This window comes from Bidens hawaiensis, unplaced genomic scaffold (assembly GCF_021521415.1).
Source record: "Bidens hawaiensis isolate Kalapana, Puna unplaced genomic scaffold, B.hawaiensis_p1.1 tig00029381_1, whole genome shotgun sequence".
NCBI classification, from domain to species: Eukaryota; Viridiplantae; Streptophyta; class Magnoliopsida; order Asterales; family Asteraceae; genus Bidens; species Bidens hawaiensis.
This window is the reverse complement of record NW_027494871.1, coordinates 149,624-221,712: the sequence shown is the minus strand read 5'-3', so window position 1 is coordinate 221,712 and position 72,089 is coordinate 149,624. Positions and strand designations below refer to the sequence as shown.

Genomic DNA, 72,089 nt, shown 5'->3' with positions numbered 1-72,089 from the left:
TTGATGCTAAACCATTCGATGGCGGATTCGAGTCTTTCATAAGTGACATGGGAGGACAAACTTCAAAGAAGGGAAGCCTTGTTTAAATGGTTCAACAACAAATTTTCGAGCGTTTCTCAAACTAACCTCGTCCAACTACTTCTCTCAAGTGATGGATCCTGCATCAGCTGTTGGGTCTCGGTTTGAATCTCTTCAACTTTGTCATACAATGTGATAATGCTTGCTTAAGATAGTCCATCTGACAACAACTTTGCTGACCTTTTCACTAAAGCCATCGATCATACCCGATTTGAATTTCTGGTCGAATCGTTCGGCATGATCAATTTTGATTAAAACAACCTATCTATCTTTTTGTATATAAAATTGTAAATATTTTTCAAATATATCACAATTTTAGAGGGAGAAAATTGAGTTAAGTTTAACTCACCAAAAAGATTTTCAGTTTGCTTTCAAGAAAAACTAAAACGAGTCATTTGACTTAACAAAAAATATTTACTCCTACTAAAGAAAAATTTCAAAAATTCAAACAGTATTATCCCGCTTAGAGGGAGCTCCTTCGTAGAGGGAGTCGGATATTTAAAATTTTCAATTAAGAATTGATCCGACCATGTGAAAAATGATACTACATTGGTATGCAATGATCTTAGCGCATGAAAAGAGTAGATCAAAAGTCCACAAAATCATTCACAGATGTGTAGGTAGGCTTGACAAACAAGTAAGTGTCGGGTGATATAAACCTAAATTCCTGCCGGTACTAGTGGATATACGATTATGAAGCGGTTGCATGATTCCGTGAAGTCATATTCATAAAGCAAAAAATGTAATTATACATGTCATACTCAAGCCTCTCTTTACCTGATCACAGTCGTCTTATGAAATATTTGTCAATTTTTAATTTTCTTATTGAGTCAAGAAAAGCCTCATAGAAAGGCAAGAAAAAGAAAAACAAAAGAGTCAAGAAAAGAAAAAGAAAAACAGAAAAACAAAAGAAGAATCAAGAAAAAGAGTAAAAAAAAAGAGAGTCTATCTTAGGATTTTAACTTCTGCTTTATTTTGATTCAAGCCTTGGACTTTCTCTGTTTGTAGTCATACAAGACCTGATTGTTAAGGCCCTGAATCTTCTGCTTTCTTTTAATCTTTCTAGATTGGAGTCAAGTGTGCAAAAATAAAGCATAAAGTGTCAAGTATGTTAATAAGAGTACTGTGATCAAATAAGAAATGTTTAAGTCAAATTGAGGTGATATGTTAACACAAAGTAAGCCTGAGATATGATGGAATCAGTAACATGTTTGATTAAATGGGGACCACATAAGCACCGTGCCTAATTGTACATTAAACGTATCACTTTGGCATCAAAACACTTGTCAGGTTAAACAAATGGACGATATCTACAGTCGGTGATGAAATTGTGACATAATAATATCAAAATGGAAAACGCGATCTAGGGCTTTGCAAATCAATATGATTCCATGTTGTGATCTTTCTCACAAAAATATTAAAATCGTTAGAAAATTCTGTACATAATATTGATATATAATATTAATTTCATCTTTACTCCTATCTTATATTGTTTATTTTGATTTTTGTTTTATTTATGTTTCAACTTCAAAACATTATGTATATATTTTCACTATTTTAAAATATATGAAAATGCCAAAAAGATTTTAAGTTTTTATTAAACCTTGTTTTATTCAAAATAATGTGTTTTGTTGTTAAGATCGTCCATGCAATGTTTGTTGGAAACCTAGGACTTAAACAAATCACTTACAAGTTGAGGGGCTGAAATTGGGAGAGCCTGTGAACAAATTCTTCTTTGACCCTCAAGAGGGTCTGTGAACGAATCTTATTCGTTCTAAGTTTTGTGCAGGTGTACACGGACAGGTAGATCAAGATCAAGTCTGCTTGGAGTTGCAGATGCTGAAGCGCTTAAAAGAAAAGGAGAACGTGAAAGTTGGTGGTTGAAGCTAAAAAATGAACTGATTGCATTCGAAGACAAGGAAAGAAACCAGTCGGCTCAAGAAAGACAACAAAAGAAAATTAGATGTCGAGCCTCCCGCATCTGATGTTTCTAAAATTTGCTGTTGCTGATCCTTCCCAGAAATAAGATGGAAATTCAAGTCTACAAGACTAGAAAATAAAGAATTGTTCAAGATCCAATCTGGTTCAAGATCTTGGATCAAGACAAGTACTAAGTTTCAATAAATAAAGACGAAGCAAATAACTTGACGAATGTTCCTCGACATACTCAATCCTAAAGGGAGATTGTAGGGCCAATATTATATTGCTCTCGACAACTTTTCAAAGAGGCAGTTTGTAAGCTCGGATAGCCACGACTAGAGTTTCGGCTTTCTTTGATGGTTACAGCTAGCGAACGAGTTTCATTGTCATTGATTCCGCTTTTCAAAAAGGCGATTTGTAAGCTAGGATAAGCATGCCTAGTTATATTTTTAATTATTAAGTGTACAAATATGACATAAACTTAACAAAAGATTTAACGTCCGTTAGTGTTAACAAAAGATTTAACATCCATTAGTGTTAAAGAAAAAAAAGAAACACATATTATGGCCTACTGAACTATTAGAACCATGCTCATAGTTACTAAAATTTTAAAACGAAAGGTGCATTTTGAGAACTAATCCCACTACATTTATTTTGGGACTTATCACATCATGCTTATATTATATTAAAGGGAACTATGTTTGAAGAGGTATGTACCCGCCTCAACCTCCAGCGGGGCGGGTCAACCCACAAGATAAACACAAGAGTGGAATCAACATATTATGAAGGCAGAGCCAAAACCTATGCGCATGGCGCATAGCACACATGCTCACGCATCACGTATGCTCACGCATCACATATGCTCACGCATCACGTATGCTCACGCATCGCGTGACGCATCCGCGCGTGGCGCATATTACATGCTCGTGCATATCATATCGGATGCTCACGCATCACATATGCTCCCGCATCACATATGCTCCCGCATCACAAATGCTCACGCATCACGTATGCTCACGCATCACGTATGCTCACATCACATATGCCCACGCATCGCGCGACGCATCCGCGCGTGGCGCATATTACATGCTCGTGCATATCATATCGGCGCATGAAATATCTGCGCGTGAGAATAAAGAGAAGACTTTACGCGCCCTCAAGGCAAGCGCATGCAATCAACCTTGTTCTTATCCAAATCAGGATTTAGGGCAACCTTGATTGTACACGTAGGACAACTTTCCAGAAGATATCCTTTTAAGGAACAAGAATATGCTGATGTTGACAGCTACCAATGAAAGGTGGACAAATCAGCATAACTTATGTGCTACCACGCAGTTATAGCCAATGAGAAAGCACCAGGTGTCCAAAAAGGACACGTGGCGCAGATCAATTGGAGAAGGCCAACAAGGCTGAGCTCAATCAGTGGAAACCCTAGCACTATAAATACTCTACTGCCTCCATTGTCAGAGGGCAGAACATATCATCAGATAACAGTTACAACACACACAAAGTAACCTACACAATCATTCACAGAGTATTCAGCTATTAAGCAATACTCTCTTGATTCACTTACTCTCACATTATTATCTTCTCCTACAGAATACTTATTCTCACGCCGGAGGGTTACCCCAAAGAGGACCCCTCTGTCCCTTTCTGAGGGGTAAGTAACGGCGTTGTTCATTTTGTAGGTGGAAGAACACAGATTCAGGAGGAACCATCGGTGAAATAGTATAACCACACCCGAGGAAAGTAGATCTGCTACCAGGGAGTAGATCCACGTTTCTTCATTGGCGCCATCCACTGTTACCAACGGCAATCAGATCTCATCAGATCTCATCAGATCTGTATAAAATTTTTCTTTCACCATGGTTTCCGGCGTTCGTAACGTTGATCAAGCTCTGGAGGATATTGAACGTGAGGGCGTTGGTGAGGGATCACAATTTCTGAGAGTGCCGCGTGATTATACGCGCACCACCAGTAACCGTCCCTTCGTCACAACCCCTCACGGCCAGACTGAAACTCCAGACGATCTCACGTTACAAAATCTGGCCGGCGCGAAACAGAAAGGACCAATGGGTCCAGAGGACGAAACAAACGATCCGAATGAATGGCTCATCAATGAGCAGCGGCGTCTCATGGAACAGTACAATGAAAGGGTCAAACAGAAAAAGCTAGCCGACCAAACACAAAGGCAAGCGTTTGATAAGCAGACTGTTCATGGAACAAAAAAGCCGCGCGCGCCGGAAGAGGGACATTCTGTTCACACTGCACACACTGAGTTCAGTGACGAAGAAGTGCATAGCATGAGGAAGTCGAAAGATGCTCATGCAGGTGGCTCACAACTCCATGCGCCTGTGAACATGGCGCCTGGAGCCAGAGCCAATCTGGATCTACATATGCCGTACAGCCCGCCAGTGAGGGGGCAAGTGGACGTAACCACGCCGTACAGGCCGTCCATCTTAGTGAAGCACTCAAAATTTACTGAGCGCATCGCTAAGGCCCCCATCCAGCACAAAACCAAGATGCCAAGTGGTCTGGGCAAATATGATGGCACAACAGATCCAGATGACTTCTTGCAGGGTTTCTACAACACAGGAAACCTAGAGAGCTGGACGATGCCAACGTGGTGTCACATGTTTGCGCGCTGCCTTACGGGCGCAGCGCGCGTATGGTTCGAGAGCTTGCCGACTAGGCAAATCGATGGGTTCGAGGAACTATTGGAAAAGTTCCAAGCCCACTTCGTACAACAGCGCAGACACACGCGCGATCCTGATGACATCATGCACTGCGTGCGCAGGAATGAGGAAACGATTGAGGACTACATCACTCGTTTCAATCAGGAATCTCTGGCGATCGGGGGTATCACGGAGCAACTCCTGCGCGTCGCCTTTATACAAGGCGTGCGCAGTGATCAACTCCGCCGAGCTCTCGTAAGCAGAGATGGCATGCCCACCACGTGGGCCAAGTTAATGGAAGCATCGCGAGTTTTCGCGAGAAATGAGAAACAAATTGCCCAAGATAGGGCAAGAGAAAGAGCGCATCAAGCTGAGTCACCGCGCGCTAAAGAGAAGAGGGCCAAACAGACCTCCGTATGGTCCAGGTTGCAACCAACCAGCTTTTCTCCCGCAGAAAAGCAGGCGCAACCAAGCTCACCCCAGCCCCAAAAAGATGTCCGTAATCGCGGGGGAGGGTGACAAGAGGAGGGCGGCAGAGATCCCAGCAGACCTCTGCCAAGAATATGGACTCCCCTCACAAAAACACCTTCACAGGTGTTAAGTACTGAGAATGTCCAATTCAAGAGCCCCAAGCAACTACACTACAAAGGGCCACAAAACAGTGGCAAATATTGTGAATTTCACAGGTTCCCGGGCCACAACACCGACGCATGCCATCACTTAAAGGATGCGATCGAGAAGGATGTGAAAGCAGGCAAGCTGGCTCACTTGGTGAAACACCAAAGAATAGAAAATGAGCAACCCGTCGGTGCAAGTGCAGTCTGTCCTGGTAATTCATACAACCCCTTCCTCATGGATAACTCCAATAATGGAATTCCTGAAGGAGGGAAAAATTACCAGACGACCGCGCACAGGCGAGGAAGATAAGACATAAAGCGCAGAACTATGAATTACTTGATGGTACCTTATATCGGCGCTCTTATCTTGGACCACTCATGAAATGCCTAGATGCTGAAGAAGCAAGCTATGTGATTAGAGAAATACATGAAGGAATTTGTGGGATACACGCTGGCCCGCGCATGGTGGTTGCCAAGGCAATGAGCGCAGGCTACTATTGGCCAGGCATGTACTTGGACGCGCTAAACGAAATCCAAAAATGCAAGGCATGTCAGAGCTACGCGCCAAACACCATGCGGCCAAAGAACAATTTGATTCCAGTGACTTCCGCATGGCCTTTCCATAAATGGGCAATTGATATTGTGGGTCCCCTTCCGCAAGCACCGGGGCGGATAAAATTTTTGGTTGTGGCAGTAGACTATTTCACAAAATGGGTCGAAGCAAAGCCACTAGCAAAAATAACCGCCGAGGCGATGAAGCAATTCATTTGGAGCCACATCATATGCCGTTTTGGCTTGCCCATGGAAATTGTGAGCGACAATGGAAAACAATTCACTGACAAGAAGATGTCCAGCTGGCTCAAGGAATTGCGCATCAACCAGATCTTCACTTCAGTATACCACCCTCAGGGGAATGGCCAAATGGAGCGCGCGAATCAAAGTTTGTTAAATGGGCTGAAGAAAAGGTTGGAGGGAGAATCCCATTCTTGGGTCGAAGAGTTACCTAATGTCCTGTGGGCGCACAGGACACTAAGCAAAACTAGCAATGGTGAATCCCCGTTCAGCCTAACCTATGGGACGGAGGCTATGATCTCAGCAGAAATTGGATGCCCATCCCATAGGGTGCTCATGATAAGCAAGACTGATAACGAGCGCGAAAGAAGGTTGGATCTCAACTTGCTTGAAGGGCGCCGAGAAGAGGCTATCATCAATGAAGCCAAATACAAGAAAAGGCTGGAAAAATATTACAACCAGCGAGTTAAAGAATGCCACTTCAAGAAAAATAATTTTGTCCTTTGAAACAATGAAGCTAGCCGCGCGATACCCCCAGGCAAAATGTCTCCTAATTGGGAGGGACCTTATCAAATATCAGAAGACTTGGGGAAGGGCGCGTATGCTTTAAAAGATTTGAATGGAAAAAAGATACCGCGCGCATGGAATGCGGCACAGCTTCGAAAATGCTTCATGTAAAAATTCAAATTTGTAATCAAGGCTTTTTAGCCATTATAAATGATGATTCGCGCTATCTTCCAAAATCTCTCCTATTACATTTTGCATACATGTTTCACACTTCCTTTATTAATCTTGAGCAATATGACAATACAATATTGACTTCAAAACAAAAATAAAGAGAAGTAAAACATACATGCGCGTGACTTAACTCAAACGCGTTAAAGAGTCTTAACTCTAAAACGTCCGGGCCTTAGCCCAAACCTACGAGCCTTAGCTCAAACACGTTAACGAGTCTTAACTCTAAAACGTAAAGGCCTTAGCCCTAAACTACGAGCCTTAGCTCAAAACACTCACAAACATCCATCTTACATCCCGCGCAGCCCGACCATAAAAAATCCCTAAACAACTAAGTAAAGTACTTGCTAAATCATAGTTGTCAAGGTCTCAGGTCGAGGTCGCGCGCAGAATCATAAGTGGATATCTGAGTAACACATGCTGACATGTAATGGTTAAAGCTCATAGTTTCATATACAAAAAGCGCGTTAGCTTCGCGCAAAAATGGAATTATAAAAAACCAACGCACCTGTCAGCATAATCAAGATATTGCAAAAGCACTTACAATATGACAAGGGTTAAGAAAAATAATGTCCTTACAACCTTGTTCTTATTTAAACGTGCAAGCATATCTTATAGTCTACAAGAAAAAATGCGATATAACGAGTTGAATTGGGAATGCGCAAGATGCGAATAAGGGAAAAACAAAATTTCATTATATTGAAATTTACAAGTTTACAAAAGTGATGAGATACAAGTAAAAATAAAACAAAGGGCTTCTCAAGTCTCCACGTTGACCTCAGCCTCTTCATCGCCCTCATCATGGCCGCCCTCAGCATCTGGCGCAACCCGCTCCTCAACATCTCCAAACTGACCATAGTCAAGTTCTTCATCTTGATCGGAGTCTTCTTCAATGACAATAGTGTCAGGAGCGGATCCTTTGGCCGCGCCAGCGCTGCTAGCAGGGGCAACATCCCCCGCGCATCCATCATCGCCACCAGCCCCCTCGCATTCATCGAGCAAGTTCTTAACCGCACCGAGGTCGGGCTGGTCAGCAAGCGCAGATATCTGCAAAAACCATAAGGAAAGTATTGAGTACAAAGACACTTGGAAAATAACTCAAGAAAATTATTAAGGACAAAGTACCTGCTCAAGGATAGGGATGGGAGTATTCATATACTTCTCCCCCACCGCGGCCATGTCCGCGCAGGCCGCGTCGCTCTGATAGGGGTACTCGGATGGGTTCTTCTTCAGCATACCATAGTCATAGCCATCCGTGAACCCTTCAGCTCGACCCACCAAGCGCGCGGCAGCGTTGCAGTCCATCACCAGGGCTTGAAACTCGTCGGAGTATTTCATCGCGTAAGCGCAACGAGTCATGCCCTGTGACACTAGCCAGTAGCGATCCTGCGCCAGGCTAGCAACAGACGTCTCGAGGGCAGGAACCAGGGAGTTTAATAACTCCACAGTTTCCTTAGTCTTTTGCAGCTCCTCTTTGTCGGACGCTGCTGCCGCCACAATTTCTTCGTTCTCCGCCCGCGCAGCATCAAGTGCTTCCTGGCTAGACGCTGCCGTCGCCAGGGCTTCATCCTTCTCGGCCTGCACGGCCGCCAGCTCCTCCTTGAGGCGCGCAACTTCGCTTTCCAAGCTAGATTTGTCGCTGATAGCTCGGACAATAGCTTGGTCACGCGCCTCCGCCTCCTGCTACAAGACACGGACGCGCCGAGCGTACTTGGCCACGTCCGCCTCAGCAGCCTGCTGCCTCTCCCGCGCAGCTTGGAGCTCATGCCCGCGCTTGACAAAGGCGCTGTTGGAACTCGCTCGGTTTTCACTAAGCTCGGCTTGGAGTTTCTCAACTCGAGCGCGAGCATCGGAAAGGTTCCAAGCAGCCACCTTACCCTCTTGCTGGGACGCCGCGAGAGCATCACGTACCTTTATGTAATCATAGTGAAGCTCTCGGGAGACGGCAAAGAAAGCCGACCCAGCGAAGAAGTGATCATTGAGCACGTCCGTGCGCGTGCGCTCCTCCTGAAACCTCCTTTCAGTTGGAGGCACGGCATGAGCCCAGAACTCCTCACACACACCCAGGTTTTGGAAGGAGCTATCTCCATCAATGTTCCACCTTGGGCGGTAAGTGTGATCGGATTCCTGCAAAACAAAAGAAAACTTCTAAGTCAAACACTTATATGGAAGTTCGCGCAGAAGAGAAAAACAAACCTATACCTGCGGGGATGAAACAGAAAAGTCGGCGCCAGCCCCACGAGAAGACGGTGCTACAAAGTCTTGTGGCGCTGCAGGGCTGGCGCGGACTCCGACGGAGTCTTCAGCTTGCGCCTCCTCATCCTCCTCTTCTTCAACGGGCCTCTTCCCCGGTGACCTAGTTGAATCAAAATCGGTCTCGCGGGGAGGGCTGTGCGCAGGAGGAGGTGAGGGAGGTCGCGGCGCCGAAACCTCGGCGCGCAGAACGGCCTCCTGCTCCTTTGAGATCCCAATGAGGGGAGACTCACCGCCTGCGGAAGCAGGAATCGATCCAACGGCGCTGGCACCGGCGCCAGGAGTATCACCAGTAGCTGAAACGCCAGCTACAACTCCTATGAACAAATCAACAAGGAAAAACGTTAATGACTTGATCCAAATAAAAAAAAAATAATAAGTCAAAACTCAGAAGCACAACAATTACCTTGGCGCAATTCAGTTCGAGAGGCGAACAGCGCCATGAAGTCCATTCTACCCTTTTTCGAGGGTAGAATTTTGGACTTTGAGGCGACCTCAGGAGCAGCCTCGGCAACTTTATGCGCCGGAGGCGCAACAACGCTTATCTCTTCAGCCGCGCGAAGGGAGGAGGCGGAGCCACCTTGCCTTAGGTGAACAGGAGGTCTGCCCACTTTCACAGGCAAGGAAGATAGGGAAAACTTGGTGGTAAACTGTGGAGTTTTCCCAAATCCCTGCGCTTGAGCATGGGGATGAACAGCAGGGGCATCATCAATCTTCTGCTTCTTACTGGCCCCCGCGCCAGTCTTCCCCTTAGCTTTACGCTTCAATAGGGGCACCTCCTCTTCCTCCTCCTCCTCTGCGAGCTCCAGCTCAAAATTTTCAAGCGCATCTACATGCACGCGCGACAAATATGTTAATCAAATTTGGAATTCTAAGGAATAAACATAAGTACAAAGGCTTACCAGGCGCATCGCTGTCAAAATCAAATCCCAGATCGACAGGGATGAACATGTCATCGAAGCGATCTGGGAAACCCACCTCCCCAAAGCCGAGCGCAACGGAACCGCCATCAACCGCCTCATCGTAGGCGGCGTGGACATACTCCTTCGTCCCTACAACAAAAAAAAGACATGATATCATCAAACAAAATTGAATTTGCGCAGATAGAAGGCAATGTATTAACTTACATTCGTCGTCTACTTGAATAACAGGCGCGCTCGCACCATCGGCCCACCGACGGCTCATGCCGACCCCCACCAGCGCCTCCTCACAAATTTTCTTGGCGGGGGATGGTTGGGCGGTCAGTTTCTTTACCCAGGCGCCAACTGGGTTGTTGATAACATCCACATCCGCAGGCGCAGAATTAATCGGGCGCATTGCCATGCGGATGGGAATCACGCCAGCCCGGATGTAAAAGAACCTCTCAGACCAGTCATGAAGGCTTTTGAATGACACGGTGCTACACTTAGCCTTCTGACTGCGAGGAATAAAGGAGATCCAGGAATCCTGGACCTTGGGCTTGTAGAAATACTGGAAGCGCCGAGGAGTGGGCTCCTCGCGCTGCGATTTGCACATGAACTCAAAATGAGTCATGCGCACAAGTCCAAACGGATGGACTTGGGATATATGTACCCCAAAAAACTGAAGCACCGCGCCTACAAACCTTGTCATCGGGAGACGAAGGTTGCAGTGGGTGAAAAAATGGGAATACACAGTGATATACCCGGCAGGCGGGTTCGCCGCCGTTTGCCCGGCCAAAGGCAACATGCAGCCAAACGAGGAGGGAAAACCCAGAGAGGCGACGAGGGTGTCGAGATCGGCCTGCTTCAGTTTGCAGGGGATTTCATTCCACCTCTTCGGGGCCTTGGTCTTCCCCACCTCCTCCGATGTGGTATCAATAACCCTCTTCCCCTTACCGGTCTTCTTCAACGTCGACATCACCACAGATTTCACACGGCGTCTTCGAGAGGCAATAGAAGTGATCGACGGGTTACTGGAGTCTGAGCTATCAGACATACAAGTGCAGCAAGAACAATAGGCAATGCAGAGAATCGAAAAAACACAGAATATAAAGATAATCAACCAATGAAAGATGTAGTTGAAATTTTTCCTAAGGGTTCCCTTTTATAGGCCCAGGAAAGAAAAAGGGCCGGCATTGTTTGGACTCACGCGCCCACACTCGCAGGTATGAGCCAACACGGGCACGACACGTGTCCCTAACCCTGTTTGAGGGGACGTGGAACAGGCACGGAGCAGAGACGCGCCCCCACTCGCAGGTGTAAACCAATGCGAGCGCGACACGTGTCCTAGACAGCTGTGCGAGGGGACGTCAAGGACAACTGTAGCACCTCGAGCACACAAAACGCCTGACACGTTTACGGCGCACGTCTCCAACAACCAATCACGTCTTTGACGCTTCGTTTCAACAAAACAGATAGACCATCGCGCAACGACGAGAAACACATGGCAAAAAAGACAAAAAGCCTACACAGAGCAAAAATAATAAGTCTAAAATCTGTCTTCCCTCGCTCGCGCGAGACAAGACACACATTAGACTGGGGGGGCTTGAAGAGGTATGTACCCGCCTCAACCTCCAGCGGGGCGGGTCAACCCACAAGATAAACACAAGAGTGGAATCAACATATTATGAAGGCAGAGCCAAAACCTATGCGCATGGCGCATAGCACACATGCTCACGCATCACGTATGCTCACGCATCACATATGCTCACGCATCACGTATGCTCACGCATCGCGTGACGCATCCGCGCGTGGCGCATGTTACATGCTCGTGCATATCATATCGGATGCTCACGCATCACATATGCTCCCGCATCACGTATGCTCACGCATCACGTATGCTCACATCACATATGCCCACGCATCGCGCGACGCATCCGCGCGTGGCGCATATTACATGCTCGTGCATATCATATCGGCGCATGAAATATCTGCGCGTGAGAATAAAGAGAAGACTTTGCGCGCCCTCAAGGCAAGCGCATGCAATCAACCTTGTTCTTATCCAAATCAGGATTTAGGGCAACCTTGATTGTACACGTAGGACAACTTTCCAGAAGATATCCTTTTAAGGAACAAGAATATGCTGATGTTGACAGCTACCAATGAAAGGTGGACAACTCAGCATAACTTATGTGCTACCACGCAGTTATAGCCAATGAGAAAGCACCAGGTGTCCAAAAAGGACACGTGGCGCAGATCAATTGGAGAAGACCAACAAGGCTGAGCTCAATCAGTGGAAACCCTAGCACTATAAATACTCTACTGCCTCCATTGTCAGAGGGCAGAACATATCATCAGATAACAGTTACAACACACACAAAGTAACCTACACAATCATTCACAGAGTATTCAGCTATTAAGCAATACTCTCTTGATTCACTTACTCTCACATTATTATCTTCTCCTACAGAATACTTATTCTCACGCCGGAGGGTTACCCCAAAGAGGACCCCTCTGTCCCTTTCTGAGGGGTAAGTAACGGCGTTGTTCATTTAGTAGGTGGAAGAACACAGATTCAGGAGGAACCATCGGTGAAATAGTATAACCACACCCGAGGAAAGTAAATCTGCTACCAGGGAGTAGATCCACATTTCTTCAATGTTCAACATCATTTTTGTATTTTGATTATTAAAATTCATATTTTGATGCTTATCACACCATGCTTGCTATTAGCAACAATTATTTATATTATTTTAAAGGGCACTATCTTCAACAACATTTTTGTATTTTGATTATTAAAATTCATATATGTGATGTGCCACATCTAAATGGCGGTCAACTACCCGTTTCCTCCATCCGCGAACTTACTCTTTGAAGTATTTACAACTTCAACCCCTGATTTTAAAAGTATTAACATTTTAAACCTCTTAAATGAAAAGAGTTTTAACTTATTGTTGTCAATATAGTATTTTTAATACGATACGTCTAAAAGTTAAGATGTTATAATAATAATATATTTAAACGTTAAGTACTTGCTTTTGTTGAATAGTAATTTGGGATGTATTTAAGTTGTTTACTTGGTCATCAGAAACAATTACATTAACCAAAAAGATGTAGTCACCATATGTTATAACATACGCAGTTGAATCCTTGTCTAAGGCTATGTGTTATAGGAGACATGAAATGGCAAATAATGGCACGTAAGCGCCAAGGTGACAGCCAGCATGGGCTTTCACATTTCATACCAATTAGGTGGTTTATGTAGAGTGAAACATGAAATGTGATTGTGGGATAAGGTGGAGATAAGTAACCGGGTACGTTGATAATTAATTATTAATGATTAAAGAGAAACTAAAAACAACCGTGAAGGAGCCCTTCACAGCTTTTGGCACCCCCTATTATACGGTGTTTAGAGCCCAATCACGTTACGATGGACTACTTTGGCACGCGTTAATAACCCATAACACATATTCTAAGCACAGACGTCATAAAAATGCAGGACGTCACCGATGAATTACTTAATCGATGTGTCTCAGTGTTATTTTTAGTTGGGCATATCCTATACAATAGAGTTGTCAAATAGGTGGGTAAGATCATGTTATATATGTGGTTTCAATTTACAAAAGTGGGTGTGATAATAATAACTAAACCTTAAACCCTAAATTGTACTAGAGTGCTAACTGGTAAACTAGCAGGGGCAAATTTGACTTTCTAGTATACTATAGTTGTGGCGGTAGTCAAATAATTAGAAAAAGACAGTTTTACAAATTTCCAATTCTTTTACGTTGAAGAGCCTATAAAAGCAACCCTTCTATGAATCAGTCCACCACCACAGATATTGATATTCCGATGGCCGAACAAGTTATCGTTGTCGATCCACAACCAGCGAAAACCAATATTCTCACATTCTTCACCATAGCCTATTTGTTCCAATGCCTGTGCCACATCTATACTCTAGCAGCAATACCGGGTGGTCTAGTGGCCCCTCTCCGCCACCTATGGTCTTGCTATTACCCGCGAGTAGCATATGGAGAAGAAGGCCATGTCATTATGCCTCATTATGCACTTGGTTTTACCATCAATGCTCTCCTTGCTTTGGTAGAAATCAAGTCGCAGTGTCTACCTGGATTCCCTTTCAAAACTCACCCTCAGCTGATCATGTTCTCGGTTACTAGTCTTCTCATATACGGTTTGGCTTCCATAGCCGAACTTGTCATTTGTGGTGCAGGTGTTGATCGTTCTTCCGTTTATGCCATTATTGCTCACTTGGTAAAGATTGGCTCGTTGTGTGTTTTGGTGGCGTCTTTGGCTTCTTTGTTGTACGTTTGAATCTCTCTTATGATCGTTCAATTATGTTGTAGCTTGCCCTGCATGTTTTGTTTAAAATAACACATAATATATTAATAACCATGTAAAGTGATTGATATAAAAATGTAGAAGATATCAAACACCTTTGTATTCTTGTAAAAGTGTATTGATACTTTTTTACGGGTTTTAAGCCAGTAGAGTAGTAGTTATATATAATACACATACGTAAAATAAATAATAATAGCTGTAGCCATGTTTTTTTTTTTTCCGAATGACAACTTTTATAGGTACTACGTGTGGCCATGGCTTGTAAGTGTATATTGGGAGTTAGCAAGGTAGTGACAAACCTGGCCCAATAGTTTTAATTAGTGACTGTTAACAGGCTAAAAACAAATTAGTTTTAGGTTATATAACTTAAATAACAAAATGGGGGCCTAGTTTTGTGGACCCATAAAGCCCAAGCTTTACCTCACAAACTCACATTTATATTGGGCCGGCCCACTGTTCAAGCTTCTTTACTTAATAGTCTTGTACTGTCTATTTTGCTGTTGCAAATCACTGTTAAAACACTTAAAACCAAAATACACCTTTTTAGGAATTAATGCATGTGTACTCAACTAATTGTCGGCTATCCGCCGCATTTACTCTGAAATATTTACAACTTCAATCCTCAATTTAAAATTCTTAACATTTCAACCCTCAAAAGATGATGAGAATTGTTGATTTATTATTAAAGATAAAAAATTTTAATATGATACGTCTAACAATATGTTTTAACTTTGATTTATTGCCTTTGTTGAATACTGGTCTGGGATGTAATTAATTTGTTCACTTTATCTTCGGAAACAATTCCATTAACCAAAATGATATAGCCAGGGCCATATCCCGGATGCTCCCACACAAATACTAAAAAAGGTCCTAATATATAATACGAAAGCAAAGTTATTGATCAATTTATCAGAATTGATTCTTTATCATCGTCAAATTATCAAGTGTTTTAAGATTAAACCTATTGTGGACTACTGGACCTAAGAGTAAAGAGTTAAATCTACGAGGCTAGTTATTAATTGACTCACCGGGTTGTAAGCTAAGTAACTTTAGTAACTTTTAACTTCATCTCCTAACTATTAAACAGGTAATTAATTGTGGCCTTAAGTAACTTTGATAACTTCTAACTTCATGTCCTAACTATTAAGCAAGATTAAACCTATTCACGTACATATATAATATCAGGTCGTGATCGTGATCTACCTGTACTTTTTTTATTAATTATTTCATTTTTTAAATTCTGAGCCTCTCTTATAATTGGTCCTCAGGGATAGCTAAGGCCCGACCTACCTCTGGGATTACCTTGATATTGCCACGATAAAATATAACTATAGATATTTATTATAATTCAACTTCTTTATAGCTTTTAGCATACATATCTTTTGATTGTTGCTAAGAGATATGTATATCTCTTTATAGTTTATCGATCCATCATGTATTTAAACAAATTTCTTGTTTAATGAAAAGAAAGTATTTCTGATATCATAGTTTTTATGACATTAGAGCAGGCTATCCAACTTATGCTCTAAACAAACCCTACGATTGTCACCATGGCCAGTAGGCGGGTAACATCGTGTTATATGATAGTGTGCTTATATTTGGTTGTTCAAATGGCAATAGTAGGTGTGGTAACAACTTAAACTTAAATCCTAAAATGTACTAAAATTAAGGGCTAACTAGTAAACTAGCAGGGGCAAACTTGACTAACTAGTTAGTTTTAATAATGGTCTATGTGAAGGCAGTAAGACTAACTAGACAAAATAATCAGAAAAAGACAGTTTTGGAAATTTCCAATTCTTTTACGTTGAAGATCCTATAAAAGCAACCCTTTTTTATTTCAATCTCTTCATAGAAAAAAAATGAATCAGTCCACCACCACAGATATTGCTATTCCGATGGCCGAACAAGTTATCGTCATCGTTCCACAACCCGCAAAAACCAATTTCCTCACGTTATTTACTAGCTTGAGCCACGCATATACTCTAGCAGCAATACCGGGTGGTCTAGGGGCACCTTTCCGTCACCTATGGTCTTGCTATTACCCACGAGTAGCATATGGAGAAGAAGGTGTCGCTATGCCTCATTCTACACTTGGTTTTATCATCAATGCTCTCCTTGCTTTGGTAGAAATAAAGTCACAGTGTCTAACTGGATTCCCTTTCCAAACTCACCCTCAGTTGATCATGTTCTCGGTTACTAGTCTCCTCATGTATGGTCTGGCTTCTGTTGTCGAACTTGTCATTTGTGGAGCAGGTGTTGATCATTCTTCTGTTTATGCCATTATTGCTCACCTGGGAAAGATTAGTTCGTTGTGTGTTTTGGTGGCGTCTTTGGCTTCTTTGTTGTACTTTTGAATCTCTCTCATGAGTTGATTTATGTTGTAGCTTACCCTGCATGTTGTGTCTAAAATAACACATAATATATTAATAACCATGTGAAAGTGATTGATATAAAAACTATATAACGTCTACATATAGGTAATATAAAAATAATGGTAGAAGATATATTAATCATCATCATCGTACTCAGTATATCCCACCAATAGCAAAGCTATGGTAGGGTCTGAAGAGGGTAAGATGTAGACAGCCTTACCTCTACTCCATAGGAATAGAGAGGTTGTTTCCAGTGAGACCCTCGCCTCGATAGTGGTTTTGCATTAAGCCTTGGACATAAGATACATAACACTTAATCAGGACCCTAGACGATTGGTGCATGTACCCTTGTCTTTCGGCTACAACGCCACCACATGATGCCTGATTAACCTTCCGCCGCTTTTAACGCTATTTCCACGAAATTAGTAAAATAACGTCAAAATTAGTGCAATTTCACTTTTGCCCCACCCAAGGGCCCCCAAATATATACATTATATGCGCGCACCGCAAACAGTACGTAATAGAAGATATATTAAGCTCCTCTTAATTCTTGTAAAAGAAAGGTGTTCACTTGCAGTTTAGTGATTTTCTCATGGAAGTTGAGTATGCATTCCTGTATAACGGTTCAGACTTTGTTATTTTAATCCGTTAACAATACACACAGACACACACACTATATTATAATACATATGACGAAGACCAAAACTTGTTTTTAAATAATTTTAAGAATTTAAGTTATTGCAACTTCTTAAAACACGTAGTGTAATCTTTTAAAGCTAAATCTTCATAACACATGCAAGTTCCTCCATCTTTTTTAAACATGAATAATACATTTTTTAAAAGATACGTATACTATAAGAACAAATGTTTTCTTATCTTTAATATGCGTATGCTATTGTTGTATAATAATTTAAATATATTTATGTTCTAACTGGGTTTTCAATTAATCGGCTAGTGTTCCCCGCCACATCACAGTGAGACCCCTCCAGCGTGCGTGTGTATCTTGTTTTCGAATTATTTATGACGTAATTAGATTTTTATAAAAGGTACGACTCGTGGATCGGTAAGTCGTTCGATTGGATATAGTTCTGCTTACTAATACATTGATTTTGAGGACACCAAGATTTTTGACTTGTATGAGTGTATGACTAGCATCCCACCATGACCCACCATGAGTCACTCCTGAGTCCTGACCCATTTACCTTGGTTATACGGAAACATGGACGAATTCAAGAGTAAAGGAGCCCCTGGCAAAGCCCAAAACCTTCTATGATGGCCCAAGAACGTTGCAAGCCTTTTAAAATTTTATGTCCTTTATATAAATAAACTAGTGAATGTCCCTGTGCGTTGCGACGATATAATAATAAACAGAGAAAAAAAACAAATTTTGGGCTTCGAACCACTGAAAATTTAGCGTATTTGTATGTTTATACATAAAAAAAATCATCCAAGTGAACCTATGCGTAACAATGAGGACGCCATTGAATTTTTTCCCAAAAGAGTGTTGAGGGAAAAAAATATTTACTAATTTGGTGTTCTTTAAAAAATATTTACCAGAATAGTGTTTTTTTGACTTTTTTCTCAAGCTAGATTTTCTTACTTATATTTTTATTGAATAACCTATCTTTTTTAACAAAATATAATCTTGTTTTTATTCATTTCATGATCAGATGTTTACTCTTTTTTATACTTGTTCCCTCAAAATATACAAATAATATGCATCTGAAAAATTAAAAACCTTGTCCTCCAACAATTTAAACTTAGCAGGATAATAACATTTATGCAGTAATTTCCTGAGGAAAGAAACATGAAAAATGATTTTAAAAAATATACTATATTTTTAAAGAAAAATTATTGATTTTCTTTTTGGAATTTTCACGAATCATTAACCTATATATATAGATATATATTCCTTATATATACTGACGTACATAATACTTTTTTTTTAAAATTCCTTTTTAAATGCATTGTTATTTGGATCTATTTTGTTTGAGCAAATAGAAAAAAAAGAAAATATATGTGGGTTTGGAGTGGGAGAAACGGTGAAAGTTTAATTTCATTCATTTATCTTTTTAATTGGTTTGTAAAAGCATTTTAGCTTGGTGTAGGCTTCTTTTTCTTTGCTTGTACGTTCGAGCTTCTTGTTACTTGTGAGTTGTTCCTCTTTCTTATTTTATGAAATTGGCCCTTTCAAAATAATAATAAAAATAACAATAACAATAACAATAATAATAATAATAACAAGGAAAATTGGATTTTAATTATCCCAACATTCTGTTATTGGCCGATAATAATCTCACCATAGTTTATTCTCACAGGTGGTCCCAAATTTAAAAAAGTTGGCTAGCTCTCAATGGTCCCCCGTTAAAACAAACCTAACAGCGTTAAGTTTTTTCCGAATTTCAAACTGATTTTTTAGGGCTTTTGATCGAAAGGAGGATACGAGTCGATTAACATAAAACTTAGCTCGGAATGATGCTTCAAATGGCTTGATTAGTGTTTCAAATATGGTGTTTTAACTTCAAATTAACAAAAATTAAGTTGTTTGAAGTATCGTTTCGAGCTAAGTTTTATATCAATTGACTTGTATCATTTTTCCGATCAAAAACCTTAAAAAATTAGTTTTTTTTTCGGAAAAAACTTAACGCCGTTAGGTTTTTTTTAACGGGAGACCATTGAGAGCCAGTTTTTTTAAATTTGGGACTGCTGGTGGGAATAAACTAAGTTGAGATTATTATCGGCCAATAACTGAAAGTTGGGATTATTAAAATCCAATTTTCCTAATAATAATAATAATAATAATAATAATAAATATTATTATTATTATTATTATTATGTTCGTTGGCCAGTATATCAACTTTATTATTTTATCTATAATATTTATTCATGTTTTATCTATCTAATGTTTTAACTTATATATGTTTTTATGATATACACAACATACATAATAATAGTAACATTATAAGGAAACTGTTGTATAGAAAAACGTCTTAGCTGAAATTTTTAGAATATTACATGTAGGTTTTCTTAAAAATTGGTTCATTTAAATCTTGAACGTAATGCTTTATTACAACTTCTTAAAAGTAAAACAATAAGATATAACTAAAAAATATAAAAAATATTTTTCAAAATATTAAAACTTCACCTGTTGTTAATATTAGTGTGCATTTTCCCCCCAAAAATATGCATTATTTCAGTAATAATCAACCAATTAAATTAGGAGTGAGGAAAATACAATTTTTTAAAAACACTAGATTAGTAAATATTTTTGAATGAACACTAGATTGGTAAATATTTTTTCTCTTAACACTCTCTAGGGAAAAAACTCAATAATATTTGAAAAAAAAGTGTAAGAAGTCAAATCATTAATGCTAAAATGGAAAAAAGTATAAAAAAGATAAAATGTTTTAATATAGTTTAATAAGTTAATTAAAAAGGTAAAATTAGAAGGTAGATTTATAAAACGCTAACAATTGAGAATATATATACACTGGGATGATTTCATTTGAATGTGTGATTGGAAATGAGTTCTCAAAGTTCTTACAACTCAATGAGTTTTCAAATTATCCATCCCCCTATATATATATATATATATATATATATATATATATATATATATATATATATTAACCTAAACTTACCAAACAATAAATAGTATTATTTTCTAGATAAATTGGAAGAACTGATATAGTAGTAGTTTGTACTTCATGTTATTAAAATTGTAAAAAGTTTGAATAATATTTATGTGAGCACAAAAATTTTTACTATTAATATAGTGATTTGATAAATGCAAAGATTTTTTTTTTAAATGACGACTTTCTTTTATTTAGGCTACCAATTTCTTAAATTTATAGAACCCTGTTGTCCCACTCTGATCAAACTATGTTATCTTAATCGAGCCTACACTATCCAACACTGGTTTGTAAATGATGTAAATAAATTTATAAAAAAAGGTCGAAAATAAGACTTGTTACTATTCAATTAATATAGATAATTATGCGAATAAAACTAAAAAAAGAGAAAATAGATGAAAAGTCCAAGTGATACCACTGAAGCGCGTGAAGATTTTAGAGTAGAATATTTTTATATTTCTTTAATTAACGAGATATACACATTTTATTTTGGATTTAATAAACCCGTCAGGTCAACCGGGCCGACCAATCCGTGCCACCCGCAAAAACCCGGCTGGGTTTTTAGAAACGTCCCAAATACACTGAATCGGCCCGGTATAGGATACTGTCTATTCGAAAAGGATTAATTGGTACGTCACACAAGTACCTTTAGATGAAACAAATAACCAACGGCCTTCAGTTGACTTACACTTGTATATTTATATTTTCGAAAAGGATCGGTACGCCACATGAATGCCCTTAGATGAAACAAATGATCTAACGGTCTTCAGTTGGCTTACACTTGTATAAATTGCTTAGCAAACTGGCCAAACTCAAATCTTTCTTAACATAGTCCCATATACCTCTCCGGTGTCCACCAAATAAAAAAGATGAGTTCGTTATCTGTTGAGCAAGCCACGGAAGAAGCTATCGCCATCGACATCGACATCCATACAGAAGTAACAGAAACCGAGCATGCCACCTTTTTCACCACCAGGTATTTCTTCCAATGCCTCGAAAGCATATGTAATCTCGTAGTAATATGCGGTGGTGTAGTGACCGTACTTCGGGCCTGGGCCTGGCCCCGCAGCAGTTGGAGAAGAAGCTGTGCCCCATACCCGTTGCCCATTAGGTTTTACTGTCATTTGTTTAATTGCTTTTGTAGGAATCAAATCCCGCGGAGATACTAACTTTCCATTCCACACGCATCCTTGGACCAGCATGGTGTCTGTTTCCAGTCTTCTCTTGCATGGCTTATCGTCTAAAGCCGAACAATATCCGGGTATTGATCGCACTTCTTTTTATGCCGTTATTGCTCGAGCAGGAAGGATTACTTGTTTGTGCATTTTGTTGGCGTCTTTGGCATCTTTGTTCTATTTTTGATACTTGATGAGTTTAGGTTGTTGTAATATAGCCAGTAAAAAGCGTGGGTGTGACCGGATTTGCATGTGTATATTTATCTATACTCTGTAGTCTGTAGGTACAATTGGCAATTGCTAGCATGATATATTCATGTAATTCGAATTTGTACTATGTTTGATGATGTATCCATATGTTGGACAATATACGATGACTCAGATTTCGTGTGCCTTTATCACAGGCAGCAATATTTGAGATCCTTAATTAGAATTAATAATTTAGAGCTTAATTGTTTTTTTGGCAAGTTGGAAATAAATAATCTCACTTTTTGTGGCTGATAATTATAATCTCATATTTAAAAATCACTACCAACGGTTCGACCTTTCAACTATTTTTGTTTTAATGGACATTCATTAAAAAACAGCTAACGTCGTTAAGTGTTTTTCGAGTTTCAAACCAATGTTTTAGGGCTTTTGAATGGAAGGAGGATACAAGTAGACTGATGTAAAACTTAACGATATATAATATTGCAAGCATTATAGGTAAAATACAACAATATATGAGAAATTAGAACTATACATATACAAAAGATAAACTCAATAATTAGCTTGTTACTCACAAACAAACCTAGGACTAACAATTTCTGACACAACACACATATTAACAGGTTTGGAGTTAAGCTTAACATATTTTATGTCTTATAATATGTCAATATGTTTAAATTCGTGTACTAATAGGCTAAATACTTGTTAGTATGTTAGTAACATGCATATATATTTAATTTAAAAAAACATATGTTTTATTAAAGTATGTTATGTGTAGGTCCCAAAACCGGATCCGACAAACGAACGGTTTTGTTCTTGATAAACTCTCGAGACAGGTGCGGTATAAACAAACGATCGAACAAATATATAAAGATAATATTGAACGACTCCGTAACCGGTAACAAAAGATTTATAACATAAAACGAACCGATCCCACCCAAGGTGAGCTCCCCTTGGGTGGTTGTTTACACACTACAAAACACACACACAAATGACAAATACAAGTCCTATTTATAGCCTAACATATTGTTTCTAGAAGCTTTCTCGTTAAACTTGAACGCGTGTCGAAGTTCTCGTCTCGTGTCCGGATTTCTCGCCGATATGTATTATTAACTTGATCGTAAATATATAATAGGTTTCGTAATTTGATATCGCAAGTCACAACTTTTTGGCCTTATAATCACCCCCTTGACTTGTGATCTCAAAACTTTGTCTCATCGTGTCTCGCATCTTCACAAATCACCCGATAAATCGATGCCTCTTCATTTCAATTCACCCTCTCAAGGTATGATCCACCTATATTTAATCTTGAAGTAGTTCTCGCTTCTTCGGATCTTAAGTTGTATATAGGCATGAGATGAGCTCGAATATCCACAAATCGATCTCGAATTACCGGATTCAATGATCAAATGAACAAAACTTATTAATTCGTTCGAAGTTCACCTTTCGGATCCAACTTCTCGAACGCCTTAGAAATAACAAGCTTTGAACACGATTAAACAAGACGAAACCCGAACAAATTTTGACTTCCTTCAGTTTGGTCAACTCGAAAATAAACGACTTCTTGATTGGTTTAAGCAACCCAATAAAAACAACAGCCCACGACATCTTAAACAACCTGGAACAAATCAAACATGAACTAAACTGATCCATATATAACCAGGCCCAAAACTAAAAGCAAATCTCCTTCACAACCAAGCCCAATCAACATATGAGCCCAATAACTTAAAAGAAGCCCAACTTGCAAAGTTTCTATCAAAACCCCAAACCCTAGCTTGCATATAATATAACTAGCCGCCAACACTGCTGACCACCCGCCGGAAAACACTTTACGGCGACCGTCACCCTCGCCGAAAAAAAATTCCGGCCAGCCATCCATCTAACGTTGCTTCCGCCATCATCCACCATCCCATATCATGTTGAAGTGCCATCTATCTTCAACCCTAGCTAGCTGCCATATCAGATCCGGCCGTCACCCTTCTTAAACCACCGTCTAGGATCACCGGCAACCTCAACCGGTAACCCCACCTGAAAACCGATTCCGGTGACCGGCCGAAAAGCTTATTCCGGCCAACAGCGTCTGCCATCACCACTTCCGATCATCAACATGTCACCACCGCCGCCCAGATCTAATATCACCACTCCACTGGAAAACCAAATCCGGCCACACGACCACCACCAGATTAGTGGTGGTCAGCCACTCATATTCGTTATCTTCATCACTCAGCCACCACACTCAGCATTTCTAAACACGAGCTGATTTCTGATTTCGTGATAACCAGTAGATCTAACTTTTTCCAGTATTGACCTTCATAAAACTTCACAAAACCCCTAAACGAACCACTCAAACGGCTGAGCCCAGATTTAGAGACCCGACACGAACTTCAAACACCTTTATTTCCCCAAATCTTCAAACTTTTATTTACAAACACCAAACTTTATTTCCAAAACTTAACGTCTCGGTTCGGGTAATCGCGGAAATAGAACCCGAATATCAAGAACAAAGTTGAATCAGTTGATGATTCGACCCGCTCTGATTCCAATTGTAGGTCCCGAAACCGGATCCGACAAATGAACGGTTTTGTTCCTGATAAACTCTCGAGACGGGTGCGGTATAAACAAACGATCGAACAAATATATAAAGATAATATTGAACGACTCCATAACCGGTAACAAAAGATTTATAACATAAAACGAACCAATCCCACCCAAGGTGAGCTCCCCTTGGGTGGTTGTTTACACAGTACAAAACACACACACAAATGACAAATACAAGTCCTATTTACAGCCTAACATATTGTTTCTAGAAGCTTTCTCGTTAAACTTGAACGCGTGTCGAAGTTCTCGTCTCGTGTCCGGATTTCTCGCCGATATGTATTATTAACTTGATCGTAAATATATAATAGGTTTCGTAATTTGATATCACAAATCACAACTTTTTGGCCTTACATTATGTATTAATTAAACTCTTTTATGAATTTTTGTTTCAAATATGTTAAGGATTATATATTTATGTATTATTTAAAATAACTTTTGGCAATTTGATTTTAAGGCACATGTGCTATTTTTTGTGTCACAAAAAAGGTTGTGTTGACTTGTTTCTACAAGCTCGTGTTCTTGTTTGAAAAAAATGACACGATTAATTATCGTATTGTGTTTGTATTTAGCACCGCGGTATTTGTGGCGTTTCGCTATGTTCTACCATCATCCCAGTAAATACCTTTAAGTTTCTAGCTTTAACACCTACAACTTTATCGAAAACCTGAAATAAATAAATAAATAAATTAAACATTCAATTTAAAAAAAAACAATTTTTTTTTTCATTTTTGTCTAGTTTGACAATTTGGGTTTTATTCACTCTTATAATTATTGGGAAATTTCCTTGCATATATTTGGCCTTGTGATTCAATCATTCAATACTTTAAAATTAAAAAGAAAAGAGAGTAAAGACACCGTTCCCTTTACCAAACTACTATTGAAGGACGAAAAAATAAATAAAATAAAAAAATGACACGGTCCCTCACCAAATGTATTGATACTCCGGTAGCTGTTGTGGTCGACTCACATGCATGCTTCCGAAACCAATCCTCCACCACCCTTAACCCGCACGTATTTGAACTTCCTCCAATACCACAATTTAGCAGCAATAACAGCACGCAGTGGTCCAGCTCTTCGCCATTTCTATGTTCATTACCACCAGAGAGTAGACGGGATCATCATTCCCCGTTCTACACTTGGCTTTATCATTAGTTCAATAGTTCTCTTCTTGCTTTGCTCGAGCCAAACCAACTCTTGGCTCATCAGGCTCGCAGTTATTAGTCTCATGTACGGCTTGGCTTCCGCCACTGAACTTGATCGCAAATCCGTTTATGCTAGCATAGCTCGTTGGGGAAGGGCCGTGGTTGTTTGTGCATTTTGATAGTGTCTATGTCAACTTTGCTCTGTTTGTGATTTATGTTGCATCGTACCCGGCTAGCATGATTATTTTTTAAACTGTGCATTCTTTTAATTTATGTAACACTAGTTTTTATCCTTCGTATTACGTGGTTGTTAAAATTTTTCGTTTCTAATATTGTGAATGCATTTTTTTGGATTTTAGTTTATTTATTGTAAAAAGTTAATAATATACTTAAACATATTTTGATTAGTTTATGTTGGGTTATGCTAATTATTTTTTAATGAAACATTAAATGAATTATCAACTTAATTTTTATATTTATTCATTTATGATCATTTGTTATAATTTGAATATTATTTTATGAAGTTTTCATTTAAGTTAAACTTAAAAGAAAAAAGAATTGCTAATGTAACTAAATCCATATTGAGAAATTAAATTAGGGTTGATTACGGAGTTTGTTTTATATTTTACGTTTCTAATATTTATATAATTTTTATATTTTAATTTTATTTATTGTAAGAAAATTAATAATATACTTAGGGTTTAATGATAAAAGAGTTTCACAAATAAATAAGATGTTATAACCCGTTTAAAGCTATATAGGTCTGATGAGACCCATGACCCACTTATTTTTTTTACTTTAAAATTGTTTCATAATTATAAATAATATATTTTCTTTAAAAAAAATCGGATATTAATTTTTAGTATATTCCTATTTTATAGAATTTTCAAATCAAATATTTAATGAGATTAATTTTTAATATCATGAGATGCTATAACCTATTTAATGGCTATCTGAGTTTGGTGAGACTAATACCTATGAATTCGGGCCAAATGCATGAGAAACCATCATTTACAAATAAAACAATTTGATTGCTTGAAAAAAAATAAGGAGGTTTCGTTTATATATATTTAAGATAAGATGCTTATTAGGGCTTACCATTGACATGCTTATTTATTTACTTATTTATTTATTTATTTATTTTTACTATTTTGGTAGCAAGATGTTAATTCCTTGATGTTGCCATGAAAGTGGAGGAGTATATGATCCACAATTATAGATTCAAATTAATCACACTGTTGTATCTTTTCGTGTTATGGATTTTTTATCAAATATATTAAGGATTATTATGTTAGAGGATTATGCATTTATGTATTAACTATAACTTTTACGAACTTTTGGCAATTTTTATTTTAATGGATATATATTATTTTTCGTGTCCTTAAAGAGGTTGTGTTTACTTGTAACTAACAAAGTTCGTGTTCTTGTTTGAATAAAATAACTCGATTAGTTATATATTGTGTTTGTGTGTAGCATCACATATAATCTTGTTTTGACATGTTATGCCATATATAAACCTTCAAATTTCTAGCACCTCCAACTTTATCTAACAACCTAAAATAACTAAATTAAACATTCAATTAAAAAAATAAAAAAAACTTCATTATATAATTTTTTTGTTTTATTTTGACACCAAGAAATGAATTCTAAAATAGAAAGGAATGTTCAGAAATTCAAATGAAGTTGTGAAGTTGAAATTTTTCAAAAGAGTCTTTGATTACCAGAAATCACTTTCATACCCCCAATTAGATGTTGTTAGCGACCCTAAGCTAATAAGGTATTTCGCCGGAAAGGAAAAACGATTAAAATAGGGAAATGGAGCGAGCCGGATTTCTCACGGCTATTCGATCATTTCAATGTTTAAATTGAAGGTTCATACTGTCAGACTTATTTGATCTTATCAAATGTTATCATTTTTCTCGAATAAATCATGAATTCTATAAGATACTATTAAAGATCTTATCGAAAACTTACAGTAGCTTGCCAAACAAAGGCTAAAAGAAAAAAGAACAGGTCTCCGAATCTATTCTAACTATCAAAGAATTCCTAGAATTTTAGGCGGGATGAGAGTTGTAATTCTTTCTACCTCTCGGGGTATAATGACAGACCGAGAGGCTCGACTAGAAAGACCGAGAGGTATAATGACAGACCGAGAGGCTCGACTAGAAAGAATAGGCGGAGAAATTTTGTGTTATATATGGTAATCTTTCTAATATCCGAATTGAATAGGAAACTTCTTTTTTGTGAAAAAGAAAAGATAGGGGGTGAGTTGTCTAATAGGGTTATTCCTCCACTAGTTGATACTTCAAGGAGGTTTTACCTGGAATGAAAGAACAAAAATGGATTCATGAAGGTTTAATTACTGAATCGCTTCCCAACGTCATGTTCCGGGTTCGTTTAGATAATGAAGATATGATTCTAGGTTATGTTTCAGGAAAGATCCGACATAGTTTTATAAGAATATTGACAGGAGATAGAGTCAAAATTGAAGTAAATTGTTATGATTCAACCAGAGGTCGTATAATTTATCGACTCCGCAACAAAGATTCGAAAGATTAGATGTTTTCACTATTTCTTTCGCGGAAATACGATTTGAAATCGAAAATTTCAAGAAACTTATTTTCTTTCAAGAAATGATTCAAAATTAAAGTAAGGAGTGACAAATATGAAATAAGGAGGGTTGTGCTCTTCTAATCCTTTGGGAAGTTTCATCGAGGTTTCATCCTTACAAAGACCGGCCTCTCACAAAGACCAGCCGACCCAAATTAACCATCCCCTATGTTAGCATGACGACATGACCAGCCTTGCAAAGTTCTAACCATCCCTTAGCAACTATAAAATGAAAAGAGGTATAACACAATTTTCATTCTCTAAAAAAGATAAATAAAAATGACACCACCCCTCACCACAGATATTGATAACCTGGTGGCCATCGTCGTCGACCCACATGCTTCGGAAACCAAACCTCCACCACCCTTAACCCGCGCCTATTTGAACTTCCTCCAGTACCTCAATTTAGCAGCAATAACAGCACGCGGTGGTCCAGCTCTCCGCCATCTCTATGCTCATTACCACCAGAGAGTAGACGGGATCATCATGCCCCATTCTACACTTGGCTTTATCATTAGTTCTCTTCTTGCTTTGCTCGAAATCAGTTCTCAGAGCCAAACCAACCCTCGGCTCATCAGGCTCGCAATTATTAGTCTCCTCATGTACGGCTTGGCTTCGGCTGGTGAACTTGTCGTTTCCGCTCCAGCTCCTCCTGCTCATGCTGATGCTCTGGATCGCAAATCCGTTTATGCTAGCATAGCTCGTTGGGGAAGGATCGGTTGTTTGTGCATTTTGATAGTGTCTATGTCATCTTTGCTCTGTTTGTGATGTATGTTGCATCATAACCTAGCATGGTTATTTTTTAAACTGTGCATTCTTTTGTGTAACATGCTTGTTAGGGTTTACCCTTGACATGTTTTTTCTTTTCCTTTGGTAGCAAGATGTTAATTCCTTGATTTTATCATGAAAGTGGAGGAGTATATGATCCACAATTATAGATTCAAGTTTTCTGGCTCATGTAGGTTTAGAGTGTGAACCAAGAGCTCCTTATAAGTGCACACTGTTGTATCTTTTTGTGTTACTTGGACAAATATATTTAAATAAAAGATGTTATATATTATGTTACTATTTTGGTAGCAAGATGTCAGTGTTCCAAGAAATTAAATATATTCAAAAAAATTTGCTGTTGGTGTAACATCCCTGCTCTTGAAGGTTTAGAGTTTGAACCAAGAGCTCCTTATACGTGCACTTTTGGATGTTTGCGTGTTTTTTGGGCAGATCTTTTTAAGGGAAAGATCTTATGTTTGATGTTGTGGACCAACTATTAGGGCTTCAGTTGGGATTTATTTGTTATGTGTTACCGGGTGTTTGGGATTCCTTATTTTACCTCCTTATAACTTTTTGTCACAAGTTAATAAGTCATTGTATTGTGGCTTATAAACTTATCCTCTCACGACATAAGCAATCCCAAACAACTAAGGGGGTGTCTGGGATTCCTGATTTTACATACTTATAAATTTTTGTCATAAGTTAATAAGTCACTAACTTATCATCTCACAAAATAAGCAATCCCAAACAACTTATTAACTTTTTAAAAGGTTAATAAGTTATAAGTTGGTGAAAATAAGCAATCCAAAACACCCCCTAAGAGCTCCTTATAAGTGCACACTGTTATTTCCTTTTGTGTTATTTAGACCTATCTCAACAGAATTGTAGGTCCCAAGTCAGGTGGATCAAACATCTTTGGATCAACCTAACTTAGTGCTAGCGGAAATCACACTAAGCAACCAAGAGGTCTCGGATCTTGAGTTTACTTTCAGTCACGGATAGTAGAAGTTAGAGAGAGAGAAAGTAATAGAGATCTTGCAAAAGGTTTTCTTATGTATATCAAACTTCAACAACCTTGCTTCTCATGGCATGCTCCCTATTTATAGGGAAGCATGCATGAGAAGTATGATATGTCAAATGCCCAATGAGCTTCTTTACAATGGACCGTGGCCCAACAATATACAAAATGACCCGTAGGCCCAAACATATAACTTAAACAATACAAAATACTAAATATACAAAATGAGACTAACAAGAATAGCTAATGGTTTATCTTTGTTTAATAGCTAGATATTTCTTATACCTTATAGTGTGCCTCCATTTTTCCGGTTCGTTTTTTGCATCTTGATATGAAGAGCTTGTGAAAATGTAGACACGTTGTTTTGTACAGGTGCTTTAAACTTTTAACCTTTGTAGTTGTCATGCTGTTTGGCATCTGTTAACCAATGGTACATTAGTGATGGTATGATCAAAATCCGTAGTAAAGCAAATTAATCTCTACTTCAGCTGTCTATAAAGATTATGCACCCACATTCCGGATGTCTATTTTCATAACTTGATGTATGACCGAGGAAAATAAACACATATAGTAGTGCATACCCGAGTGTCCACTCGCTTGAGTTTTTTTAACACGTATACACACCTATATAAGAAAAGAAGAGATCTTGTTCAAATGCATATGAGTTAACTAACATCCTTTTTTTGCAGGTACTTTAAGAAACCGCTAACAAAAAGGGTGTCAAAAATCTCCTGGACTCATGTTTTACTGGAAAATTTGCAACTAAAAGGTATTCAAATATATAACCTCATATATATTTTGGACACATTAAAGTGCCCGTGCGCCTTGCTATTACATAGATCTCTTTCTGGCCAGTTTTCTGGAAGTACTCATGATCCAGAGTTACTTGGTCCTCAAGTTGTATTGTTAACTAGTTTAACAAATTGGATAACTTTTAGATAAAATCAAAGTAGTTTTAAATTTAATGATGGACACTATTTTCAATATTTAAACTAAAGTAAACTGTCTTTTACATGTGTGAGTAATTAAGGATTAATTGACAGGCAATATACTAATCAATCTATGTCAGCACTTCATTTTTATCCATCGCCAATATTTGTATGTTCGATAAGATTAAAACAAAAGATATTTCCCATTCACTCAGACCTTATAAAAATCAGCCTTTGAGTTTCAATTTGCATATATCCCAGTCTACAAAAACCACTCTGACCCCGAATAAAAGGATGACTGATTACTCCATCACTGATATTGATGTTCCTGTTCCCGTTGCTGAACAAGTTATGAACATCCGCAGCCTACAACCCTCAAGAACACTCTATAATATGTTCCTGACCACTGCGTTTGTGTACCAACGCCTGAGCTGCATCATAAATCAAGCAGCGATAGCTATACCCGGTGGTCTGGATGCCCTTGGCCGCCACTGGACACGCTATTACCCACGATTAGCGTTTGGGGAACAAGGTGTCATCTTGCCTGCGTCAACACTCGCCTTTATCATCAATACGCTCCTAGCTTTCATTGAAATCCAGTCACAAGGGCAGCATGCTTCGGTTTATGTCATTATCGCTCGCTTCGGAAGAATTTGTTGTTTGTGCATTTTGGTGGCATCATTGTTGTCAGTGTTCTGTTTTTAACGCATCATTTGATTTGTGTTGCAACGTATCTCGCTGGCATGTTCTGTGTAATAAATAATGTGTTGAAACCATGTAAAATAAGTTCTAGACATATGTAATATAGTAAAAATGCAAGCAAGATGCTATATGTTGTTAATCCTGTATTAAACCTGTAACAATAAAGCAGAAATAATAAACGTGAAAGATTGAACCGGGCTTGTGTTTGACACAATTCCCTTAAACAGATTCTCGGTTTGTTCCCAGGGTACACCGGTTCGTAACAGCCGCAGTGTGCTGCCGGACTTGACGACTTGCCTGAAACGAAATCAAGAATAATGCTGCAGAGAGAAGATAGAGCTGTGTGTTTTCGGTGTGTCTTTAACTTTTGCATATGATCTGGTTTTATAACCACAAGATCGTAACAACTCAATAATGACCCATTAAAGTGCAATAATGGTCATTAGTGCAGAATATGTAACTGATCAATCATTAACAAAATTATAATGACTATTTACGGTAACCGAATAATTATTAATGATCATTAACAACCATTGACCAACTGTTATGATTTGAAAATCTCAAAATAAATGCAAAAAATCGCCTCACGCGGGCTCGGGTTTTCGAAGCGGCATTCGTGTCCGCGGGACGTGCGGGCACGCACGAGTTCGATAGATTTTAGTCCGGAAAACCCAAATTTGCACCCCCCCCTGCGCGCGGGTAGGAGTTGTAGTAAAACACATCACAAATTTTCAAATATGTAGTGAGAATGGCACCTTATAAACCATTCTCAATTTTGTTCCCCAACCGATGTGGGACAAAGTTTCACCACTTCAATTTTTGAGACATTCATTCACACTCACTTTTCTTAATCTTCCAACAATCCCCCACATGAATGGAGGTCGAAAAACCAACATTATTTCGATTAAATTTCAGCAGTTGAATCTTGCATACAATAGGTAGATGTTACTCTTTGAACCTTTGCTTATGAAGCGCATTTAGCCCACTGACTCTGAGTAGACAGCGATGTCTTTGAACTCATCTGTCGTTTGTGTAAACAACAATACACTTCACACAAGACTCTCCCTGACAAGTTCAAGTCCTCGTAGTTATGTTCGTTATGGTCATGAACATGAGCCTGGTTCTGCGAGAGCCATTAAGTATTGTGCCCCAACAATACCCTTTGAAGCGACCCCACTTCTCTCTCACATAGGTGATTCACCATGTATGGTTACCTAATTCGAATCATTAAAAGCCATAGGCTTAGCCTCACTCTTGTCACTTTTAGGAATGGACTAGGAAGTTTACCGGCCATGCAGTAAACTACCTTTTAAATACGTAGGGTTATCCCCCCCACAGTGACCTCATTAATTCATACAATTAGGTTTTCCTATTGAACTCAATTCTTGGGATCTCCAATCTGTTGAGTTAGGTTTCCTTCGTATGAACCTTTAATTTTTCAAGGGCTTTAGTCCCATTCCCATGGACGACTTCTGAAATAACTCTCTACTTAGGCCTTTTGTTAATGGATCCGCAATATTATCCTTTGAGATTAGTTGTCGTACTGTATTATGTCTACGTCTAATATGTCTGTTCTTACCATTATACATTGTGCTATGAGCTCTGCCAATTGCCGATTGGCTATCGCAATGTATACAAATGGCCGATGCCGGCTTAGGCCATCTTGGTATATCCTCGACAAATTGACGTAACCATTCTGCCTCCTCGCCCGCCTTATCTAGGGCGATGAATTCTAATTCCATCGTGGATCTAGCTATAACCGTTTGTTTAGACGATTTCCACGATATAGAAGCACCTCCAAGTGTGAAGACATACCCACTTGTTGCTCTGGAATCATTCGTGTCAGATATCCAATTTGCATCACAGTGTCCTTCGATAACTGCTGGATATCTGTTATAATGCAACCCGTATTCTCGAGTGTATCTTAGGTACCGAAGCAGCCGAATCATACAGTTCCAATGGATTGAACTTGGGTTGCTCGTGTATCTGCTTAGCTTGCTCACAGCATATGCTAAGTCTGGTCTAGTACAACTCATAAGGTACATTAAGCTACCGATAATTCTTGAGTATTCCAACTGGTTAACTGGTTCACCTATATTCTTAGCTAGATGTTGACTCGTGTCAATGGGAGTTCTAGCTACATTAGAGTCATTAGCATTAAACTTCTCAAGAATTTTATTCACGTAATGGGCTTGACATAAAATAAGTCAATTTTGGGTTCATGTGATTTTAACTCCCAAAATCACATCCGCAAAACCCATGTCTTTCATGTCAAATCTTGCCTTTAACATGTTCTTTGTGGACGTTATGATTTTGTCATCACTTCCGGAAATGAGCATATCATCTACGTATAGACACAGAATGACATATCCATCTGATGTGTCCTTCACATATACACATTTGTCACATTCATTGATTTTGAACCCGACATTAAGCATGACATGATCAAACCTTTGATGCCATTGTTTGGAGCTTGTTTCAATCCATACAAGGATTTTACAAGTTTGCAAACTTTCTTTTCTTGCCCAATGGCTATGAAGCCTTCAGGTTGTTCCATGTAAATCTCTTCCTCCAGATTTCCATTCAAGAAAGCTGTTTTTACATCCATTTGGTGAACTTCCAAATTTCTAATGGCGGCGATGGCAAGTACTAACCTAATGGAGGTTATTCGCGTAACTGGCGAATATGTATCAAAGTAATCTAAACCTTCTCGTTGTTTATATCCTTTGATCACCAACCTTGCCTTGTACTTGTCGATGGTGCCATCTGGTTTCATCTTTTTCTTGAAGATCCATCAATATCCTAGTGGTTTACATCCTTGAGGAAGATCCACTAGTTCCCAAGTATGATTTTGTAAAATAGAATCTATCTCACCTTTGATGGCCTCCCTCCACTGAGTTCCTTCCAAGGAACTCACCGCTTGTTGGTACGTTTGGGGTTCCTCTTCTACCATGTAGGTAAGGAAGTCAGAGCCGAAGGATTTTCAGTCCTTTGCCGTTTACTCTTTCTAATTTCGACTTCCTCTATCTCAGATTGTTCTCGAGGGCCATCTCTTGCACCCTCGTTTTCTAGAACAATTTCCTCAACCGATCTAGAAGAACTCGGTTTTCCTTTATCCAAGCATGGGAACATATGTTCAAACCATGATGCATCCTTGGATTCTAGTATGGTGCCTTTGCTTATTCCAGGGTTCTTGGAATCATGCACAAGAAAACGAAATGCACCACTAGGACTAGTATATCCTATAAATATACAATCCACTGTTTTGGGTCCTATTAGTAGCCGTTTCGGTGGTGTTACTACTACCTTGGCTAGGCACCCCCATACTCGCAAATATTTATATGATGGTTTATTTCCCGTTCATAATTCGTATGGAGTTACATCTTTCTTCTTATAGGGTATCATATTTAAGACATAATTCGCCGATAAGATTGCTTCCCCCCACATGTCTTGGCTTACACCAGAACTTATCATCATGGCATTCATCATTTCTTTCAAAGTGTGGTTCTTACGTTCCGCTATGCCATTTGATTGAGGGGAGTAAGGAGGTGTGAGTTCATGTAAGATTCCATCTCTTTCACACACATCAACAAAAGGTGAAACATATTCACCTCCTCGGTCACTCCTTACTCTTTTGATTTTCCGATTTAGTTGATTCTCAACTTCGGCCTTGAACAAGATAAACTTATCAATAGCCTCATCCTTACTCTTAAGTAAGTACACATAGCAATACCTTGTACTATCATCAATAAACGTGATGAAGTACTTACTCCCACCACGAGTAGGAATTGCTTTTAGATCACATATATCGGTGTAGATCATATCGAGGGGTTCGGTGAATCGTTCATTCTTTTTAAATGGCGATCTTGTTTGTTTTTCTTCGACACAAGTTTCACATTTATTATTTGAGTCAATATCGAATGTTGGTATACAATTAAGTTTAATCATACGTCTAATGGAATTAAAGTTAACATGACCTAGTTTACCATGCCAAACATTAGAAGACTCAAGCAAGTAAGCAGAACTAGTAGTGTTCTCATTCATTCCATTAAACACGGTTACATTTAGTTTAAACATACCATTAAGGGCATAGCCCTTACCAACATACACACCATTCTTGGTCACACGACCTTATCCGACTCAATAACCATTTTGAAACCAAACTTGTTCAACTGCCACCCCGACACAAGGTTCTTACGAATGTCAGGATCATACAACACATTGGACAAAGTAAGTTCCTTTCCCGAAGTCATCTTCAAGATCACATTCCCCTCGCCTTTGACTTCGGCCATGGCGGAGTTTCCCATGAAATCCTTCTCTCCATTGGTCACCTCTTTGAAAGTGCTAAAGAGGCTTTTGTCAAAACACACATGACGGGTAGCCCCCATATCAACCCACCAATCCTTGTTATCTTGCCCAACCTAGTTGACTTCGGTGACCATAATCGAGAGGTCCGTGACCATAGCAACAAGGTTTTCAACCTCACGAACCATATTCACTTGTCGAGCATTTTCATTCTTTGGAAGCTTGCATTCATTGGCCCTATGGCCTTGCTTTCCACAATTATAACACGTTCCTTGGAACTTCTTCTTCTTCCCAATTCTCCCCTTAGGACCAAGGTTGGAGCCTTTCCCATGAAATTTCTTTCCACCATTTTTATTACCCTTTGAAGATTGACCATATTCAACAACATTAGCCTTTGCCATTCCAGGACCATCAATCCTTTTTAGAGCAATTTTGTTATCTTCTTCAATACGAAGACGAATGACAAGATCTTCAAGGGTCATCTCCTTTCGCTTATGCTTGAGATAGTTCTTGAAATCAACCCAACTTGGTGGTAGTTTTTCAATCATAGCCGCAACTTGGAATGTCTCGCTAAGCGACATTCCTTCCGCATGAACATCATGAAGAATAACTTGCAACTCTTGGACTTGGCTCATGACAGTTTTTGAGTCTATCATTTTAAAGTCCAAAAACTTAGCCACCACGAATTTCTTAGCACCAGCATCTTCGGTTTTGTATTTGCGGTCCAACGACTCCCATAATTCTTTGGCAGTCTTGGCCTTGCAATACACATTGTACAACACATCCACCATACCATTCAAGATATAATTCCAGCACAAGAAATCCGAATGATCCCAAGCCTGAACCGCACTCACCGAATGAGCATCCATTTCCCCTTCATCAACATGGGGAACGGTTTCAGTCAAGAACCTCGCAAGGGTCAACGTAGTCAGCTAAAAGAACATCTTTTGCTGCCACTATTTGAAATTCACACCGGTGAATTTTTCCGGTTTCTCAGCATGAGACACGACTGCATTAGGCAGTGACGCAACCACGTTTGCTGTGACAGCAACCACGGAAGTGACGATGGCAGAGACGGCAGTGTTCATGGAGTGGGACATTCTGAAACGAAAAATACAGGAATAATTAGTAATCTGTTTAAGTTTGTTGTTAATCCTGTATTAAACCTGTAACAATAAAGCAGAAATAATAAACGTGAAAGATTGAAGCGATCTTGTGTTTGACACAATTCCCTTAAACAGATTCTCGGTCTGCAGTGTACTGCCGGACTTGACGACTTGCCTGAAACGAAATCAAGAATAATGCTGCAGAGAGAAGATAGAGCTGTGTGTTTTCGGTGTGTCTTTAACTTCTGCATATGATCTGGTTTTACTCAATAATGACCCATTAAAGTGCAATAATGGTCATTAGTGCAGAATATGTAGCTGATCGATAGATTTTATTCCGGAAAACCCAAATTTGCACCCCCCCTGCGCGCGGGTAGGAGTTGTAGTAAAACACATCAAAAATTTTCAAATATGTAGTGAGAATGGCACCTTATAAACCATTCTCAATTTTGTTCCCCAACCGATGTGGGACAAAGTTTCACCACTTCAATTTTTGAGACATTCATTCACACTCACTTTGCTTAATCTTCCAACACTATATTCACTGTTATATTAAAAAAAAAGACATATGTTGTCAATTCCCATTATGCTGTTTGATGTTTTCACTAGTGAAACCCTTAATAATACTGTTGTATTATTCTTTGGATGCCATGGAATTAGAGGAAAGAAGCCAACCTTACGTAATTGTTCCTGACCTATTTATTAACAAAGGTGAAATTTATATAGACATGTTTGAGGCACAATAAATCATTATTTGTTTATCAGTATGGGTGCTAGCGTTTGATTTAACACAAAGAGTATGCGAACCTAGAGATGTCACTCTTAAGGATTTTGATTTTAGATCACATAGTACTTATATTTACACAATTACACCCGGACAAGATATGACAATGGCTGGCTGGATCTCCCCTAAAGAAATGCTAAAGAATGAACTGCAACGTTTGAAACTAAGATGGTATTTTTGTCTGCAAATGGCTTACTTGCTATTAATCACCTATTCCAAAGAAGGCTGATAATACGGACATGAATGTCTTACGGTTACTTTACTTCCAAGGTATTCCTGGCGTCAATTCCCTGCGGGTGCTAGGTATGTGAAGGGTTTTGCCTTAACACTGTACCCGCACCCGTCTTATGGTTACTTGGTTGCCAAGGTATTCCTGGCGTCAATTCCCTGCGGGTGCTAGGTATGTGAAGGGTTTTGCCTTTACACTGTACCCGCACCCGTCTTATAGTTACTTGGTTGCCGAGGTATTCTTGGCTTCAATTCCCTGCAGGTGCTAAGTATGTGAAGGGTTTTGCCTTAACACTGTACCCGCACCCGTCTTATGGTTACTTGGTTGCCAAGGTAAGGGGTATTTTCCCGCTTACTTTTGAATCTTTTTGAATTTTGAAATTCGAAGAGTTGGTGAAAGGATAAGAACAGTCCAAACCTCTGAAACGTCGTGCGACGGTTTCTTCTGACTGTGTCAGGACGTGCAGGAAGTTATGGTGACGTGACAGTACCTGGTCATTCCAGACGCTTTTTCAGGCGCGTGGGCGCGATTTTTCGGGCGCGTGGCTGCGAAATTAATGGTACGCATCCTTTCAACAGCTGTTGCCAGCTTGCTTTTTGCCACGTGTCATAGTTTCATTGCACCTTCGATTTCTCTCTCTTCCGCATTAAATTCATCGCATTAATTGCGATTAGTATATAAAGGGGGAGAGGGTTCTTTGTAATCCACACTTTCACTCTTCTCTTCATCTTCAAAACGATTTCCGGCGAATACTCACCTTTCAGTCGAGCATTCTCTTGAAATCGTTTTCTTCTTTCATCTGCAAGATGTCTTCTCGTGATCTCGAATCTACAGCCGATGACAAGAGTACTGCTGGCGAGTGCCAGTGTGCTCTGCCTGTCGATCTGTATCAGTACATCGTCAGGAAGTTCATGCTCGAGTCTCTCGAGCCTGAGTTTCCTGAACCCCATCAGACGGTGTATGATGCCCCCAGAGGCAAGATCGGGGTATATGCTGCATTCTTTATCTATGGGAATCTTAGGTTCCCGTTGACAAAGTTTGTGTATCGTGTCCTAGAGAGGCACGGTGTACACCTGACCGAGGTGCACCCGATGGCGATCGCGAAGATTCGCCACTTCGAGTGGGTGTGCCGGATTCTGGGCATTGAGCCCTATGTCGACCGCCTGATGACCTTCTACTCTTGGAGGTGCATCCAGGGGTGGTATACGTTGATAACCCGGATCAAGGGTTTGAAGATTAGCGCAACCGAGCGCAGTCTTCGCTCATGGAAGCGGGAGTTCTTCTACATCTCCGCTCGCGCCATCCCCCTTGCCATGAAGTTCAAGAATGGGCAAGCACTTCCCAGCCTTCACGCCTCCAACTACCAAGAGGCGGAATGGTTCTCGAAGATATCCCGAGTCCAATCTCCGGTTTACCGGTTTGCGGAGTCCGGGATGGTGATGCTCGGGATGAGCCGGGTGTGGAAGGATGCAGATGCGCAAAAGATCCCAATCGTCCTTGAATACGGTTCGAACTCTGTTCCTTACGGTATGCTCTGTTTCTTTTTGTTGATTTAGAATCTCTTCTAACTTCTTTCCTGTTTATTTCAGAGGGGAACGACTTGCAGTCGCTCCTGTATCCGCGGGAGGCTGACAGTCCCGCTCGGATGGGTACTCGCGCTCTAGATGAGAACGAGTTGCCCATCCTAGAACAAACGGCGGATCGGTTCGTGGAGGTCTACCCGCTAGGCCACGAGATCCTTAGCGCCAGGCGGCCAGGTAAGGCGCTATTCGACCCTCGACCCCTCAATGTTGAAACCTCTGCTGGAATTCCTCTAATCTTATGTTCTGATGAGGAATCCGCAGATGGTCCTAGGTTGGTGCGGAAGAAGAAGGCTGCCGGCGGGAAGGGGAAGGAGAAGGTGGCCTCCACTGCCGATCCGGTGCCTCGGTCTGACTCAGAGGCCGAGAGCGAGGAGGTGGCGGGGAACCCCGGTGGTGATAAGACCACCGCTCCGGAGGCTGCGACGACTGTCACCTCCGGAGAGCCCAGGATGACAATGGTGAGCGGCATGAAGAGGCCGGCTCCATCGGGTTCATCCCCGCCTGTCCGCACTTTTAGGCTTAAGAAAACCCGTAAGTACAAACTTTATTTTTAACTTCATAGCTTTCCATCATTAATACTTATCTTCTTTGTGCAGGCGTGGATGTTGACGCATTCCAGGGTGGAGCGCAGAGGAGTATCCCTCCGCCCATGACGGTAGGCTTGGTCAGCCTACCTGAGGCGACGACCCAGGCGGCTGCGCCTGCTTCCGCTGGTTCAGTTGCTCACTCCGTTGAGCCGACTGTTCCAGCTGTGATGACATCACCGCCGGCTGTCAGTGCCATTTTTACCGCATCTTTCACTGAGCCGGCGGTTACTTTTGCTGCGGATTCCGCGGCGGCGACCGCGGCGGCTTTTACCATGCCTCCTCCGTCATCGGCAACGACGGCCGATCTTTCAGGTATGCATGGGGCTTATCGCCAACCTCTGCCTCCTTCCCATCTGCCTGACCTCTTGGATGGATTTCATTTGGGTTCAGGTGATGGGTTTGGCGGCTATCGGCCTGTTATTGACCCTACAGGTGCGTAGGGTTCTTTTGGCATATTTTATATTTTTTTATCATCTTTTCCTAACTGCTTTTTGTTTTTTGCAGTGTCGGATTCCAATGAAGTGTATGTTCCACGATGGAACATCCGCCGAGGAACAACCCTTCGCACACCTGTGGAGTGCGTGGAGTGGGCTCGTCACGCAGCTCCCAGTGGTGCGTTGGGGGAAGCCATGGCTAGCTACCAGGAGGGTAGGCTAAGCAATGAGCTTCGGGTTCTCCTGGCCCGGATGCAGCCGCGCGTCGAGCTGCTTTGTCGTGAAAACGACAAGTTAAAAGCAGCTCGCATTCAAGAAGTAGCTCAGGCGCGGGCTGTCCGGGAGGAGAATAGGAGGCTCTCCGCCGCGGCTGCGGAGAAGGAGAAGGCGTTCAAGGCCCTTGAAGTTGAGGTTCAGGCCCGTCTCGAGGCCCGTTCCAAGGCTGCCCAAGCTGTTAATGAACAGCTTCGGCTGGCTAAGGAAACTGCTAGGAACGCAACTGAAAGGGCCACCAAGGCTGAAGCTGTTGCTGAGCCTCTACGCGTGGAGAATGAAGAGCTTAAAGCCAAATTAGAGGCTCTCCAGCAGGCTCATGATGCCTTGGCGATGGAAGACGCCAAAAAGCTCCAAGAGATCTTGGACCAGAGGGGGGTGCTTGACCACACATAGCGGAAGCTAAAGGGCGTCGAAGAGGCTGCGGCTAAAGAAGTGTTGCTTGCCAACCTCAACAAGAGTGAAGCCGAACGCGCCCGTAACGAAGCTCAAGCTGCCCTCCAGGAGGCTCTGGTTGCCAAGGAATGGCTTCTTCGAGAAGCGTTGTCTCAGGTATGCTTTTCATGTCTTTACGCTTTTCTTTGTAAATAGAAAAGGTTCTGATACTTGTATATTTTCTTTTTTGTAGGTTGTGCATCGAGTCTTCACGGAGACGTCTTATGACGATGCTATGAGCGCAGCCCTCAACGCTTCTCATGAGGATGGGGAAAAGGCCGGTTTCCTGCTTGGTCTAGGGTTCGTTGAGAAAGGCATCCCGCCTTCCAACTTCCCTTTATTTGATGTAGATACTGAAGCTGTATACGACCAAGCAGTGAATCAGTATGCCGCCTTCCCGCATCCGGTGGTGGAGAAGGTAAACGAAGTTACTGCTGCTGATGATGGGCTAGCTATCCTTAAAGCTTTCCTTGAACTGCCACGCTCTACTTATGGTGCCGGTCCAAGTGGAAGTGGCCCTGAAGCTTGATCTTGAAGATCCCTTCCCACTGCTAGGATATATTTAGCTTGTATATATTTATATTCTTGTAGGCGGGTAGTTACCCGGCCATTCTTGTAATGAATATTATGAAATATAAATCTTTGTGCGGGTAAGACCGCTACTTTCTCTGGATTCCTTGCTTTATAAACGTTATATGACTTGCATACTTTAGTTTAAATTAGCAATTTTCCAAGTGTGTAGAATAAGTTAACCTTTGAACGTGGTAGATAATAGGTTGAAGTTTTGCTTCCTCTTTCGTGATTGTGCGGGTAGGACCATCACTTGCACTTAGTAGGATGGCTAAACTTTACCTACATCTGACCTGCGTGGAGGTTTTCCTCATCTTTTTTGAAATTTCTAAGTGTTTAGGATAAGTTAACCTTTGAACGTGGTAGATAATAGGTTGAAGTTTTGCTTCCTCTTTCGTGATTGTGCGGGTAGGACCGTCACTTGCACTTAGTAGGATGGCTAAACTTTACCTATATCTGACCTGCGTGTAGGTTTTCCTCATCCTTTTGTTAGAAATTCTCTGTTTTGAATAAGTTAGCCGTTCGACGCGCGGTTGTCAATAGGTTCGGTTTCCTCTCATGATTTGTGCGGTTAGGACCGGCACTTTCATTTAGTTGACCAAAGTTTACCTATGACTGACCTGCGTGAAGGTTTTCCGTTTTTTGGGTTTATGCGGGTTTTGCCGCCTTCCCCACGCAACGACTTTCCACGTAATTATGCGGTGAAAACCGTTCACCGGCATATTAGTGTTGAATAAATTAACCGTTCGACGCGCGGTTGTTAATAGGTTAGTGTTCAGTTTCCTCTATCATGATTCATGCGGATAGACCGGCACTTTCATTTAGTGGGATGACTGAACTTTACCCTTCAACTGACCTGCGTGAAGGTTTGCCGTTTTTTGGGTTTATGCGGGTTTTGCCGCCTTCCCCACGCAACGACTTTCCACGTAATTATGCGGTGAAAACCGTTCACCGGCATATTAGTGTTGAATAAATTAACCGTTCGACGCGCGGTTGTTAATAGGTTAGTGTTCAGTTTCCTCTATCATGATTCATGCGGATAGACCGGCACTTTCATTTAGTGGGATGACTGAACTTTACCCTTCAACTGACCTGCGTGAAGGTTTGCCGTTTTTTGGGTTTATGCGGGTTTTGCCGCCTTCCCCACGCAACGACTTTCCACGTAATTATGCGGTGAAAACCGGCATATTAGTGTTGAATAAATTAACCGTTCGACGCGCGGTTGTTAATAGGTTAGTGTTCAGTTTCCTCTATCATGATTCATGCGGATAGACCGGCACTTTCATTTAGTGGGATGACTGAACTTTACCCTTCAACTGACCTGCGTGAAGGTTGCCGTTTTTTGGGTTTATGCGGGTTTTGCCGCCTTCCCCACGCAACGACTTTCCACGTAATTATGCGGTAAAAACCGGCATATTAGTGTTGAAAGTTCATAAAAGTATAAATGTGAAATCATCAGCGTCGATGTTCTAAGGAGAATCATTTCCATTAGAAGTGGCTCTGGGCCTTTTCTTTACAAATTTGGAATTGATCTACATGCAAACTGTGTAATTGAGCTCCCTTCCATGTTGTTGGGATGGGAGTGCCATCGAGCCGATATGCACCTGGTTCGGGATCTCGTTCTTTACGCAGCATGTAGTCTCCACATTGAAGCTGCGATTTTATTCGTGTTTTCCCCAGCTGGGGTTCTACACGCATCAGCCTGCTCAGCGTTCGTTGCGCCACGAGGTGCGCGAGTGTCCCATCTCTGACGAATGCTTCGACCATGTCCTTTACGTCTGTGCATTCTTCAGTGTTGTGGCCTTTTGTCCTGTGAAAGTCACAGTATTTGTTCCGATCAGCATTGGGACGATGTCGGATTATTGGAGCCTTTGGCCATGGGAGCTCCTCAGTGGCGAATATCTCGGTGACGCTTTTGGTGAGTGGCGTCCATCTGGAGTTCTGGTTCGACCGTACGTTATCCCTTCCGCCTAACCGATGTTGCAAGCCGGATGAGGTGTCAAAGTTTACCCTTGACTGCCAAATGCCTAGCTTCTGCTTTTTGTTTAATCGGGCGGTAAGGACGTTGTCTTCTCTTGTTTTCTGGGTGTAGAGGTTTGTGCTCTGTGGGAGATCTCTACCCAGTTGCTTCTCCGTTTCCGCAAAGCGTTTTGCTGCTGTCATGATGGCATCCCATGTGGATGGCATGCCATCTTTACCCGTTAAGGTGCGGATGAGCTCTGGGTCGTTCGCGCCCTGGATGAAAGCAGCGCGAACAAGATCTTCGCTAATGTTACCCAGACTTAGCTTCTTTGAGTTGAAGCGAGTGATGAAGTCTGGCAAAGATTCATCTTCCTCTCGAATGCATTTGAGGATTGTCCATTGCTCTTCGGTATACTTTCGTTGTTTGCTGAAGTGCTGGCTAAACTTCTGTTGGAAGTCTGCCCAGTCGTAGATGTGGTTGACCGGTAGACGATCGAACCACGCTCTAGCAGCCCCAACAAGCGTCATTTGGAACATGTAACACCACGTAGGTTCCGTCCAACTACTGACGGTTGCCCCCGCTATGAACCTGTTCAAATGATCGTCTGGATCAGATATACCATCATAAGTGCCGATGTTGGACATTTGTTTGGCACTTTTTGGGGCGATTGCTTCCGCAATGTCCCTTGCAAATTTGGACGTTCCCGCATTTGCCACAGTTGGTCTGAATGTTTTGGAGAAGTCACGTGGATTTCCACCTGTGTTTTTTGGTTTGAAGGCTTCTCCAAAACGCCCTCTCGGTTGGGAGTCCGTTTCCTTACGCTTCCCTTTTGCCCTATGGCGAGGGTTCGCTTCGGTGTCGGATTCCTCCGAGTCATCGTCCAAGTATTCTTCGAATTCGTCAGCCTGTTGGACGGAACGCAAGCGTTCGTCCAACTCAGCTTGGAATTCCTTCTGACGTGCCTCCGCCCATGCCTTAACTTCATCGAGTGTTTGGCGGGGGAGTCTTGTTCGTTTCTCTAACTGGGTATCGGTGAATCCCAGTGAGCGATTATTTACTGCACTTGCCCCAGCTTGGGTAACTGGGGTAGTGTTCGTAAAATTTACTTCACTTGCCCCGGCTTGGGTAACCGGGGTAGTGTTTGTAAAGACTGTGTAGTCGCCGGTATTCCCCCCAGTAGCTGGGGTTGTGGTTACCGGAGTTTCTTTAACCATCTTTCCAGAAGTTTGAAAAAACTGAAAAGAAATGAAGTTCTAGCTTTTATGCACGGATGGCGCCAATGAAGAAACACTAACCGGACCCCGGGCAGATTACGAGTAACCTGGGGGTTAGATAGATGTTTCCCACGAGGGGTTAGACCCAGAAAAGATGGTTCTTCTGATAACCTGCAAAACAGACACCGTGAGCTTGTCACTGAGAAGGGGGGGGGGTTCCTCCTTGTGACCACCCTCCGGCGTGAGAATCAGACTAGATTGCTCTTTAAATATAAATGTATATTAAGAGATTGCTAGAGCAGATATCAGGTATAATATGTAATACCAGATAGTATATGATGATAATATGATAAGATGAGATGATCATACCATTTGGGGTATTTATAGCCGAAGGTAGGTTTCCAAGGAGGTGTGGCCGGCTGAATAGTATTCCTGTTCTACCAACTGTGGCCTACGCACGTGCCCTGCTGGTAGTTGGTGGGTAGGCAGCGGCTAATAGTGACCAGGCCTGCTGTGTACTATTCCTTTTCCACCTACTGCCGGCTATGCACGTGGTATGACAGGAGTTGGTGAGTAGGCAGCGGCTAATAGTGACATACAGTACAAGAGCATGCTGCTCGCCATACTGTTGTCAATAAGCTGTCGTATCTTTAGTCAGATCTTTTGCCCATACCTCGTCAGGTACAGTACAGAAGATCTTCTCGTATCGTACGGACTGGCTTATTTGGGCGGGAGTATTCCCCCTCCCGCCTTTGTGCGGGATTGTTCCCGGCTTTGCTCATTCCTTCAGGTGACAACTGAATTTTTGAGAGCTAAGTGCCTTGTGCGTGTAGCCTTGCTGCGCGGGTGGCCTTCCATGATGGCTTGTATCCGCAGCTGCGGGAACAGGCAGAGTCCTTCACCATTGGGAGGCATTTCATGCGGGAACAGCTTGCGTACTGCGCGTAAGGACGTCACGTCTCTGAGCATGGTGGGTTCTGCGGATCCAGTTGGTTTCTGCGCAGACGTCTCTCTTCAAGGTGAGTCTTGCGGGTCCAACTGGGCTCTGCTGGGACCTACCTCTTCATCTATCAATTCAAGAAAAACAAATAACATGTTCTCTGATTTGTCAATTACATATGTGATAATATCTATCCCAATGACATTAATACATTAGTTCAGTTATAAGTTTATGATGCTTCGAATCAAATCGATTTTATAGCTTTCTATGGCAACTCTAAAGCATTCAAGTAGTTATTTACTTCAGTTACCTCTTATTGCTCTCATCAAATTATGTAGCTGATCCATTGATACTTTTAAATTTAGGTCACACATTAACTGTATAATTTTTAAGGAAAAATGTTAGTCAAATTTATCTTGGATCACCACCATTGCCGGCCCAACGATAGTCACCGGTGCAATCAAGGGCGGCGGCTTCATTAACATCGTTAGGCGGTTAAGTTAGTTATGGTAGTTGATCTAATGTGATTAATACATGTTAGTCCAAGTTTAGGGGCTATATATATATTGTAATTAGTATAAACAATAGTATGTTTGCTATTGTATATCTAAACTATAGGGTCTAGAGTGTCGAAGATCAAACTTGGTAACTACGATGATGTGTCAAGATATGTACGAGATTTGAAACGTTGCAACCCTATGAACACATTGGTTCGTTAAGTATAAAAGAGGGTGATCAGCATCAAGAACAATAATCAAATAGCAAGTACTAAAATTGGCCCTTATATATAAATATTTCTTTCTTAAAAGACTGACTATAATTATAATAACTATAAACAAAACAAAGTTACGGGCCTAAGATAAATGTGTTATGATGTTCGGTTGTTTAAGTTTTAATGGGCTGAAGATAATCCAACTGTGTAGATGTTTAAGTTTGAATGAGCCCAAGATAATCCAAATATATAGATAATTCAGATTTTTGTTTTAAATATATATAAAAATATATATTTCGGGCATTAGATGGACGCCGAGCTCTGCACCACTTGATTTGGCTATTCAAAAGGTAGGATATGTAGCTCAAATGTTCTCTCAGTGGCTTTATATATGTTTCAGGCCTCATAATGAAGTTAGTCATGTTTGGGGGTTGTTTTCCATATGGATCACTACCTCTCAGTGTTCTAACAACATTTTTATAAAATACACGTTTTTCAACAACAGCAGGTGCAACTCAAGCCCCATTCTCTACCGAATAGCAGTCAACGACTTCCTAAGACGCAGTATTTCGTGTTTTTGTATATTTTGTTGGAATGTTTCTACAAGCATGTTTGATTCTAACACAAAGAGTTCGAGCAAATGTAGACATGTTTTTTTGTATATGTTTTTAAACTTTTATCCTATGTACGTAGTTATCATGCTGCTGTGCATCTGTTAGTGTTTGGTGCATTGGTATGCTCCAATCCATAGTAGCTAATGTTGCTAATCTCTACCTCAGCTGTATTCTCTTGCATACCAGTAATTTTAAACAGAATTAAAGTCATTTTCTTTAGCATAATACTTTTTCTATATAGATTATGCATCCGCATTCTGGATGTCCGTTACGATAACTTGAACCCATGAAAGACAGGAAAATAAACACATTTAGCAGTACGTGCATACCCGAGTTATTGTTCTTTTTGTTTTTAACAATTATGCATCCATATATCAGAAAAGAAGTGATCTTATTGTTCAAATCTATGTAAACTTAATTACTATCATCCTTTTTTGGCAGGTACATTATAAAACCCCCTAACAAATACGGTGTCGAAAGTCGAAACAACTGTTAAGAGTTGCTATTGAAGGTGATCTCCTGGACACTTTTACTGGGAATTTTGCAATTGAAAGGTATTCAAATGCTTATAAGTTATAACCTCATATCTTTTGACCACCCAAGATCCCTGCTTTGCTTTTGCATAGATCTCCTTTTGGAAGTTTATATAAAAAAGAATATTAATAAATATGAAATAGATGAACCCAAAGAATTAAGTAAAAAGATAAATCATTGCTATTTGATTTCATAAGATAAGTAAATGCTTAGATAAAAAGAAATTCTAAAATCTTCAACAAAAGAAATAATAAAATCTTTGAAAAAATAAATAATAATAATAATAATAATAATAATAATAATTACATAAGAGAGAGTAAAGATTAAACAACAGGTAATAATGTAATATACTAGTCAGTCTTCGTCAGCGCTTCCTTTTTGTCCGTCACCTATATATTTGTATCTTCGATAAGATAAAAAGAAAAGATATTCCCCTTTCACTCAGACCCTATAAAATCAGCCATTGAGTTTCAATTTTTATCCCAGGCTACAAAAAATCACTCTCCCAAAGAAAAGGATGATTGATCATCAGCCCGCCACTGGTATCGATGTTCCTGTTCCTGTTCCTGTTCCTGATCCTGAACAAGTTGTGGTCATCGACGGCCATCCAACACTAACATTTATCATCAATGCGCTCCTTGCTTTTATTGAAATAAAGTCGCAAGGGCAACCTGGATTCCCTTTTGACACACACCCTCAGCCCATAATGTACTCGGTCACGAGCCTCCTCATGTACGGATTGGCTTCTGCTGCTGAACTTCTTTTTATTGCTGGAGGTCTCGATCCCACTTCGGTCTATGTTATTATTGCTCGCCTCGGAAGAATTTGTTGTTTGTGCATTTTGTTGGCATGTTTGTCATCTCTATTCTATTTCTAATAAGTTTCATCTCTCTTGTTAGGAGATTGGATTAATGCTGGCCTGTTGTTTATAATATATATTGTATTAAAATCATATAAAATAAAGCTGGAGATGATTCATCAATGTAAAAATGCAAGCAAGATGCTATTTTCATGTGTAATCTTAAAATAGATATATGTTTTTCAGTTCCCATTATGTGTGTTGTCTTTCTTATCAATACTATTGTATTATAATTTGTAGTTTTTTATATACTTTAAACATGTTGTAGTATAACTCAACTCCAATAGAGAATATGCACTAGCTAGGTCAAACCATAACCGAAAACCCTAACAGACATGGTTAATTGGCAATAAACTAGAAATTTATATAGACATGTTTGATGGCTCATAGTTAAGTTTATCACTATCCTAATGGTCGATCGATCGAGTGCTAGCGTTGTTGATATAACGCTTAGAAATGGTGCCTTACCCAACTTAGTTGAGTTGCTTGCAAACTACCTCCACCCTGCAGGAATTAAACCCCGAACCTTTTAGTAGTGAGCACACCACTTAATTAACCATCAGTATGTCACTTGAGGACAAATTAATCTCTTCTCCTAGCTAGAAATGGTTTGGGTTAACCCAAGCTGAGTTTGGAAACAACTTTCTAGTTTGCCTGTTTGCCTGTTTGCCTGCCACTTTATTGTAATCGTTTTATAGTAAATTATATAAAACTTCGAATTAAAAAAAAATATATATATATTTCTTAATTTCAAAAAAAAAAAACTTTCTAGTTATGATCCCATAAAATGAGATCGTGTTGTCCGTCCCAAAATCTCGAAGTAACTAAAAAGACAAAAGAGTTAAGAGACAAACCGTGCAGAACATATTTCCCAAAGTTGGCCTCGTGGTTACATGGAAATTTCTTGGCTACTCTTATACTTAGAAACCTAGAAATGTCACTGCATGCCTACCATTCTTGCCAAGTTAAAGGATTTTGTTTCTAGATCACAAGCTACTTATATTTATGCTTAGACAATATATGACAATGGGTGGCTGGATTCCCCGTAAATAAATGCTAAAGATTGGACAGCAGCGTATGAAACTATGATGGTATTTTTGTCTGTAAATAACTTACTTGCAATAGATCATGTATTCCGAAGATTGCTCCTAATAAGGACATGGATTTTACATATATCTTATCAAGTCAAGAAAAACAGATAGCATGTTCTCATGTTTGTCAATTACAAATGTGATAACATCTATGATCTATCCCAATGAAAATAACTCATTAATTAAGTTATAAGTTTATGGTGCTTTGAATCAAATCAAGTTTCTAACTTTCTATGGCAACGATAAAGAATACAACTATTCAAGTAGTTATATATTTACTTCAGCTACCCCCAAATCCCCTTTGCTTTTGACTCATTTACTAGTAGTCTCCTCGCCCTGGAAGTTGTAGATTTTCTGACCATGGTTTAGCGGGTTGTGCATGGTAATTGTTTGGTTCCTAAGACCCAAAGCTTCGTTTTTAGCATGATCGGTTTTGCTATTCTAAAGGGTGTTGCGGCGCAGCTTGTTGCCCGCTTACCTGCCACTTTATTGTAATTGTTTGGGTTAATTAATGATAAGCTTTTCAGTTCCAAAAATAAAAAATCAATAGGGTCCAATTTTGGAGCAACCGCAAGATTGTTGTCATGCGACTTCAAGGGTTCGAGTCATGGAAACCGTCTCTTGTATGCAGATATGAGTAAGGATCCATGCACTAGGCTCAAGTTGGCCGACACCTCAAGCATGCAAGAGTCTCGTGCATCTAGTTTGCCAGCTGATTAAATCAATGTATATGACCAAATAGTTTAATGTACTACAAAAAATGATATGTTTCCAGATTATTTTAGAAAAATGAAAATAATTTTACTCGATAGTTATTTTATCTGGAGTTAACTGACACTTTAGTACCTGTGTTTTGTGCAATTACGCAAATTTAATACCGTTTTTGAATTTATTGCAAATGACTACTTCATTTTTCTAACACTTGCAATTTTCGTATTTTTTTTCTAACCCCGTCTATTTATGTCCGTTAAGTCAGTGATACTTTGGTAACCGTGAAACCGTACACCTTTTGTCAAATAGGCTTTCCATCTCGTTTTCATCAATTGGAACTGATTCCTGCTTCGCTCAAGATTTTTCATTCCTAGTTGTTGATTAGCATCAATTTATGTTTAATTTTCTGCAAGTCTAAGGCTGAAATTTGTGGTTTGTTGAGATCTATGATGGTGGAAATTTTGTGGTAGAATGTGGTGGTTCATACGTGTAGGTCCCGACGTGGGTGGATCTAACAATAGTCTTGGATCAACCAAGCTTAGTGCTAGCGGAAATCACACTAAGCCACCTAAGCGGTCTCGGATCTTGAGATGTTATTTCGGGTAGAGAGAGAGAGAGAGAAAGTGAGAGAGTGTGTTTACAAAAGGTTTTTCTCTTTGATATCAACAACCAATTCTCTACTTCTCATGGCATGCTTCCTATTTATAGGGGAAGCATGCATGAGAAGTAAGTCACATCAAATGTCCAATGGGCTTTACAACATTATTTCTCTTGGGCCTATTACATTCAAAACTAATAGCTAAAGCCCAAAACATGTAATTACAATACAAAAGACTAAAACAAAATGGGACTAACAATCTCCCTCTAGTCTTTAGTATTGAAACCCGTCGGTGTCGTAATCCAGCCAGCCGTCCTCGGGTAGTGGAAGTTCAACAACTCTTCTAACAAATTTGTTTAAGGCTTCCACTATCCGGTCTGTGTTTTGACGACCGATGTCCTCGACGGTTCCCAGGGGTGAATTGTAGAGCTTCTTGATATCTTCTATATGCAGCCCCATTTGCTCGTGCTTGTCAAATACACGAATCTCAGGCAGATCTTTGCAGCGTATGACGGCCTCCCCTGTCGTGTTGTCGAATTCCCAGCCCATGAAGTCTCGAAGGATGTTGGGAATAAAGGGCTCTCCATGGTAGATGATATGACAATTCTTTGGTGCCCTGTATCTCCACATTGTTTGTGGCTCTCCGGTGGCTGGGTCTATCTCCCTTAGGTTCTTGTACTTCTGACCCTTATTTGGCTCAAAATCTTTGTAGTCGACCCTCGATTGACGATGAAGATAATCGGGGATCCAACTATCCAAAGTACTCTCGACCGCACCATGACCTAGAGCTTTTCGAAGATAATTGATGTCAAGCTCTGGTAATGACTTCAGCTCATGGTGGTTGAGATAAATCAGATCACCACTATATCATCTAATCTCCCAACACGCGTTCTTCTTATTATACTTCGCGTATACAATCAGCGAATCATCGTGGTAAGGATAGATGAGATCGTGGGCGCATGTATGACTTGACACAATATGATTCTTTCTCTTCCCCTTTGATGGTTCATGTGTCAAGTCATCAGTTGGAATGGAGACGAATCAGCAGCGGGAGTTTCTGAAGCTTGAACTTGAGCAGGAGGAGTGTCTGGATTAGGTGAGTAGTTTATGTAGTCATCTTCAACTCCTTCCTCTGTATTCTGATCAATAAGATGCTCCAAGTTCTTTCCTGCTTCAATAAAGTCATCCATAACACCTACAAAGTCATCAGGAAATAAATCTTTATACATGTCAGTAATCTGTGTATCATGCTCCCTGACTTTGCCAGCCGAGTCGTGAGCAGCAGGGTCTTGAACTTTATATTGAGTGTGTGGAGGTGATTGAGTGTTATCTCCACCTCCACCTCCTGCTGCCCCGGCTCCTCCATCTCCTCCATTCCCGCCATCATCATCACCATCGTCATCATCATCGAAGCTATCATGAACGTCATCATCTTCTTCTTCATTATCGTCCTCATTCTCATCTTCGTCATCACCATCATTACCACCACCAACACCGCTAGACTGGCCGCCCTGTTGTACCAAATGACCAACAGTCGCCTCACCTTCAGACGCTCCCACCCTAACTCCTCACAATGCCACACTTGGACCTGCGGTAGGCTGTGAACCACCAGCCTGAGAAGTCTCTCCCGACCTTCTCCAACTCCTGAAAACCATATCAAGCCTATGTTGGTGCATTATGCCAGTAGTTCATTTGCCTCGAGTCTATCGTGTCTGTAATCATTACGATTCTTGTTATGTCTTGATGAACTAGTTAGTTTGGTTATTTGGTTTTGACGAACTTATGTTCTGGCGAAGTTAGGGACAAATTCGCCTAGGGTGTTAGGCGAAGTTGTCGTATTATATAAACCTAACTTACGCTGTTTGTAGGGAAGGAGGTTTTTGGGTTTTGTTTTGTAAGCTACAACAAGGTTTGGTGTTTTTGGTGTTAACATCTAATAACAAGTAACCTTTGTCCTACGTGTTACGTGTTTCTTTACGTGTCTCTCGATTTAATACTCGTATCGTATACGTAGGGGATTTGATGTGTGTCTAATAACCCTATAATAATGACCCTCACCACTAAGCTTTAATATTAAAACGAAAATCCTAAAACCACACACAACCGGCAAGTGTACCGATCGCAAGTAGTATAGACTTAGGAAGTCCGAGTATCGAACACGTGGACACGTTAGAACGCTAAAGATCACTAACCCTAGACAAGACCTACCTTAAAATAATATTATATTGATTTTTGATTTCTTTTAACTTAACTGAACTAACTGGATTAACTAAAAACTTACCAAAAATAGAAAACTTAACGGAAAACTAACTGTGTTAACTTAGGATGGAGAAAACGTCTACCTAGGTCTGAATCATTTTGTAGGTCTAACAAGCTAATGGATTGAATGATATATAGACACCGGTCCCTAAAGATGACACGACTAAGGATCGCTCGGGCTCACTGGATTACCTCTCGGTCTCACTCAACAAGCCTAAACTACTCAAAAAATCGCCTAAAACGACCAAACCGGGAAACAATTGCTAACGTGTTCTAATGAAGGATCACCTCTCGGTCTCACCAACACTCGACCCTAATGGCAATAAATACTACACAACCAAGGATAGAGGAACAATTCAACTTAAACCAAAATAGATCAACTAGTCGCTCAAACACCTAAACCTGACAAGAAACGAACTCGCTCTCGCGCAATCCTTATTCTAGCATGCAAAGGTAATGAGACAACCCTAACTTCCTATCACCTCTCGGTCTCAAAGAAGGTGTCTAACCGCTGTACTTAATCCAATAAATCATGCAACAAAACCCTACGGTGGTACCTACCGCAAACAAACCCTAAACACAAAGTCTAGAATCAAACAATGCACCGATCAATCAATACAAAACTAATCAATCAACACACGGGGTTTATGCAATAATTCACCAAAATTTCCAGCCCTTAAACACAACCTATTTCATGTCTAAATCAAACTTTACAATAACAATTCAAGTCTATCAATCAAACAATCCATAAAACCTATCAAACACTAACAAGAATCATCATTCCTAGGTAGAACTAACAAGTTTAGTTTAGAATCATTTTTGGACAGCAGCAAACAATTAATAAACACATCATTAATCCCATACCAAACATCTTAACAATCATCCAATGATCAACAATAATCAATAACAATTCAATCTCTCAAGTAATTGCAAAACAAATCAACAATTAAACAAGAAAATCAAAGTGTATGAACAATGAAAAAGATGTAAGGATATGGATGTTTCCGGGGCTGTTCTTGCTGTCAAAAACGATGGGGATTCAATCCCGAGGCTTGGTTCTTGTGTCTTCTTCCTTCCCTAGCCGCCACAACCTTCAAAACCTAGCCGAAAAAACTTCTTTTCTTTTTTTCTCCCCTGCTGCTGCTGCTGCTGTTCGGCTGCTGTCCAGCAGCTCTAGGGTTTTTAAATTCTTTATATTATAATATTATAATAGTATTTGGGCCTCCATGATGCATACGGGTCGGGCCTTGAGCTTTGTCTTGAACTTGTATGCGTAAAAGGCTCATAGAATGCTCGAAAAGTCCCGGTTTTTACCTTTCTTTTACACAAAACCTACAAGATTAATAAATGTACGTAAAACCTATCTAAAACGAGTTAAAACATATGAAATATAATATAATATAATACGTAGATAAAACGTGCGAAAAATATGAGTGTTTTACAACACATCAAATATCCCCACACTTAAGACTTTTTCGTCCCTGAAAAAGAATACTACACAGGATCATACCCGAGTTCAACCGACAACTCTTGGTTTTATTTATTTACTATTATTATTAATATTTTTTTCTTCTTTTTAAAGTATTATAACAATTGACCCGTTACCCCTTCCAACTTTCACCTAATAAGCCACATCAGGTCGATTGCCGGTATTGCTGTCCACTTTAAACCCATGCCCCTAATACTTACCGAGGCAAATAAGGCGTGACAATTCTATTAATTTGTATGACTAAGTGGAACCCACACCTAAAAGCCCTGCTGCCACTTCACCAATTCCATTATGGTTTTACCGGGCCGAGCCACCCCAACTTGACTTAAACCTTTTGCCACATGATTAAAACATTTCGACTCAAATACAACCTATAAACTCTAGCTTGGTCAAGATCAACCGACAGTAGTTTCCTTCATGGTGGTTTTGATTTAAAATAATTTTTTTCTGCCTTTGGCTTTTTGCATTTTTTTTTATTATACCATGTTGGACGAAACTACAGAAATGCATCAAGGCTCAGATCTGCGCCACCGCGCAACAAAGTACGGAGCTTCACAGGAATAGACACATATACAAAAGATTATAATATACAGACGATCATGCGACTCGAGGCTTGAGTATGACCCGGCTTTTCATTCCAGTCCTGTCACGAGCTTAGTTAAACAAACAAAACCCATAAGATGTTTCCCACTGAAGTCAGGCCATTTAAAAGGTTCAATTAGGTCAACAACCAAACTGCCCTTTCATTCTCAAAGGCTGAGCCTACTGACACATGATTACTGAGTCCAAACCGTTCGGTTGTCATACATTACGTGCGGGTTTAATGGGCGCTATTCTTATTTATCATATATATATATTATGAAAACACCAAGAAGTTATGAAACAAACACTACTCGGTAATAATATCATCTCCTGTTTAACGTAGAGAGAACATATTTCAAGGGACTATTTTTCAAATTTTTATTTATTTATTTATTTATTTATTTATTTTTATTATTATTATTATTATTATTTATTTTTTTTCAAAAATTTTCCTACAACTAAGTAAAATAAACCCCATCCCCACACTTAGAACGAAATCGTCCTCGATGATTATAAGGAAAAGAAATAAAATAAAATAAAAATAAACCAGAAAATAAAAATAAAGTATACAAGAGTAAAAACAAAGAAAGGGTTACTCTCCTGGTTTGTGTGCAGAATCCTCAATAGCTGAGTAGTATCCAAACGACCGTATAACATTTCATTCGCGGCCGCAACCTCGGGAGAACCTGTTCCAAAACGCCACCATAGCTACTATGCGCATAATGAACCTGCAAAACTCAAACTCGCTCACATGTAGCGGCGTACAATACGGAAAACAAAAACATAAAGAAATAAACATATATATAGGATACTCCTTAAATCAACCGACTTGAATGGAGATTGAGTACAAGCGGTTTCATCTTGGAACAACTTGAAATAGAAAAAAAAAACAAAGAAAACAGATAGCATCACACAAATACATAAATACAAACTCTACAACTCGGGCAGGATCCCGAGTGATGCATCCACACGTCTACGTCTCGGAGAGTGGGTCAAGGTAAAATACCTTGACCGTTTGATCAGTCATCGGCTCGCCTAGTGCATCAGTCCATCACCGTTCACCATAACGTCCCGCCTTTGTCCTTTATCTCAATAGTGCCATCCGGGAAAACCTCAGTAATAATAAACGGACCTGACCAACGGGGTCTCAACTTTCCCGGGAATAACCTCAACCAGGAGTTATACCATACGACCATATCCCCACACTTAAACTGGTCAATACCCTCTAACTTACGATCCTGTAGTTCCTTCACCTGTTGCTTATAACAATCTGACTGCGCATAAGTACGGTCTTGTAACTCCTCCAACTCAAGCAACTGATGAACACGATGAATTACGGTAGATAACTCAGAATCGAAGGAAGACGACTCAATGTCAGTATCAGGGGGGTGTTCAGTCAAGGCGACCATCTCAAACCCCGGGGTCTCCCTATCTAGGATATGTGTGTCTGAGGCGGGGCCTCCACCGGGGTTACTGGAAAACTCCCCCACATGAGTCATGATCGTATCAATGAAGCATAGGGAGTCATCAGTCGATTTGGGATGCTTAGGTGACTGTCGAACGTCAAACGTGGCGTTCTCATCCCCGACTCGAAGGATCAGTTTGCCATCGCGAACGTCGATCAACGCATGTGCGGTGGCAAGAAAAGGTCTGCCCAAAATGAGTGGAACATTATCATCCTCATTCATGTCAAGAATAACGAAGTCCACCGGGAAAATGAACTTACCAATGCGAATGAGCATGTTCTCAACAATCCCACGCGGATACTTCACGGAACGATCAGCAAGCTGGATACTCATCCTGGTAGGCCTCGGTTCGCCTAAACCCAGCTTGCGATACACAGAATACGGCATGAGATTGATACTGGCACCAAGATCAGCCAGCGCATGAACCATTGTATCATCACTCAAGGTGCAGGGACTTGTGAAACTCCCTGGATCAGCTCTCTTCTCTGGTAACTTCCTCTGTAAGATAGCAGAACAATTAGCACTCAAAAGGGTGGAAGCGGCCTCAGCTAACTTCTCCTTGTTCGAGAGAATATCCTTAAGGAACTTCGCGTGTTTAGGCATCTGAGTGAGTGCCTCAAGGAATGGGATATTGAGGTAAAGCTGCTTCAAAAGATCAAGGAATTTGGAGTTCTGCTCCTCATCTCTATCTCTACGGACTCTCCCGGGGTATGGCAATCGGGGTTTGTAAACTCTCGGTGGCTCACTCGGTGATTGTTGTTTCTCGGCCTGTGCTGAACTCCCTGGGCTGCTCCTCTGATGCACCTGGGCCGGCGGAGACTCCATCTGAATCTCCTCATCCACCTGCTCCTCTCCATCGACTGCAGGCACCTCGACAACTCCTCCTCCAGATCTCTGCTGAATCACGGGCTCATCTCGTGCCCCTGCACCGCTCCTCGTCGTCACAGCCTTCACGAATCCTCTCGGGTTCTGCTCAGTATTACTCGGTAGCGTACCCTGCGGCCTCTCATTTAATCTACTGGCAATCTCCCCCATCTGCCGCCCGAGATTCTGAATTGACGCTGCCTGATTCCTCATGAACTGCTCGTGCTCTCGAAACTTCTCCTGCGTCTCCTTGTGTCGGGAATCCTCACGCGTCATAAGCTGCGACAACATCTGTGTTTGTTGTGCCATCATCTCCTCCAAAGTGGGCTTCTTCTCCCCACTGCTCGCTCCCTCACCAGCATCCTGAAATAGGCTCTGACGCTGCTGAAAACCGGACTGGTTGCCGCTCCTCCAGTTGGAGTTCTGATTTCCCCTCCATCCCGAATTATAAGAATTTAAAGAATTTGGATTTCGGTTTGGATTTCCTACGAAGTCTACGGCCTCCTCTTGGAACTGACTGGGCATTGAACGGTATCATGCCCACCTCTGCAGATCTCACACAACTTACTCTTCGTCTGCATATCCTTCACCATCTTCGCCAACCCCTCGACCTGTGCCGTCAGTGCGGTGGTCGTGTCCACCGAATGCATGCCTCGTGAGATGGAATCAACGGTCTTACCTCCTCTGGCGGGTGGTCTCTGGTACCCACTCATAGCTAACCCATTGAATAAAGCGATACACTCATCGGGGTCCTTTGTTGTCAACAGATTTCCTCCCGCTGTCGTGTCGAGCATACTCTGCGTCGCGTACGCCACTCCATTGTAGAACTTTTCGACGACTGCCCAATCTTGCAATCCGTGGTTGGGGCACAACGCTAACATATTCTTGAACCGCTCCCAGGTCTCGTAAAAACTCTCTGTGTCCTCCATCTGGAAAGAATGTATCTGGTTACGCAAACGAGCGGCCTTAGCCGGAGGATCGTATTTCTCAAGAAATTGGGTCTGCATGGCAGCCCAAGTAGCTATAGAGCCCTGTGGGAGGGACTCGAGCCACAGACTCGCTTGATCAGCGAGTGAAAACGGAAAGACGCGGAGCTTAACGGCGTCTTCGGAAACGCCCGCAAGATGGAAAGTGTCGCATATTCGCACGATGCGGGTGAGAAGAGAGTGCGGGTTCTCATGAAGCAACCCGTGAAACTGAGCAGCATGAGCAATGGTATTCAGAATGTTCGACGGGATCTGCCAATTCGTCGCAACTCCAATGGCGGGTGGTGCGATGCTGGATCTCGCGCCAGCATTGGCCGGTCGGGCCCGGTCCGCAACTGTCCTCCTCGGTGGTGGAATGTCGCCCATGATCCTATCCCTATCGTCGAGGTCAACGGATGAAGAAGTGGATGAAGGTGAAACGGGACGACGTCTCTCACGAAACTCTCTCTGGCTTGGGAAATGCTTCCGTGTCGGGTGGTCCACGAGATCGAGTCTGTCGCATAAAAACTATAATAAGAAATAAGATTATCTAAACTATTCAAACAAATAAGCAAAATAAAACAAAAATAATTACAAGTAGCACAAAAGATAAGTCCTAACTCGGATAAAACGCCTAAAACCGTGTCCCCGGCAACGGCGCCAAAAACTTGATGTGTGTTTAATAACCCTATAATAATGACCCTCGCCACTAAGCTTTAATATTAAAACGAAAATCCTAAAACCACACACAACCGGTAAGTGTACCGATCGCAAGTAGTATAGACTTAGGAAGTCCGAGTATCGAACACGTGGACACGTTAGAACGCTAAAGATCACTAACCCTAGACAAGACCTACCTTAAAATAATATTATATTGATTTTTGATTTCTTTTAACTTAACTGAACTAACTGGATTAACTAACAAAACTTACCAAAAATAGAAAACTTAACGGAAAACTAACTGTGTTAACTTAGGATGGAGAAAACGTCTACCTAGGTCTGAATCAAATTGTAGGTCTAACAAGCTAATGGATTGAATGATATATAGACACCGGTCCCTAAAGATGACACGACTAAGGATCGCTCGGGCTCACTAGATTACCTCTCGGTCTCACTCAACAAGCCTAAACTACTCAAAAAATCGCCTAAAACGACCAAACTGGGAAACAATTGCTAACGTGTTCTAATGAAGGATCACCTCTCGGTCTCACCAACACTCGACCCTAATGGCAATGAATACTACACAACCAAGGATAGAGGAACAATTCAACTTAAACCAAAATAGATCAACTAGTCGCTCAAACACCTAAACCTGACAAGAAACGAACTCGCTCTCGCGCAATCCTTATTCTAGCATGCAAAGGTAATGAGACAACCCTAACTTCCTATCACCTCTCGGTCTCAAAGAAGGTGTCTAACCGCTGTACTTAATCCAATAAATCATGCAACAAAACCCTACGGTGGTACCTACCGCAAACAAACCCTAAACACAAAGTCTAGAATCAAACAATGCACCGATCAATCAATACAAAACTAATCAATCAACACACGGGGTTTATGCAATAATTCACCAAAATTTCCAGCCCTTAAACACAACCTATTTCATGTCTAAATCAAACTTTACAATAACAATTCAAGTCTATCAATCAAACAATCCATAAAACCTATCAAACACTAACAAGAATCATCATTCCTAGGTAGAACTAACAAGTTTAGCCGAGAATCATTTTTGGACAGCAGCAAACAATTAATAAACACATCATTAATCCCATACCAAACATCTTAACAATCATCCAATGATCAACAATAATCAATAACAATTCAATCTCTCAAGTAATTGCAAAACAAATCAACAATTAAACAAGAAAATCAAAGTGTATGAACAATGAAAAAGATGTAAGGATATGGATGTTTCCGGGGCTGTTCTTGCTGTCAAAAACGATGGGGATTCAATCCCGAGGCTTGGTTCTTGTGTCTTCTTCCTTCCCTAGCCGCCACAACCTTCAAAACCTAGCCGAAAAAACTTCTTTTCTTTTTTTCTCCCCTGCTGCTGCTGCTGTTCGGCTGCTGTCCAGCAGCTCTAGGGTTTTTAAATTCTTTATATTATAATATTATAATAGTATTTGGGCCTCCATGATGCATACGGGTCGGGCCTTGAGCTTTGTCTTGAACTTGTATGCGTAAAAGGCTCATAGAATGCTCGAAAAGTCCCGGTTTTTACCTTTCTTTTACACAAAACCTACAAGATTAATAAATGTACGTAAAACCTATCTAAAACGAGTTAAAACATATGAAATATAATATAATACGTAGATAAAACGTGCGAAAAATACGAGTGTTTTACAACACATCAGGATTCCGCACCCTCGTGTTACGAGATAATCCTGTGTTGATCCGGCTAGTAACCTACAGTTGGTATCAGAGCATTTGCTCGTGATTGTGTGGTTCGGGATTATCACACGAGTGTTTAAATTACTTCGCTAGACTTTTCGCAGAATCGTTTCACGTAAAACACCGTTCGTTCAGTCCATTCCTACACCATATTACCCTCGTTGCACTCCATACTACCTTTTAATCATTCGAAACCAGAAAAACAGTGCTCAAAATCAGATCTCACATCCAGCGAAGTTGTCGTCACCTGTCATTAGGGTTTCGGCGAAGTTGTACTCTGGCGAAGTTACTTGGTGAAGTTAATAGAAAGTGAAGTTAATTATAACTTCGAGCCAAGCGAAGTTAACACAAGGCGAAGTTATACTATCTTCGCCATCACGGAATACAGTTTGAATTATTTCCAGCTCTCGTTTTGGTTTAATATGACGCCAATAAACATCACTGAACTGGTAAAGATGGAAGTTGAAGTTGGGTCAGCGAATAAAGCCCCAAAGTTACTTAAAGGCACTGATTTTGTTGCATGGAAAGACAAATTTAAGCAGTATGTGAAATATCAAGATGCAAAGATGTGGGTATGTATTCAAGATGGCTATATCCCTCCAACAACTGAGTTTGAAGGACGTGAGCAACTAAAAAAATATAATAAGATGGAGGACGATGAGAAGAAAATGTACGAGGCAGAAAGTAAGGCACTAGCTGCAATCACCATGGCACTACCTCAGGAAATTCTTCATACTTTCAGAAAGTACAAGTCGGCTAGAGAATTGTGGGAAGCATTGGAGAACAGCTATGAAGGTAACGTCGGAATTCGAAACTCCAAGACAAAGTTACTAAAAACTCAGTTCTCAGTATTCAAGTACTTTAAGAATGAATCACTTGATGACATCATCACAAGATACTATCACTTGATGACCGAATTGGACAACTACTCCATAAAGTATTCTGAGAGTGAGATTGTGGAAAAACTTCTTGATGCGCTTCCACCAAGATGGGAGATGTACACAGTTCTGATGAAAGAAGATAAAGAATTTGATAGCTTTGATTTAGAGAAGGTGGTTAACAAGTTACGTAATTATGAGCTTAATATGTTACGAAAAGAGACGCCTACTGATCAGGTTCAGGATCCGGGAATGTATGGTGCAAAAAGCTCTACAAACTCAAGTTCTAAAACAGATTCGACCGCCTATTACTCAGGTGGGGAACCAAATTCTACGCAAGATGGTCATGTGGTGATGAATATGGATGGAGATATATGCTTTGTAGCTAGTGGAAGTGGTTCTTCAAAACCTCAATCCTCAGTTAGTAATTCTTCTACTAGTCCTTCAAGTGTAAATTACTCAAGGATGCCTATGAGTGTAAAATCTGCTGAACAACAATTTGCTCTTTATGCCTCTTTCATTGCGTCTTATGAGAATTACATCAAGGGAAAGATAGTTGACCCTGCAACCTTGGATGAGGATTATGATCAGATAGATGTTGATGACATGGAAGAAATGGATCTGCAGTGGCAAATGGCGATGATAGTAAGAAGGGTAAAACGGTTTATGAAGAAGACTGGACGAAAGTTCGTGGGAGAGAGACCGGGATTTGACAAGTCAAAGGTTCGTTGCTACAACTGTCAACAAAATGGACACTTTGCAAGAGAGTGTACAAATGAAAGAGTTGAACGGAGTCAGAACAGGCCTACTCAACAGAATGGGAATGGAAGTGAAATAAAAGCCATGGTGTCTCAACAGAATGGTGGGTATAATTGGAACATCAAAGTTGAGGAGGTGATTGAACAAGCAAATCTAGTGAATATCGTGAGTGAAAGATGTGACAAGGAACCAGTGGAGGATCAAGCATACATGGCAGAAGTGAATGATCAACTCTCAGAGGTATGTTCTGAACCTCATTGTGAACAATGTGAAAAACTGTCTGATCAATTAAATGCTTTAACTGTACAGTATGTAAGTTTGGAAAAGGAATTAAAAATTGTAAAAGAAGAACATCATTACTCTAAACAAAAGGAAAACAGTTACTCGGTCAAAATTAATGCTGGTGAAAAAGACATAAGATGCCTTAAGGCAACATTAGCTGAGAAAATCCAAGTAATTGATCTATGTTATGAAGTTGTGGAAGAAAAAACCAAACTTATTGCTGAAAAGGACAAACAGATAGCAGATTATCAAGTGAAAGTGGTGGAACTAAACAGAAAACTTGAACAGTTTAGGAATTCTTCAATGATGCTTAATCATGTCCTAAGTGTTCAACGTTCTCCTAACGATAAAGGAGGAATTGGATACAATGAAGTTCCACCACCTTTTAACAATAACTATACTTATAATCCTTGTAATCAGCCATATGCTTTTGTTAAACCTGATCAGACAGTAACGGGAAATGTCAGCTCCATCGATTTACCCGTTAGAGTTCAATCAAGCAACACCAACGTTAAATTGAACAATCATGAGAACCTCGATAAAGATATAAATGAATCGGTTCAGACAAATTCGTCAGTCGTGGATCAAGATTCCACGAATAAGGAGTCTGTGAACATTCGCAAAGTGGATGATGAAGTTGTGTTACTTAGACGGGGGGAGAGTGATACTTTTAGTGAAAAGAAATCTTCTTTAAACCCATTCGTTCCCCTTTATGTGAAACAAACTGTCAGTGAAGCAACTTCATCTTCTGCTGCAACTTCTGAAAAGAATGTTCGGATAGACACAGATTGTCCAAACAAAATTAATAGTCCGAACAAAAGTTGTTTTCGATGTAACAAGATAGGTCACTTTGTCAGTAACTGTCCGCTGAAAAGGAAGAAATCTAAAAATATGAGGCCAACCAAAACTGAAAATGAAATGAACTTTAAAACTGGTACTGGTAAGAATTCTAATGCATCCAACTTTAATTGTTGGACAAATTTAAGATTTCAAAGAAACCAACCTCTTTTTTTCCTAGTTAATCACAGAACGGGTAACTTCGAATCCATTAATGCTAGAAACTCAATGATGTTTGGATGGCCTCATAATCAGTTTTCTAGAAATCTTCCTTTCAGATCAAATGAAAACTTCCCTCAAAGGAACTGTAGGAAACCAAGAAGTTGGATGCCGTTTGACAGGTTTGACCACCCCAAGACCAGAAGGTCTTGGGTTCCCCGCTTTTAATTCGTTTCTTTAATTGTGCAGGAACAGTCGAACAGGACTGTGAACAATATGTGGGTTGTCGACAGTGGCTGTTCCCGGCACATGACGGGTAACAAGAAATTGTTACGTGATTTGAAAGCTGTACAAGTTGGAAGAGTTAGTTTTGCAGGAGAAAGTGGAGGAAAAATTTATGGAATCGGTACTGTTACTAATGGGAGAATCAAATTGGAGAAGGTTAATTTTGTAGAAGAATTAAAGCACAATCTTCTGAGCGTCTCTCAGATCTGTGACAAAGAATACACTGTGCACTTTACAAAGGATGAAGCACTCATGCTTTATCCTGGTTTCAAGATTCCTGAAACCTGGGTTGTGATGAAAGCTCCAAGAGAGAAGAATACATACGTGATGGACATGAGGTCCACCAAGATGGAGACGGAAGAAGCATGTCTCTTGTCAAAAGCAACAGAATCTGAGTCGGAATTGTGGCACCGAAGGATGGGTCATATCCATCTACGTAAGATGAACTACATAGTCAAGAATAGGCTGGTACTTGGGGTTCCATTAAAGAATTTCAACTTTGAAGACCAATGTCTGTCATGTAAGAAAGGAAAGCAGCACAAGAAATCACATCACTCCAAATTGGTTAACTCAATTGTCACACCTTTGGATTTGCTTCACATGGATCTGTTTGGTCCTATCAATGTTAAAAGCCAGGGTGGAACATCCTATTGCTTGGTTGTGACTGATGATTACTCACGTTACTCATGGGTTTATTTTCTGAAAGCTAAAGATGAAACAGTGCTGTTGGTAATTAACTTGATTACCAAAGTGGAAAATATTGTTGGGGGAAAAGTCAAGTTCATCAGAAGCGATAACGGCACAGAGTTCAAGAACTATCAAATGGAGATGTTTTGTCTGCAGAAAGGGATAGAGCATCAGTTTAGTGCACCATATACTCCGCAACAGAATGTAGTAGCTGAAAGGAAGAATAGAACTCTAATCGAGGGAGCCAGGACTATGCTGGCAGATGCTAAACTTCTCGTGGTGTTCTGGGCTGAGGCTGTTGCCACGGCCTGCTATATCCTTAATCGTGTTTTAACTGTTAAAAGATTAAATAAAACTTGTTATGAATTAATGCATGGTAGAAAGCCAAATCTGAAAGGTCTTGAACCTTTTGGGTCCCCATGTTCGATCTTAAAGACTAACTCAAAATTTGGTGAGAAAGCTGACGAAGGTATTCTTGTTGGCTACGTGGTTGGGTCACCCAACAGAAGAGTCTTTAATCTATCGAACAATAAGGTTGAGGTGGTCTGTAACACTAACATTACAAGTTACAAATCACCAAAGCCTAGCATGGGACCAGCAGAGGCTTTCGATTATGATAAATTATTTAAATCCTTTAATTTACCTTCTTTTGATTTTGCATATACAGAAGAAAGGATGGAAACTTAGATGCTACTTGATGAAGATGAGGCATTTCTGCATCGTCCACAGTTCAATGAAAAACAAACTCCCGTGTCAAGTAATGTTGAAACTCCTGCTGTCTCAAGTGGTGATGACTTTATCAATCCGTTTCACACTCAACACAATTCAGATGAAATCTCTCCAAATCTTGGAGAAGACTTAGAGGTTGGTCCTGTCCAAACCACCAGAATCCACAAGAATCATCCATTGGAGAATGTGATCGGTAGTCCTTCCGATGGAGTACGAACCAGAAGGAGCTTGGAAGAAAACACATGTGTGTATGCAAGCATTAAAGACACTGGTATTATGAATGAATGCTTGTTTTATTAGTCAGATTGAACCAAAGAACTATCAGATGGCTTTAAAGGATAGCTCGTGGGTCGAAGCCATGCAGGAAGAATTGGCTTAGTTTAACAAAATGGAAGTATGGCGTTTGGTTGAAAAGCCACGAGATGTGAATGCAATCGGTACGAAGTGGGTATTCAAATGCAAGAGAGATGAGAAAGGGGTAGTCGTCCGTAACAAGGCAAGATTAGTAGTCAAAGGATTTAATCAACAAGAAGGGATCGACTACAATGAGGTGTTTGCTCCTGTGGCTAGAAGCAATTCGACTTTTCTTGGCCTTTGCTGCACACAAAGATATGAAAGTGTTTCAGCTGGATGTTAAAAGTGCTTTCCTAAACGGCAAGGTCGATGAAGTGGTATATGTCGAGCAACCTCCGGGATTTTCTGATCCAGACTTTCCAGATCATGTGTACAAGCTTAGTAAAGCATTATATGGCCTAAATCTGATTATTTGCTGGAAAATGGGTTTGTGAGGGGAAAGATCGACAGTACGTTGTTTGTAAAGTGGAATGGGAAAGATTTTCTTCTCGTTCAGGTTTATGTGGATGATATCATCTTTGGAGCCTCAAAGATTTCTATGTGTCAAGAGTTTGAAGCGGTCATGAAGAAAAGGTTTGAGATGAGTGCCATGGGTGAATTAACTTTCTTTTTGGGCTTATAGGTAGATCGGAAGAGGGATGGCATGTTCATTCATCAAACTAAATATGTTCACGATGTGCTTAAACGTTTTAAGATGGAGGAAAGCACCCCGTTTGACACTCCGATTTGTGTCAACCACAAACTAGGTGCTGACTCCGACAGTGATGAAGATGTGGATCCCACTCAGTATCGAGCTATTATAGGTTCTTTGATGTATTTAACTGCTTCCAGACCTGACATCATGTTTGCAGTTTGTCTTTGTGCTCGTTTTCAGGCAAACCCAAAAGAGTCGCACATGAAGGGAGTGAAGAGAATTTTGCGATATCTTAAAGGAAAGCTTAAATTGGGACTCTGGTATCCAAAAGGAGGAGAACTGGATCTGGTTTCATACACAGACTCGGACTATGGAGGATGCAACCAGAACAGGAAGTCAACAACAGGTGGCTGTCAATTTCTAGGAGGAAGATTGGTGTCGTGGCAATGCAAGAAGCAGACTTCAGTGGCCATATCCACCTGTGAAGCAGAATACATGGCAGCATCAAATTGCTGCTCCCAGGTTTTATGGATAAAACAACAAATGCGAGATTATGGTCTGAATTTCACTCAAACTCCTATTTGCATTGATAACACTGCTGCTATCTCAGTAACTAACAATCCCGTAAAACATAGTAAAACAAAACATATTGACATTCGTCATCATCTCATACGGAATTGTGCTGAGAAGAAATTAATATTACTTGAAAAGGTTGATTCACTGGATAATTTTGCCGATCTTTTTACAAAAGCTTTTGACCGGTCCTGTTTTCAAAACCTTATTGAGCTTAATGGGGTTATCAATCCTGAGTAACCATGTTTCTCCTTTATTACCCAAAAAAAAAGGAAAAAAAAACATCACTATCGCTGAGAATTATGTCGGTCGCTCAAGTTTGAAGGACATGTTCTTGAATATGTTTGGTCCTTGTATCTACGTGTAGATTCAAAGGATAGCCATTAACCTAATAACTGAAAGCCACTAGGGCGGTTGTGATGAGTTTTTTATTCCTTCGCTGAAAATTATGTCGGTTACACTCGGTTGAGGGACACATATTTGTATGTGTTTCGTCCTGCTAATCCACTGGATTTTTGGGATAGCCATTTACCCAAAGACTTAGAAGTGATCGGGGCGTCTGAATATAAAATTATTTTTTTTGGGAGATGATATACTTTTTCAGTCTATAGCTTATCATGAAGCTTCAAAAATTGATGTTTAATTGAACATTGATCCAACCTCTGGAAAATGATAGATGAACTGTTTTTGTGCGCCTAACGGGTGAAGTTATAAGACTTAAAAGACTTTAGAACAGTCATTGTTTGGTACGGTAACTTTCCAATGTGCGTAAAAGTTAATGTGATACAAATTAAATCTGCTTCGATCTACTGTGGAGAGTCATTTAGAAATGTGCATGTCTCCACATATATCTCTCCGAATGATAGGCAGAAAAGTGATTACCCAGTCATACACGAGCCCGTTAGTGTCTTGATCCCCGCGTAAATTGTGTTATCCTTCTGCAGTGATCCAGATTCGGGACTTGCAGGTGTTTGTTATAGTTCTTAAAAAAAGGGGGGGGGGGATTATTATGTCTTATTGCCTTTGAAATTCACAAAGTCTAAAACAACATGGATGAGGCACCAACTGAGTCTTGTGCAAGATGTAAGGATTGTGAAGCCGACTCAAATGTACATTGTTTAATCAGACACTACAGGTCGAAGTCAACTCGGGGTGATCTGGGGAAAGCCAATTACGCCTTGAGAATAGATAGGAGGCATCACAGTTCCTTAAGTGATGTCCATCTAAATTTTGAGCCTAATTGAACCTAATGCGTATCACTGAAGCAATGAGAATCATGCTAAGTTTTATACCTGCCTTCAACCTATTTCTCTATGTCATAATAATGCTGAACATGGATCCTTGTGACAGTCTCTTAATCAGTATGATTCCATATTCGGATCTTTTCTTAAACATGCTGGGTTCTCTACAGACTGAAATTTGATCCCGTCAATGTTATATAACTTATGTTTACTTTATATTATTTATACATTAGTCTTATGTGAATAATATAGAATCTTGGGTTACTCGTTTTTGGCCTTTTTCTTCCTTCAAAATTGTTTTTACACTAACTTCGCTTATGGGGCGAAGTTGTCAAACCGGCGAAGTTGTTTTAACTTCGCCCCTGGGTTTTTCCAGAAAGTATAAAAGGCAGACATGGTCCATTTTGGTCAAACACACACTATAAACCCTCGGCGAACTTATCCCTCTGAATCAACCCGCACACAATTTGTTTTTTGTCTGCTAATAAGGTGCATTGACGTCTATTGATTCATAATTTACTTGTTTTGTTGGTTAATCAGTTCCATAATGTAGGATTTTTAATCGGTTCTCTTGAGTTACCCTAAACGTCGATCATACTCTTCGTTTTTTGAATGTATTGGCGGTGTCTGGATCTCCGAGACCTTAATCGGACATCCATGTACCTGTTTTCAGTCTCTGATTGTCCGTAATTGTAACTGAAAAGGATCGTGTTTAAGGCACCGTCTATGCGGCGAAGTTCTTATACAGCGAAGTTACTATAACTTCGCTGCTTGACATCTGATGGTCACAACTTCGCCGAAACAGCAACTTTGCTACCTACATGCTAAGCGAAGTTACAAACTGAGTAAACATCTGTCTAAAGTAACTCGTTTGCTTTGCAGGTATGGCAGCTGTAGCAGGTGCAGGTGGTACAGGTGGTGATGGAGGAGATGGGGATAAGAGAAAATTCTTTCCGAGTGACAACATGTATGTGACATTGGACCCAGATGCTCGTGGGGTAGATGATTACTCGGAGATTATCACGTTTCTCATCCAATCAAGGATTTTTCATGCTATCACTACAACTCTTTCGATCTCTTTACCAAATATAGAAGACTTTTGGAACACAGTGGAATATGATTGTCGAGTGGAACCTCCAGTGATGCGTGCTACCGTCAATGGTCAGGTGATACAGTTCTCTGCAAATCAGATACAGGAGACTCTACAGTTTGGCGCTGAAACTACTCAGGACCCCACTGAGTATTCAGCCACTTTTAGGAATGGGACATTTCTTCGTATGGGATACTTTGGTCCGTTGGAAGACTCACAACGCCGAAAGGGATTTCTATTGGATCAATGGCGTTTCTTGATGCATGTATTGATTGTTTGCATGTCCGGCCGCAAAGCTGGAACCGATGGTTTGGGTGCGACAATGCAATCTGCCATGACCGCGCTGACATATAATAAACCATTTAGCTTCAGTCAAATAGTGTTCTATGAAATTGATCGTCAGCGGCGGGCAGCGGATCGGGAGTGTTTCTTAATGTATCCGAGATTTTTACAGATGATTCTTAATCATATTGCTCCTAATCTGCCACAACGTCGTCCTATCTCTTTTGTGGAATGTGTAAACAAGAGAATTTTCGCTTAATGTAGATCATCGAGCGCACGGAGTAATCCTGATCGTCGTCCAAGACACACAGCCTTGTTTGGGTATCTTGTGAATCCTGACTATGTTGCTTCACCAGAGGATGGATTTGCTGATCCTACTCCAGCACAAGCTAATATCCCTCAACCACCTCCCGTGGTTCATGTTGCTCCAGTTCCAGTTGATCCTGTTCAAGATGCTCCTTTACTGGATGATCCAGTTATAGATCCTGTTATATCTGCTGCAGAGGGGATAGATCTTGATGTTGCTTTGGGAGTGCAAGGGATTTTTGGTACTTCCTCTGAAGTTCAGGTTTCTTCAATTGCAGTGTCTGGGGTACCATCTTCCTCGATCGTTGGTTCAGTTGGTCAATCTCAACTCTCTGGTGAGGATTCAGAGGAAACTTTATCTGATTCTTACAATGATGAGGCTGTTGAAGCTCAGAAAGTTCTGGTTACACAAGAGAGATTCAAGGAAAACGGAGGAAAGATTCGGATGATAGTGAGTCGGATTATGAAAAGGAGTTGTATGCCTTGGTACGTAGATCGAAGAGGGCTAGAGCTGGTGAAAGCTCGAGTATTGTTCATTTTACCCCTCCACAGTTATCTGGTATGTCTATAGTGCCTCCCTCTTCATCCGATCCATTACCAGTGACGTCTTGTGTTCCAACGGTGGCTTTGTCAGCACCATCTTGCGTACCATCTATGATTGAGATGTCTATGCCAGAGATTTCGTCTCTACCACATAGTACTATTACTCCGTCTGAGGTTGTGTCTATGTTTGTTGAATTTACGGTGATGGCAACTACTAAGTCCTCTGTTTCATTTCCTCCTCCGGTCACTAGTCCACCATCATCAGAAACTCCGGTGACTTTGGGTATCCCTCCGCCATATGCTCAAGACATTTCTCACATGTCATTTTCCTTTGATGCTTCATTGTCATATTCAGAGCGGATAGCGGCTCTAGAAGGTGTAGTGGCTGACCAGTCAAGAATTAATCTCTTTCAGACACAAGCTATTCAACGGCTAGTGGCTGAGAACCAAATTCAGTCATCTAGTCTTATTGAACATGGTAAACTTTTTGCTACACTTAAACAGTTCTTAGCATCTCAGGGGGAGACCAGTTGCAAAGGGGATGAGTTGAGAACCAAGAGGAGAGAGGACAGAGATGATGATCCCAATGCATCGAAAGATGCAGGTGGTGAGCTGCCAAGAACTGAACAAACTCTTGGAGCTTCCACATCACAGGGGGAATCTACTGGTCCATCTGGCAGTGCAAGTGGTGAGACGGTTGTGGTGGATGATGAGGATGATATGGATGAAGATGTGTTGCCTCTTAGTGAGATTGAAAAGCTTGGTGAACAGATTGAAATTGACAGTGACTTAGAGGAAGGTGAGATACCTGATGATAGTGTTGAACATGATATTCCGAGTGCTGGTCAAGATGATAATGTGTCGGGTGATTCTGAGTGGGAGGAACAGCCAAGGTGGAAAGAAGAATGTGCTCATTGGTTTATCAAGACAAAGAAGCCAGTGGTACCTACGATGTTCAAGAAGAGTTATAATACAAGGGGTATGCTGAATCGAAAAAAGGTATTATCTGTTGGTTGTATGATGATCAGCTAAAAGTGTTTGTGGTGAAAAGATATGATGGGATTCAGTATTTTGCTAAAAAGTTGAGATTGTTCAATACGCTACCTGAGTGTGAGGTGAAGGATTTGGCTCGTTTAAGGTTGATTAATAGGAATAGGGACAATTTTGCTAGTTGGGTTGGTAAAATAGTGTGGAGTGAAGTTAAGGAGAAAAAGTTTGATTTGTTGAAGCCTCAAAAGGGGAAGTTGATTGAAGATACAGAACGGGGAATGCGGGCTGATGGCAAGCCCTGGATGGTGATGAAGTACAAACCGATTAGACGTATGAAAGAGGTTCCAATGAAAACTATGCCTCAAGATGTGTTGAAAGATCTTAAATGGTGGTATGTTGATTACCAGACTGCTGAAGCCGTGAT

At 40.6% G+C, this 72,089-nt stretch overlaps 1 protein-coding gene across 1 annotated transcript; it reads right to left on the bottom strand.

The window, feature by feature from the left end:
* Window positions 1-35,899: 35,899 nt before the first annotated feature.
* On the bottom strand, window positions 35,900-36,652 carry LOC143578863 (uncharacterized). Its single transcript, XM_077062329.1, has one exon. The coding sequence runs from the start codon at window positions 36,650-36,652 to the stop codon at window positions 35,900-35,902; it is 753 nt and encodes a 250-aa protein (XP_076918444.1).
* Between the last annotated feature and the right edge of the window lie 35,437 nt (window positions 36,653-72,089).

Excerpts from the sequence above, each read along its gene's own strand:
- LOC143578863 (XM_077062329.1), bottom strand. The coding sequence starts at position 36,652 with ATGGATGCTCATTCGGTGAGTGCGGTTCAGGCTTGGGATCATTCGGAT.